This window comes from Anopheles stephensi, chromosome 3, assembly GCF_013141755.1.
Source record: "Anopheles stephensi strain Indian chromosome 3, UCI_ANSTEP_V1.0, whole genome shotgun sequence".
Lineage (NCBI taxonomy): Eukaryota > Metazoa > Arthropoda > Insecta > Diptera > Culicidae > Anopheles > Anopheles stephensi.
In genome coordinates, this window is record NC_050203.1 from 80532239 (window position 1) to 80604327 (window position 72089).

Consider the following 72089-nt stretch of genomic DNA (forward strand, 5'->3'; position numbering starts at 1 on the left):
TGTGTGTCGGCCGCGCTAAAAGCTCAACCACACGGATGCACTTTCTATCGCGCATCATCCATCACGGGATCGGGATCCATCGGTATCGGGCGCTCGCCGGGTGTACATTACTAGCGATTTCTCACCCACTCCGATCGTCGACTGGCTCGAGTCGTCCCCTGTTCGTCTAGCTCTTGGAGGAGTTCTTGGTGTTGGGGGGAGGGGGGTAGCTAAACTTAGCTCCCGGTCTAGACGCAAGGCTAGTGATTAATAATAGTACATTTGCAAACAAAAATATCAAATCAATTGGCCGGCTGTAATCGGTACTGCAAACAGCTCTTATTAGTTATTCCTCCAACATTGGACGATGCGAACCTCTGGATGGTCAGGACGAGATGAGATAGGAGCAAAGAGGGAGCCAGTACAGAACCGGCTAATGGCGACCACCTCCCTTCGGGGGTTAGCGTAATCGAAACATATCATACATTACTATCGTTTGATTGTTTATATCCAAGAAACTAGGTGATTAACTCCGGAGATTGCTCTCGCTATTTAAGGATCTTTCCAAAGTCATCTAACTCGAACTGACGACAGGGGTCTGATGCCTCTTTTTCTTCTGCTGCGTACACCTCACACATTCAACAGGAAATCTTATGCGCCGTTCAAGCAACACAACAGCTCCACAAATCCAATCCGATACCCTGGGGCAACTTCACGTTTGCTCGTGTTATCTTGCGCGTTCGATCAGCGACTGGAGGAAAAATTACACCTTATTAATTTACATTCAAATTAATTACGACCGCTGCCTCGAGTGGCACGAAAGACGAAACGTTTGACACCTGTTTCTGAACACCCCCGGGGGCGGCTTCATTCGCAGGTTGTTTACTGCAATTGTGTAATCTGCGTTGAAGATTTCCTTTTCATGTAGGCTGTTTCGTTCCTTAGAATCGTACGCAGCAACCGAACTTACTAAATAAGAGTTTATTCACATTTAAATTCATTCCCAACTGCTGAACAATTGTGCGGACCTCCCCCCCCCCCCCCCCCATAACTGCTCGTGGTCTTTTGGTGGGAAAGAATACGATCCCATTGTTGTGCCGGAAGAGTGGTGCTCTGTTGAATGAATAAATTGTGCTCTGTGATCGCGTTGCGTTATTTGTGCTGTTGTTGTTGGGACCAGATGAGCAACAGATCTGTCCTTTCTGATAGCTGGCAGTCGCGCTTAGGCTCGCCCAGCATCCTCCAGTCCCTCGGTGATGAATATTTTTGTAATAATATTTGATAACCTGCCGGCTCGAGCTTCGTCTCGCAGGGCACCTTCTCTTTGCGCTGTCTGGATGGTTCACGAATTTCTTTGATTAGGATCGACCAAACGCGTCGGACGTGTTGGACGATATCTTCCTTAAGATGCATGAGATGTGAAGGTTGTGGGATGAGATGCGAGAGGCCGAGCGGTGGCGAGTGCGTGTGTACCGTTTTTGTATGATACGGATCTCTTGCTTGACGGATGCGGATCGTACCCGGTCGATTTTGGTGCTTGGAGGTACCTGTTGCTGTACCCTCGTCCGAAGATACCTGTAGCGCTTGCGAAGACTCTATCATTTGGTAATTTATTGTAGTTCGCTTCTGGGATGTGGGCAGGTGTGCGGGGAAGAGGACAAAGAGGAGGACGCAGCAACAAGGGGATTTTAATGTACCTGTCCGATCGTTCGTGCTCGAATGCTGGTCAGCGTTGTACAACCTCGGAAAGGTTGCGCGAGGCACCTGAGCATTTCATCCCGAGGTCACTCCACCCCGGGCAGCCAGCCCTTTTGCTCGAGCGCGTGTAGATGCGGGCGATTCGAGCGCACGCGGAAGATCACGTACGGTGAGGATCGCGCGTTTTGGGATCAAATTTTGGTTGGACCTGGGCGCGCAATGATTTGAATGTTCTCGTTTTGTTTCCTCCGCCTAGTCAGCGACGCTTCGGACTTCTCCCGCGATTTGAGGACGTGCCATGAGTTGGAAGTTCTTTTGTAGCAATTGAAGCGATTTATCTCTGGCGTTGGAACGAATTTTCTGGCCCGATGCCCCACGGTGATGGCATAACGAGATACGTTCGGGTACGGGATGGGCGAAAGGGTTATCGCACTGGACGCAACACCGGCAGGCAAGGCGAGGCAAGTTATTGCGAGAGTTACGCGGGGATGATAATGCTCGGACCGTTTGGAAGAATTTCTTGGTCGAAACCGTTCTTGAGCTGAGAATGTGAATCAATTATTTGATTTTGTTCCTATTGTGGACGGAATTTCTAATGCTCTGGAGCATCAGACGATGATGACAGGTTCAATGCCATAAAGATTCTAGCTGCTTTGCTATGGCGTAAGAAATGTTCTTTCTAATATTGTTAATACTTTGTTGTCTACTCTCACTAAGATATTCACTTTTCAGAGCCCATAGCCGATATCTCCTGTGGAATGTGCACCAGTTCCTCAGCTAACCATCATCATCTATCCATTAACATATCAAATTAGCTCCGGAAGCAATTTTATAGCACCGACACTATCCTTGGCTAAGCACAACACCGGACATCCGAGGTACGAAAATACTTTTACACCCTATTTTAACTCGTGCATAAGGCGCAAACCACCATCATCACCAGCAGCAGCAACAGCGCATTGCTTTGCATCAGTGCTCTACGCCATGAACAGACAAAAAAAAACAAAAACCGACGCCACGCGCCCTCATCAGCCGGTGCAGCTAACCGTGCAACAGAGGAACGCACTGATAAGCATCGCCGTGGGTGAAAAAGGGCTACCACAGGCTACCTTCACCTTCACGTTTAAGGACTCTCCCGGTAAGTCGTCCGGAACGGCGTGCCTTGTTTGCTGTTCGCGTGCGTATGTGTACGGCTGCGTGTGTGCAGGTCCTGTGACGAAGCGAGGGGTCGTCAGTCAGGCGGCACCATGGCCGGGTAATGCACATGTGCCCGGTCGCCTGTCCATATGACACCCCGGTCCTCGTGTTCCGGTATGCGCTCGCCTATGTGTACCAGCAGTAGTGGCGAGGTCCTTGCCATCATGTCGAAATCCGTCACCTGTTTCCTTTTTCTGCTTTGGCATTTGTGTTCGTGCTGGTGGCGGCGAGTGATATGAAGCGTATCTGTTCGGCTGAGCAGCGTCTTCGTGGCGTTGCTTTCCAGGAGATGAATATGTTTTCTTTATTTCTTTTGAGTTGTTTGTGTCTTTCTAAGCTGTAGGTAGTGAGTTTTTGCTCCGAATATCTTCTTGAAGACAAGAAGAGACTTGCATCACCCAAAACGCAATGTGTTCCCTAAGCCTCACAAAGCGACAAATGTTTTTCTAGGTACGAGGTTCAGTGACATCGTCGGGTCTCTGCTCCATATGCCACTCCATCAGAAGCGCGCAGGAAGTACAACTGCCTCCTGCACACAAACCGACCACCGAAAAGCAACGGAAACTTTTGTCAGGCGCGTGGAAGATAACACTGCTTGGCAGCAAGAAGGCACCCGGCAACGCAAACATTTAACTACCCCCGAGGGTGTCGTGCACGTGTTACACCTTGCGTTCGTGTGTGACGACGCGACAAGAGTTCGTTGTGCGTAACTGTAATATTATTGAGGTTTTTCTCTCGGCTAAAGCTTCGAACTAGATTTATTATCCGATCCTTCGACACGGCCCATTTGTACGGGGCGAGAGGTTTACTGCTGTGTATGATATGATTTGAGCGTACGAGAATGACTTTGTTCGAATGGTTGTGGGCCTTAAACCAGACGAAAACAGATGCAGTTCCGAGTTGAACTGTGGTGTGAACTTTCACGCCCTGGGCGAGTGAAATGGTTCGAAGATTAAAATTGTTCGGCACTCTAGAGCAGTGAGAGAGGTTTTGGAGTTGATAGAATTTCTTGGATGGAATCTCGGCTATTCTGGAATTTGAGCTGAGTTCTTCCGTGAGGTAGTACCAAGTTCTTTAAGTTTATTTATTTATATTTATAGTTAGACGGCTTGGCGCCGTATTGACCAAGTTCTTTAAGTATTTTAAGTATTTTTTAGTAGTACATAATCTTATGACTCCTTCCCATATCATTGTCATGATCTTGCAGTGAGATCTGAGTTGAACAGCTGCTATATTTTTGAGCTTCTGATGCATGTAGGTATGTCCCTAGAAACCTTGTTGATAACATACATCCAATATATTTCTGCGAGATCCCTAAAGCAGGTCAAGATTGAAAGTGAGTCCTCGATTGATCCTCGATTTTCCTGAACATTTAAAAACATCAGCTCTTGGATATAGCTTCGTAGGATGTTAAGAGTCAATTAAGACTCCTACTCGCAACAAACGTGTCAATTGCAGCTTCAAAAAACAGAGTGAATGTGAAATGATTTGCTCATTAAGATATTTGAAATCATATAATCCGCTGGCCAATTTATTGGTAAAGCGAGACATCACGCCAATACTTAACCCTTTCCACTAGATCATTAGCTTGGTGTTTGGCCCAAGTTTAGCACCGATCTGATAAGATGCTTTTATTTCTACTATCGTTTTGCGGCAAGATTGTTGCAGTGACGTGACTGATTGTCATAAAAACCCCGAAGGGAACCAACCGACACCAAACCTACAGGTTGACAAATAAAACCAATCTCCATTTGCGTTTCGGCCTGCTTCTTGATAGATCGAACTGTGCGAACAACCCAACCCCGGAGGGCAGTCGTTTTTCCTTTTTAGCGCCTCTCAGCTGTGTTGCGATCAAGATTGAGAGTCTGTGTGTATGCCTCCCCACTCCCCCCCAAAGGAACCGAGTGAAATGGGGGCCCACAAAACACCACAAACGACCACCGGCAACGACAGGTTGTGTGTGAGTTTTCCCGTGCTTCTGGTGGTTTTGTTTGGAAAGTGTCCGTTGATTATCGCAACGCCCCCAGACAGGTCCGCAAGGTCTCGCGCGCGCGCGCGCACACTCACACATTAATCTCGCATCAGTTTGAATGCGACCTCCAGGCGAACGATTTAATTTTCACCCAAACGGCCTGGTGTGCATGTGGGTGAACCTCACCTACGAGTTGCAAAAAGGGAACAAAGATTTGTGGCTCAAGCAATAGATTGTCTGCTTTGATTAGGCATGATTTATGATGAACTATTTAGACTTCATTTATTGATTTTCGCGCGCGGCTCTCTAGAAAGCTGGAAGGCAAGGTGAAAACTCTCGCACGCACGCACCAACATCCCTCCCACGGAACTTATTGCGTTGATTACGACGCACCAAACAAATGGCTCAATCTGGGCCGCCTGATTGCGTATCATAAACCTGTTCTCCCGCGGGATTCCTAGACAAGGTTGTCCGATAATGTACGCAAGATGGCAGGGTGGGTCGCGGGCGAACGAAAACCTGGATGGAGGAAAAAAACAACAGCAACCGCTCGCAAAACGTGTGCCCCGGCGTGTTGTGCGTACGATTTCGGTGTTTGATTTATGCGCCCATTATCTGAGGTGGTCGCTCGTTCTTGAGGTGGTGTGGGTTTTGATTTCGTTCCAGAAAAAGAGAGCTTGTAGAGCTAATGTTAATTGTATTTTCACCTCGAACAGCGGACGTGTTCGGGCAGCTGGAGGATGGCAAAACACCATCACAAGTTTGCCGAAGATTGATCTCGAATATCGCACACGCGGCTGAGCTTTCTGACGCACTGATTCTGGCCGCGATCTCGTGTGCGTTCGCAACAATGTTTGGCCGGCGTTTGCGTGTGGTCCGGTTAGCAGCTGAGATCGATTGGATCGATCGCTGTGGCTGTGGATGGTTCATTTGCAACAATGAGGCAAATCACGTGGGTGGCTGGAGGGTCATTAGTTTAAATCAAGTGCGAAGTGGTGGCTGGCAGAGATGAAACACCTTGTTCAGCGCTGAAGTGGCCGCGGAGGGTACGATTCACAACCCGTCAAGGATGAGAAGAAACTCATCCTCACCGTTCGTCGAATTAGATAGAGTGGTGAGGTTTGATTTGATTGGATTGTTTAGCAACAGGAGAGTTTGTTATTGCAGTGCGCTTCGTGGATATCGGAACTCAATGGAGTTTTGAAGCATAATAAGATGGTGGGAGTTGTTCAAGGTTGGGTGGTCTATGAATGGTGCTGGTAGAATTCTATCAGACATTAGATTCTTTCTTAACAACTTCATGGGTTCAAGATATAGCTAATGATGTTTAAAGCATGGAAGCTCATAACCAAAACTAGAGGCTAGTGGCTAGAGGCTCTTCACCAGTGTTCGGAGGACTTCGCCAATAAGGACCAAGAATTGAAAACCTAAATAATGAAGGACTGAATTGAAGAATGCGGGACATGTTGAAGTATTTGTCATGGATGCTCTTTGAAGCCTTTCTTTAATTGTTAGCTTTACATGAAACTCATATTAGACATTAAGTACTTCCCTTCATCCAGCGTCCTAGAAACTGTTTAAATATTGTTCCATTTTTCCAGAGCTTGCTTTCTAAATAGAGCACACCACATCGCCTCATTACCAATATCTCAAGTTTGAAACAAAGTCACTGAAACGCACAATCTCCCAGAACTCGCTTCCCCATTATCCGTACCTATTCCGCCGGAACAAACGCTGCTGGTTGCAATGGTTGATGCTATTTGTCCGTTACAGCCTAACCTTTCGGGACACTGGACACCATGTCCGGGCTCACTTGTTATCTCCTCAAGTGGTTGGTGTTGTGCACTGGCCGGGTGTACCGTACCGCTCGCATACGGTCACGAGCGTCCATTAACGGTCACGTGCCAGAAGTCAACGTTCAACGCCAACGTTTAGCCCTAATGACGCTGCAACTATTTCATCCCGCACGGTCACGCCCCCGTGCACTATGCGCTCGACCTGGCAACCCATCCTTCGCTGTCGCACTGCCCATCCTGGCATGGTACTTCCGCATCCTCGGGACGTGCCACATGTTGCCACAGTTCCGGTTCGTCGGTTCGTGCAGGCGACGCGTTCCATATGGTACGGTGCGGTACGTGCGTGTACCATCCCTGTACGGCACCAAAAGTCGGCGATAGTGCCGCGCATCCATCCGTCCCAGACCCGCATTACATTATCCTTGGAGGGGTCCACGGTGCATAATAATGCCCGTGCCTTAAATTGAACGCAACTCCCCTGGAGGTAATAAAAAAATTGGTAAGCGAGGACATAGCTAGGGAAGATCCCCTTTCTGTTAAGGATCGAGCGCATCAGGGGTTGTCTGGTAAGGGTTTGTTGGGGTCCGGCGTGCTTTCCTAAATTATCTTCGTTAGACAACTCAGCTCAGGACACCAGTTGCGTCCCGGGGATTGTTGGGGAGCAGCCATAAGGAGAGGGTGTACAGTTTGTATTTGTCGGGTATGATAATGTGGTACGGCTATTAATTGCATAATTTTCAAGCAGTCTTCCTTTCGCCGGGCAACTCCCGCTCCTTAGACAAAAAAGGAAAGCGCACGCCCATCCAACCGGCACCACCGTGCGGGAGCGTGCCCCGGTAGAGAAATTCGAAACGGACGACTTCAGCCGAAGTCACAAACCTGACGCACCGGGACGCTCAGGTTTGATCAGGTCGATGGCAGAAGGAGCAGTCGTACGGACACACGCCACCACGCCACATGCACACCAATGAATGCGCATAAATTTGCATTGAATTCTATGCACGGTCCAGGTGAGGGCGAAAGAAAAACCGATTCGGAAAACAAGCGACCGACCGCACGTGTCAGCCGGCGCTGGACTGGACAGTGTGCTGATTGATGGGCCAATAAGTGAGCAGGAATTTGGGATTCGTTAATAAAACTTCCCGACCCATGTTCCTGAAATCCTGATCGGCCCTGGAGTCTGCCGATCCCGAAACGTCAATTAGTGGAAATTCTGTGATCGGTGATCGCTTGCGTAGGAGGCTGATCCTGCACGATCGGTGAGCAGGTAAGGATCAGCTGGACCCGGATCCGCCGGTCCTATGCTCGAGCGTCAGATGGTACGTGTGCGGGCGTTGGATTGCTCCCGATTCGTCACGAAACCATTGCGTTCCAATTAGCTTCGCTTTGCGGCAATATCCCTTACGTCCGGAGGGACTCACAAGTCCACAATATGGCATCAGGCTCGTCGGTAGGGGTAAGGCACCGGGGAAGAAGTGGTGCGGGTGTCTAAAAATATACTCCACACAGCCATTAAAGTAAGGACACGCGAAGCACGTGGCATTTTAAAAGCAAACCATAAGGTTCGAGCAGCTCCTGCCATTCGAACGATCTTCATCTATCACAATCGCTCAGCGCAACACTTCCCGGCAGCTAGTGCGTTTCGTAATTAATCTTCACCTTACCCACTCACTGAGCGCGGATCCTTGTAGATCCTTTTTGTTAGGAGCAACCGTTCCTTGGTACTTTTAACGATCTCTGCCACGGGCAACGCACGGGCGCTCATTCGAGAACCCCTGACGCCATATGTTTGTCTTCGCCTCGCTGCACATGCACGGTCCTTTTGCGTCCCGACAAAGTGCATCTTCATCGCCGACATATGGACGGACGGTGCCTCCGGGTATCCTAGCCGGGGAACCCTTGGGCAAACTTTAAACCCCGGGCACAAGTGGTTGTAGCTATTTTCGTACGCGGTGTACCGCTCGGCCCATATTTATGTCTCCCGCAGGAGAAGGATCAAGACCGGGTTCCGGGTTCCGGGGCCTTTTCACGTATCGGAAGAGATTTCAGCGCACCTCCTTTACGGTTTTGTAAAAGGCGTCGCACAAGTGATTGGATGCAACTGTTGTTGTTCGCCCATCGGCGGCGGGCGATCGGGCTTCCCGGCAGCGACCGGCACTGCAGGGTGCGCAACGAGTGTACCTGTCGTTAATTAAGAAATCCTGCACTCGAACAAGACTCGGTCTGCTACGAACGGGAGAGAGCGAGCGTTCGATCTTAAGCGCGGCGTTCCGTTTGCGGCAAGTTGACAGAAATATAACTAAATTTCCAATGCGCACTCACCCTGCCCTGCTCCAGTGGCAGTGCAATCAAACCGGTAGACGACGACGACGACGACGATCATCATCACCCGAAAGCCGACATAATCGCATTTTCCGATCGTAAAGGAACGGTTCGAAGCGCGGCGAGAATCGCGGCGCCACAGATGCACAGGCGTGTATGCAAGTGGGATCGGCGCAGAGTGCCAGTGGGAAAACGTGGACCTTAATTGAAAGTAATCCTGTTTGTGAGGTGTGACCGAGCAATGGCCAGGTCAGGTTTTGGGTTCTCCGAGTTGGCCCGAGGGCTCCTGTTGGCCCGGCTGTTTGGCTAGAGGTGAGAATGTTTACTGCAGCACGGTGTGCAGCGACTGCTGGGAATCTCTGCGGAGTTGGGGAGAATCGAATAGCTATTTCTTTCCGGTTGCAAAAAAAAACGGACACATTTATTCATCATTGACTAATAGAATAATACCTGTCAGCTGGAAGGGGGTAATTTAAACGCCACTAATTTCTACTTTGCTCGATCGAGCGCGGACGTTTTCTGGAGTCGTTCTGAGCAATTTGCTCGGCACTGATATTGATTTATTGTTTAGTTGCTTAGCTACGGTGTGGGGTTGTGGTTATTTGTGAATGAGAATTCCTCGAAGGGAAGCGATATTAATTGGGGTTCAATAGAAACTTTGTATTTCAGGAAAATTATGCTCTATTTCTCAAAATATCGAAGGGATTATCTAGCTTAAGCTTCCCAGGGTTACTTCTTGATCCTTCCATCAAGAATTCTCAAGTCTTAGTCTTGGTAAAGTCCGGCTCTTCAGACCATTAGTCCTCAAGCGATCACATATCTCTCCAAAATTGATCCTCCAAATCTGAAGCGATCGATCCCAACAAAGTAACGCTGAAACCAGGAAGACTTGACACCGCATCTGCTACCGATAAGAACGACTTGTTTACTTTAACACACTCCCTCGATCAGATGGCAACCATTTTCCCAACGATTAGAAACGCCACCACGTTGCGTCTTTGTCTGGTCCCTCGAGAACGCGCCCTCGCCCGCGGCAAAAAGGCAAATCAATGTACCGAAACTGAAACCGAACCTCCGTAGCACTATCCCCCAGACACAGATCTGTCGGAAATGATTTACTCCGTCCGAAGAAATATAATTGAAGAAATGTGAATTTATTACCGCCACATTGCACCGGCCGTCTGAAACCAATTGCTGTGTATGTGCGAGTGAACGAGGACTTTACCAATGTTTGAGAAAGTCAGTCCGGATGGCGTGCAGACGCGTAAGACGCGCTAGAAATGCTCTACCCGCCCATGCCCTCAAGTCTCTTGGACCTCGCGATCGTTACCTTTCGCACGACGATCAGGCGCCTCGTCGACTTTGACAGTGAAGCCTCGAAGGCATTGCGGGATTGCGGGATCGGAAGATCGGGTCTGCCGGGGGGAAGGGACAACCTAGACAGTGTTGTTGTGGGAGTGCAGGAGTACAAGCATGCAGCCCGGCGCGCTATGCAGACCCAGTTAGGGGGGTCTCGCCCGTTTGCCTGAAGAGAGATATCTGTCTCCTAGCTGTCTCCTTCACTTCAACTTCAACGAGGCTTCATCGACAAACGGCATCAGCGCGCGCGTTCCCGTTTTGCAAGCAGATCAAATTAAATTTGCTGAAAATAGCTTCATTATAGTCCGTTTAATTTCTAAATTGGTCCTCTGGAGACTTGATTAGCGGGAGGACCCGTAGAACCGTCGGTTCGATTTCTCTTCGATCGGTTGTTTTTTTCTCTCTCTGCTATTGCTCCTTCCTACGTCATGTTGCAATTTTACGAGACGCAGCAAGAAACTTATTGTTCGATCAATCGTGCACTGGAAACACTGGAAAGCGTAACACGTCACCACCATTCTTGCCGCCTTGCCCTGGTGGTAGAAGAGTTAGACAAGTTGTGATCCTCCCAGTTCGTAGGGCCAATGTCCAACTGGGGCGTAAGGTATCAAATTTCTCTCTCTGTGCCGCAAAACGGAAATCAATCGCGTACTACTTTTACATGTGTTCACAATGGTGTATGCACATGCAATGGAGTGATTTGATCCCTCCCTTACTGCTCTCCATGCCCCCATGCTTGTCTCACTCTCCAAAACCGGTGGATTTGAAATTGACTTTGAAATTTATGCTCACAATTCGATCGGATGTAAAACATACCGAGAGCCGGGTGGTCGCATATGGCGCCCTCCCACTAGCTCTGGTGGCAAAGGAGGAGGGGGCGGAGAGGGTTGGTGGAAATCTCTTTCCATTCCAACGCACACCCGGCACACGTCACCGGCGTGGCCAACTGTGCTTGCTTAGTGGAAGGTGGCAAACGCTCTCGACAAGTTGCGCCCTGCGTTCGGCGGCTGTGTTCGATCAAAGCTCGCCAGGACGCATGACTGAGTTTGGCTGGCCAGACATTGATTCTTAGACTGGAACTCGAAAACACACACACACACGCAGCGGTGAGTTATGATTCAACTCCATAAAACGCAATCATTTTCCAATACGCGCATTCGATACGTATTTCAAGTTTTGGGTGCTCTGCGACGCTGCGTTGGGTCCTTGCGCCATTGGCAGCTGGTTGGCAGCGCCGATCGTCAGCAGCAGCAGCATATTGAACCGAGGGTGGCCCCAGACTGCTCCAGTGAAAATCGGCCACACGCAAACAGAATCTGCCTGCTCTGGCCGTCGCCGGTTGAGGTCAAGACTTGAGGGTAAAGTGACGTTAATTTTATTTCATTCGACAAAGTAGGACACATTTGGCCGATTCGGAGATTAGTTCCAGCATTGAGCTGGAAGAACTCGTATCTGGCGGCTTAGCTGGAATGGCAGCTTTGAAGGCTCTACGATGTAGTTACCTTTAAATGTGATGGATAATTGTTCTAATTTACTGTTCATGAGCAACAAGGTCCTTAAAATTGAAGATAAGACTTATAGCTTACCCGTTGAGTTTGCGGAGATCAGCATAACATTCTGCGTACTTTCAGGTATTAACTGCTCATGTTCAAGTTTTTTAGAACTAAAAGCAAAACAAGAGCTTGTAATGTAATTTTTCAATGCTCAATCTCATCCGTGTCCGTGAGTCCGTGTATTGCCATGACTTGATATCTTTCGCGGCCAATCGACTCGGCCCCAGTGTAATCTGATACCCGATCGTACTGATATCGATCGTAATCAGTCCTTTCGTTGCATAACTTAATCTCGATCGCTTGTGAAGAATATTTCGTTTCAATAGTTACTCTACTCGGCTGGTACTAGCCACCGTGTGATCATCAATCATGTCCTGGCCCGATATCATCGCCCCGTCGAGAGCAAATTAATTAGGGCTTGCACCCAACACGAACGCAGACGATATCTCCAGCACTGGAGCTAGCCTAGCAGAATCTGTAGAGCGTACATCAGATGTGTTCACAATTTATCACGCACGCAGGTATGCCGAAGTGATATCGCTTCAGAACGGTGGCGGTGGCGGCGTTGGCGACTGATCAGAACGTTTGTGAAGGTGCTTTTCAACGTTCCTAGTCTCGAGAGCATCAAGATAGTTACAGATATTACCGGCAAAAGAGATCATATTCCAACCCGTTATTACGGGGGTTTTGCTTGTTATTGTGCTTCAGAAGTGTCACCGAGCTACTTCCGTGCTTCCTTGGAGTACTCTCAAGAGGGAAGCAAAAACCTTAGCTTTAATTACACGACCATTTGAAGAAAGCACATCGGGAAGGGCACCCAACGTGCAGCTTCCACGACGCTCGAGGGGCAACTCGGCGGCCATCGGACTCGCGCAAGTGACCAGCGTTTGTGATAGTAAAATTGTCACCATAAATCATGCATTAATTTTAATGCACTATAAATTAACTCCCAAACCCTTGCCGGTCCGGAAGACGTGAAAGCGATTAGGTTAGCGTAGCGGTACGGACGCGTCCTTAAAGGTTCCCTTCTTGATGCAGGCCCTGCACTGGTGTGTGTATGAGTGGCGTGCGATCTCTACAACCGGTGCGCTTGTAAGCATGCTAGCATAACATCGGCTTAGCCGAAAGATATCATAAATACTACTCGCCCGTTCTTCGTACGGCGCTACCACTTAAAACGTCCAGCCTTTGCTCTTCGCCCGCTCCTGTCGGCTGTCCACCGTTTTCCTAAACGCATGCGCACGCGCTCGCACATGCAATTGCGTGTCGGCCTTTTTCAGGTAGGCAGGCGCTCGGAACCAATCATCAGCTTCAAATAATTAATTTTACCGCCCATCGGGCCCCCGAGCGCCGATTTATTGCCCGGCGCAGGTTGCACTATCAGCGGTTCAGGATTTTGCAGGCTGAAGGTGAAGGATGATAGGTTTGCATTATTTATTCGCTACCCTTCACGTACGTGACACTAATAGGGACGGTAGATGGTGGTGAACGGAAGAAGAAGAGGAAAAATAAACCAGAAGAACAATTCCGCGCAGGCTTTAGTGCTAATGTGCCAAATTGTGGTGAGAAGAGGACAGCGGGAAATGCAGGGGTTTTCCTTTTTCTGAGGCAGTAAAAGTGTCATTGTTTAGAAGAGTTTTTTTATTCTAAATTAAGTAAAAGTTAAATTAATTACTTACAGATGATTCAAAAATAGAAGAACTGAAGGATTCGTAAAAAATTACTGTTTATAGGTTAAAGTTCGAATCTTTAGCATGTTTTAGTCTGTCTTTTTATTTTTAAATTTTCTCAAAATTTTATTCTCTTTTTATTAATTGCTTATAAATTGATAGTCAACAGCTTTAATTATTTGATAGTTTTTTCAAATTGATATTTTATTTGAACCTTTTTCATATCAATTTTTTATTCAAACATTCATATTGTCTTAACTTTTTTTCTTCTTGGCATAATGACCTTCTAGGCCATATCGATCGTTTAGTGGCTTACTAAACTTATTTATAGCACATAGTTGGATAGTCAGCCCTCACTACGTGGGTGAACGGCCCGGATAGGATTTGAACCCCGGTCCTGCTGTGTGACGAGCGGTCACCGCTGTTGCCTTGCAACTGTCGAGTCCACTCACTTGCGTTTATGGCTAATTTCGCATTGTTTATACAAATTAACCACGTTTTTTAATTGCAGAAGTTCCTGGACCTGGAGGAAAAACTGTTATTTTCCTCAGATAATAACAGTTTAGCATTATAGTATATTATCTTGTTATATTTCTTAGGTTTATCTAAGTTTATTCATTATTGTTTAGTATCAAAAGGATGAATATTGGTACATATTTAATTTCGTTTTATTTTTTATAAGAACTAAACAAGATTTCAAAATAGTAGAACTGTCTGCTAATTACACTCGAGAGCCCCTGCAATAAATTCAAACTGCCTTATCGCATTAGCTGCCATAAACTGGGATGATGCTGCGGAAACGGAAACTGATGTTTTTCGCCAACGCATCGGCGGATCTCGATCGTCGTAGGAGCAAGAAGAAGACGAGCCTGCGTTTTGTCTTACTTTTCCTTCGCTTGTGTGTCGTTTTAAATCTTCGCTTGTCCGAAACCGCGCTCCCATTCATCATTTCTACCAAACTGGCGGACGCCACAACGGACGGACGGGGGGCGATTTCTTTTGCGCATGCGCACAGGTTCTACAGGTTCGTCCGGCTGAACCCGGTCAGCCTGCACCTTTTGGGTGGGTGGTCGTGCCGCCTCATACACACACTACACATAGTCAAGGAGCGCGCATGGTTTGATATTCATAATTTGTAATTTACGACCACGAACACACACACCAACGAAACAAAAAAAAAATCATTTTTCTGGATATGAGACATAAAGAAAAAAACCCTTGCGAGTCTTTCGGAACCGAGTTCTTGTCGGTACCGGGTGTGTGTCGGCTTAAAAGCAAAGGCAATCGCGACACCCTGCCCCGTTCTTCCCACCGTGCGCCGGTGCCACAGTGAGTGAATAAATGAAATAATTAATATCAAATTAAACAATTTATGCGGACCCCACATGCTGTTTAGAAGCGTTGCGTGCAGAAATGAGGCACCAGCTCACCCCTCTCTCGAGGGAAAGGAACCTCGGGGGAAGGCGACCGGGTAGAGCGGGGGCAAGTCTGCAAAAGGATTTACGAGATGACGAGAGCTCTGAGTGTGTTTGGTTTTTTTTCTGTATGAAAGGATCTCAAAAACCAACAACCCCAACATGGGAAACTCACCCGAAAGGAGAAAATTAATAACGTTGGAGGTGTAATTGGGGCGATTGGGGGCAGCCGAGGAGTGGAGGAGTGGTCGGCACCGAAAGCTGTTTGTTTTATGCCTCTATCGTGCCGACCGGTCGACCGACGCAACGTCGTTTGTCGGACAACATCGACAGGGCTTTCAACTATGCCGACCTATACGCGGCGCGGCCGTTCCGCTTTTTCCCGCAGGTGGGGTGATCATGTTTTCGACCTGGAAAAGTGTCACGTAAGCCAATGTAGGGGACATAGCCCTATAAACACTCTGAAGGGTGGGTGGGGTGCTAGAAGGAGGAGCATAATCGTAGCATTTTGGATGTTGAAATCGATCAACCCCATAATGGGTTGAGTATTGGATATGAATCGCTTTGTAGAGTAATAATGTAATAATTGTGTGAGCTTGTTTCTTGTCTTTTCATGTTATCTCATTTTACATTTTTTGTTGAAATATTATTCGTTTCTTTACTTGGTTTTTTATTTAATTTTAATTTAAATATTTTCACAGATTTTTGTATTTTTTTTTTTGTATTTTTTACCATTTGCAATCATACGATTCACTTTATTTGCTCGAAAGCAAAACAAAATCAATAATCCCACTTTTCTTATTCTTTCTACCCAAGTTTCCTTTCATACCCCAAGCGTGATAAATCAACCGGTAAAAGCAGTTAAAACGAGCTTCCTGCTACGTAACGGGCGTCCTTAAACTTTTCCTCGTTTTTTAATTGCCCGCCCCGGTCGATAGCATTGAATGGATGATTATGTTTCGCAGACTAAAGGGAGAAATATTAAATTCTGCCGTCATCGCGAAATGGTCTTTTTCCAAAAATGGATTTGTTTTACCACCCACCGCCCCAAGCCCCTTCACTTCTTAATCCACCCAATCGGTTGGGCTTGTTGGCCGCGGGTCGCGGGTTGTTGTTGTGCAAAAATTGGATCACCTTAACCACCACTCCGATCCAATGCATCCAACGCTGCTTGGTATGGTGGTATTGTGTATGTATCTTTGTCGCCATTGATCGCCATTTGCACCGGACACTGGTGCGGCAGGTGCACCCACTACCATTCATAGCGACGACGACGACGACGGTGACGGTTGTTTATGGCTTTGGAGGCTTGTCGGAGAGCGTCCACAGTGTCTACAGTGGCGCTATTGGTGGTGGTACCGAGTGGCATAGGTGCAGTTGCACAGTTGCACTTTCTCATTCTTCTCAGTCAGGAACGGAACCGACGACAGTCACACACACACCGTCCCAGGTTTGTCCTCATCGACGCCATTTGCAGACGGTATGCTGTTGGTGGTTGGTGGTGAAGAATATGATAGATTTGTTTATTGTTTACAAATGTTCGTACCGCGTGTGCACTTTTGCATCCCGGACCGGGTGGACCCAGGGCACGTTGGGAGTCGGAGGCGACGGTGTACGATTGCTGTAATTGAAGTAAGACGAGATCTTTGCATACGGGTGAACCGGTGGCGATAGGAGAACGCCACCAGACACACAAACACACATGTTTTGCATTTGAATAAACATTAGGAAGCCCGGTAGTTTAATGTCTAGGGCCGAGAATTAGTCACCCGGGAGTTCCAACATTTGCATCAATTCACCTTCCATTGTGTTGCTAGTGGTGTGTGCGGTACACAGAGGAAGATGGTTGAATGGTGGTAGGCTTATGTGATGCCTCCACACCGGATCTAGTTAACTTGGTACACATCCTACACTTGACAGACAGAGAGTTTGACAGGTTCTCTTAAGTCAACAAGTTAAGCAGCTCGTCGTTTAATTATTATTTATTTAATTTAATGTTAATTAGGCGAGAATATTATTGGTCCTCAAGCTGAAGGACAAATTGTCTGAAGCAATAAGGAAAAATATGTATTATGATCTAGAAAGCCTCAGTATTCGTGATGTAGACTAGTTGTTAAGCAAATATCTGGGAGCTCCTCAAAGGATTTAAATGTCTGGACTGCAAACAAGGCTTTTAAGGATATGTTTCTGAAAGCGGTTCTTGATACAAGACTTCAGGAGATTTCTAGTGAATGGTTTTTGAAAATCCTGGGAGAGTCCTTGAAAATCCTTGGCCTGACATTTGCAATCAGCTTTTAGAGTACCGAAAATCTGATGACGGGCTTCGCAAAGGCTTGAAGCAATTCTGAAAAAATATTGATCTTGGCCTGAAAGAAGTATCAGTAATGACACACAGTTAAGGATAAGGACACACAACTCTGATAAGGTTCTCCTAGGTTTTCATTTTCTGGACATAAACCTAGGCTTTGTGGATAGACTATGGCAATGTTTTGATATAAGAGTAATGAGTGATCCACATAACCTTGGAAGACGTGTGGTGGAATATCTGTGGAAGGTGGAATATCTGTGGAAAATTTCTCCTGAAACCTAAAGTCTTTGTTGGAGTGATCTTCGTCTATGGAACTATTTTTACGAGTTGCTTTTTCTCGGAGTTCATTCAAAAGTGCGTTATTTCCCTCGAATGTTATTTTAAAGGACTGCCATTTGCTTCTAGATTATTGGAAATCTGGCAACAATCTCTGTGAAGACTGTGAAGAAAATTTTCATGACAAAAACTCTGAAAATACAGGGTGTGCGGGCTAAATTTCACACCTGGCCTTTGGGTTTATATCTCAGGGTTGAGTTGACGTATCGAAATGATTGATATGTCATTGATGTTCCGGAAGCGGGTGCAGGCGGCCATCGACGCGGAGGGGGGGTACTTCGAATAAAAAAATGCGGCAAACATGGTAAGCTAAACATTGTAGAATTTTTTTTATATTTAACATAAATTTGATAAAAATTGCTTTCCTATTCCCTCAGAAACTGTCAAAATTATCTCGAACACCCTGTATTTACTTCAATGCATGTTCAAACGAACTACATGTATTAGTAAAAAAAGTCCTAAAATAATCAATCACAAAATAAGATGTCCATGAAGCGTGACGTTGAGTTTCTAAACGACACTTTTACTTTAACACTCCTCCCTCTGTCTCACTCTCTTCATCTAGTTTCCCACCCTATGTTGCACAATCATTACCTGACGTTTGTCGTTCCCCATTGCGCCGCTTATCTATTCATCATCGTGGTAATAAGCCGTAATGCATGTTTATCGCACCATCCCACCACTATCTAATGAGGAATAAAAAAAGGGCGCAGAAAACGCATCCTCCGCGCCATCATTACACCTTGTTATTTTGCAAACGAAGAAAGCCCGAGCCGCCCACCCGGATTCGATTATCTTCATTTATCACTCACCATTTTCGCCCGCTCATCATGATGAGGCCCGGAACAGATGGATGTATTTACGCCTATAATTGCATCCAACTGCAGATCCAAGGTGTGGTCGCTTTAGAAAATGGAGCATTGCTTGATTGTGTGCAACAGTTTATAAGGGTGTTTTTTTTTTTCAAAAGCACTAATCAAAAGCTGTTTTATTCGTTTAATTAAGATCTTAAGCAGGCAGATAATAACCAATCGTTGGGCAATAATCTACAACAGTCAGCAGGTAATTTCCGATTTGATTAATTAGTCCCGTAGGATGTGCACATCACGGCCGTGTCAGATGAGGCTTTCACTTTGACACACTCTTCCTGATTTCGCGACTGGCCGGACTGGATCGACTGATGTTAATTTAGGTCAATATGTGAAATGACAATATGGAGTGGGATTGACTTCCCTGTTTGTTTCCTCCAAGAACTCCGGAAGAACAGCTTGAAATAATTAAACGCCAAGTTCCTTTTTGATCTCTTCAATTCACCAAAGAGCGCTATAAGGTTGGATGAACCCCCCTAACCGCAATATCTCCGATCTGTGCAAGCCCACGCATAATGTCCCATCTTCACCTTTCGCATCAATCCCATTGTTAGGCGTCTACCTCAACTACCTCAAATCGCTTGCGGGATGCTCATCACGGGACTGCAGGTACGCTCATGATCATTATGCTTCATGCGAACCTGTACGTACGTACACCCGGGATTGGCTTTCCTTAATAGCGCGATCCTAGCGGGTTTGCGGTTGAGTAGGTGTTAAATCAGTTTTATCTCCTCTCGTGATGAGGTTGGCTGGAGGAATGCTTGGAGAGGGGAGGCGAGGGACCTGGAAATTGATTAAAGTACGCCTCGTTTGCATCTGGGTGCGCGGACGAGAAATACAGGTATGTTTACCTCCGTACCCAGCAGCTTTCCCGTACGGTGTTTGTGGTGCAGACGACATCAGCTGCCGTGTGTTGTTTGCCCAACCGACTTCCTTCCACACAGGTGGACAGGTGGAACTAATGCGCCCGCAAGAGGAAACCCACAGAATGAATATCTGAGGTATCTCTGGCACACAGTGTTCCCTGGATAGCTTAACGGTGTTAAATGTTGAGTTGATTTTTACTGTAGATATAGAGCAAACTCAAACTCGATGCTCCAACATCGCCAACCTATCCAGAATAGCGAGAATAGTGTGCCGGAACATGGACGACTTTCATCTCCAATTTTTCTCCACCTCAATTGTAAACTGTCGCCACCGGGGACACATCGCGACTGATGAGTAAGGCAATTCTATCACCTCCATTCCGCTACAGGAAAGCGCAGGTGGGTCGACAATTCCCCACACGTCCCCCGTCAAACGCAGACATCGGACAGAGGGCTCCGATTTTCCACTCCCTGGAAGCCGCTGGAAGCTTGTTAATTAACTTACCAAGCCGGCGCACGCGAACTTGCCAGACAGAATTGTGCATGCACTCCAAGCGCATGCACCGGGGAACCTGTACTCCGAAATGGAAGTTAAGCGAGGCAGACCGCAGCCGATCACCTACACAAACCTTTTCTATCAAACAGACAAAGATTCGTGGGGAAGCAGTAGATTGCGGGAAGGAAACGCAAGTAACCCGCAAGCATGATTTATGATATTTTGATTAACACGCTCCACAGTACCGCTTCCCGAGTCCACAAGTACTGGAGAAAATCGGCATCCTCACTCCGTTTCCCCCTTCCGTCCCATTTCCAGGCGAGCAATTCCAACATGATCACATTTTCCCTTCTAGCTTCCAGCTTTTACTTCCCGCGATAGGGAAAGGTTAATTCCCTCTGGGCCGTTTGAATATCTCGGTGTCTGGCCACAGGTGCGTGGGTGCCCAACGCCCAGGTGACACAAACACCGCGCGGTAGAAAGTTGTGCTTTATGTTTTGGTGCTGAAAACAGGGCGCCTGGAATCGTTTCGATGGTTAGGTTTATGGGTCGATCGGGTTACCAACGGCAGCTCTGGGTAGAAATTAGACGTGGAGCGAGAGAATTTGTCCCTGCAAGCATTTACTCAGCGGAGCAGCGAGTATTGCGTGCGTATTTTATTGAACTTAATGTGGAGTTGGCAAGCAGTTTTTTTTTCGGGCTCTTAATTTATTGATCCAACGAATTGCGTTTTATTGTCCAGTGGACATGGGTTAATTGTTGATGCGAGGATCAAGTTACTCGTGCGGCCAAGAATCAGTGGTCGATCGCAATTGCCTACAATGTAGTATTTTAGACGTGTTTATTTAGCCGTCAACAGTTTCTGCAAACAAATTCTCCGACAGGTAAGGTTGCTCTGTCAGTAAAATTTAACTCCATAAAAGCAATCAAGGCTTCAGGGATCAATTTTCGGTTCGCCGGTTTTTTCGTCAAGTCTCGGTCCAGGGCGTGCTTACATAATCGTATCAACTCGCTCGCGTTCTCTCAGGTGTCAGCTAATGGATGTAACCTGCATCAAACCGATCCACCGAATGGCAACACCGGTGGTGAACCGTTTTAAATGCCTCTGCCCTCTCTCTCCCTCTCTCTCCCTCTCTCTTACTCTCTCTCTCTCTGCCCAGGCGAGTAATTATGATCGAACGAATTCCTACCAGTTCAGGCAAGCAATCTCCAGCGACCTTTTTTTTGGCTGGTGTTTGCTCGTCTCGGAGGGTGTAATTTACGAAAGTGCAAAAACCTGCTCCAGGTCTGCTTCCGGAAGCGCAAACTTTGGCCTGCAATGGGGTTGCAACCACATCGACGCAGGGCCGTTAAGCATTTTGGAGGTATTGAATTTTCCCAGGCTATGGTGGTGGAGGCAAGAAATTGCACGGCGAATCGAATGCAGCAGTGCCCGAGCTCGACCGAGTGAGATGTGCGATTTAGCGCTTTTAGCGCGAAACATGGTGAAATTGACGTGCGTTGTTAATTCTCCACTCGCCGGTTATAGTCGGCTTTGGTGGTGCAGGGTAGGAATTGAACCGTTGTGAATCGAATCGCATGCATAGAAACCCCGTCAGACAGAGGCGCCTTGAAGCTCTGCGTAAATAAAATTAAATCGAAACTCCCGAAAATGAACGGGTTTAATAATTCAATTTTAAGCGTTCCACAACAACAACAACCGTCTGGTGGGGAGATGAGACGACCGTGGGTCAAGAGCTCGGGTCGACGGAACAACCCGACAATTATGAGCGCGCGCAGTTACGCGGTTACGGGACGATGCGAAAGTTCACGCAAAATAAAACCGTCCGAACGGCCTTGGCCAATGTGAACACGCACTGTGTGCACACTTCCTGTTGCGCGTCCTGGGCTTAAATGCGCGACGCAACGATGATGGCAGATGATGAAATCGAAAGTTCGAACCTGTCCGAGCCGGTGAACGGTTGACGTCGTACGAAACGGTTACAACCGCTTGCACGGTGTGGTGTTGGGTTCAATGAAGGAACGGTAGAGACCGTTTACCAAAATTAATCGAATTAATTCATTCAGTATTGGGGGAGTGTTATTTAGCAGAGGGCTAGATACATAAGCGAAGATGAGAGATTCATCACCTGTGGGTGATTTTAGTAAAACTTAATAAGAAAAACTCTAAACTGTTATAACAAGACGATAAAATATTTATAATGAGAAAAAATAATTAACAAAGTAAATGTGAAAAATAAAATCAAATAACAGCAAAACAAAACAACAAAATATCCAAACATACATTAAACAACAAACATAATTAACAAACTGCAAGTAGAACAAAACTTGAAGTAACTTGATTCGAATGACACAGCCAGTATGGCTTGAAGCATCGGACAAAATGAAAGCAGGAAACTGTGACAATCTGCAAAAAAGAAATAAGCAGGCAAATAAAAAAAAAAATAATAATTTTAAAGACTATCTATCATTAGAGAAAAAGTTTAAACAATTAAAAAAAAAAACAAAAGAAAAAACAGAAGTAGAAGAGAGAGAAAACCAGATACAATCACATTCAGGTTAATGGATAGTAACTAGCAGCAGCAAGCACGTGAAAAAAAAATAAAAAAAATAGAGAAAGCATTCAAAATATTTAATAAAAAGGGAAATAACAGTGGAAACCGATTGATTAGTAAGAAAAAATAAAGAGAGAAAAGCAGTAATAAATAAAACTTAGTCGAAAAAAAAGATTTTTTTTCAAGAAACGACTGAAAACAACTAAAATATAGGTTGAAACAGAAAACAAAACGCGGAAAGTAGTTACCAGCTTGAAAAAAACAAAGAGATTACTAAAATTATATTTATAGGGTGATAATTCATAGGAGAAATTAAATTAAATGTAAATGAGAGAGTCAATCACAGAAATAAAAACAAATGAAAAACTCTTGCAACAATTTAAATTTAATCGTTACAAGCAGTAAGCTGCTCGGACAAGAAAAACATGTACAAAACACTTGCAAAATTATGAATGAAAAGGATAATAACGTAAAAATTAAAAGAGAAAACGGAAAAGTTCATTAAAAAAGCAACGCGCAATAAAAATTCTTCCCAAAAGAAGTAAATGGAACCCAACTTAATTGAAACGTTACAACCAGAGCAGGCGGAAATTAATTCGCTCGGCGAACTATTTAAAATTAAAAACATGCCCCGTTTAGTAATGAAAACCATCGATAACCGAACTGGTGCAGTACAAAGCAACTAAATAAGACATACGCTGCTTCAAAAGGATCATTTCGCGAAGGAAGCAATGACAACAAAAAAACCCATCCCAGCAAACTGCTAAACGATTCCAGGATGACGAATTGCGGTGAGCTTTCGCGATGGTGGAAAACGCTAAATTGGGGGCTCCCATTCGGGTGGTTAATCGTTGCAAATTTATCTCAATTTACGACACGATAACGGGAACGACTTGACTGTACGCACGGCGGGAAGAGCGGGCCGAGACTCGCCCAGATTGGCATCTAGCTGAACCTGTCACCATGATGGCGGTGGTGGTGGTGGTGGTGTCCGTGCCGTGGTGGGACATTTTTTGTTTGTTGCCTTGGGTTTGGTTATTTTCTTCAACTTCTTCTGGTGAATAATCAGTTTCACTTAAATCTTTCCACCGAACCTCACCACGGTTCGGCTTTCCAACGCTTGACCCTACCGGTCGTATCTCATTTGCCTGGTTTGTTCCTTCGCCAAGGAGGCCGGTTGTCGGGGATCGCGATCACTATCGCGCTTGCTGCCAGTCCACCGTTGGGCAAGGACCTTCCCGTGTATGGAGCGAACATAAATAACGGTGGAAGCGTTGGGGATGGGTGTGGTGCTGGGTGATGCAAGGACGACCGAAACCACGACGGCGCATGGATCCTTCCTGCCTGCCGGCCGGTTCGCGACACATCGCTCGGATCTGATATGTGCGAGGAAGAAGGAGCAAAAAAGGGTGCCAAGGTGCACGATCGGTGGTGCACCGGTGCCATAATAAAGCGATCAGCGCGATCTGGGCAGGCAGAGGGCGACAAAAATCTGCAATTTTATGGCGTCGAAAGGCCACGGTACAAAATGTCATGATGAATCTTCAATTTCGCACCTCGGCCGTGGCTCGTTGTTTGGCTGCCGTTCGATGGTGGCTTCGGGGTGGGACGGGAGATAGGGGAGGAGCGGAGCGAACGGGAAGGCCTAATTTATGCACCCGCACATTCTTACGGGGGTCGAACACACACACAACAACATCCCCCAGTCGAACTGTTTGTGAGAAGAATTGTGACAAAGCCGCACCGGAGTTCGAGAACGCACCGTCGATGTTGATTGCGCACGAAACGCACTCTTGAATCACCGGTCCGGTTGCCGTGCGACGCGCTGTAAATAAATGATTGTACGTTATTTTCCTATATTTTATTAAGTTTTATCTTATATTTATGTGAGTGTGATAATTATATTATTGTGGAATAAATTTTATGCACTGCTGTCGCCGGTTTCTTTACCCCGACCAGTGCTTCGTTCCAAGTCACCGCGTTCCTGGTGACGGTTGCTGTGGTGCGGTTGCTTGCTTATTTGTGGAAGTCGCGTTGTACATTTGCACTGATTTTGCACTCGCGACTTCTATTCCCTCTAGAATTCCTCTTCCACCGGGGAACGGGCCGCCGAGGGGGAGAGGGGGAAGTTTTGTTACGGCCATGTTTTATGGCTCGTTAAAGTCAAATGTGTTCTGTTATTGGTTCTTAACGGAGTGTCAGTGTTTGTGTGTGTGCCTCGTTACATGACGCTTATTGACGAAGCTAGTACAATTCGGGGTGGATAAGCGAACAATTTTATTAGGTGCATTGACTGGGCCCGTTGATATGGTGCTAAGGGAGGTCTATTTAATATGAAGCGTTTTTAAAGCTGCTTTATTCGTTTGATTTGGGTGATTTATTACTTTTCTATATGTTTATAGCTCTTATTTACAATTTTCTTAATCGTTTTTACTATTTGCCTTATCTGTTGATATTATTTTAACAGTAGTTGTTTAATGATGATGTTACTTTGATGTTTTTTTGCTTTTGGTTTGACTGGGTTTCTTTTGATTTCTTTTGATTTTTCTTAACATTTGTTGTACTTTTGTAATGTTTCATTAACTACATTTTTTTACAAAAATATGCTTCATTTTATTTTATTGAAAATTATTGAAGTTCAGAAATTATCTTCTTTTTGTGTTCGAGTTTTCTTTCCTGTGCTCAACATAATTAAATTAGTTAAATATTTTGTTGTTTGTTATTTTTTAGTAAAATTTTCATAAGTTAGTGATTACTTATTTCATTAGTTTTTTGTTATTTTGATGATTTTTTCTGTTTAATTATCGTTTTTCAGCATAACTGATTATATATTATATTTTATAAGATTGCTTCTAAGTTTTTTGTAAAACTGTTTCCATTCATCCAAGCTCTTATCTTTTCATGATGTGAAAAAAGTATTTTTACTTTCAATTATTTATTAAATTTTACTATTTTATTGTTTATTTTCACTCATTATCAATTTGGCTAAATAATTTTATGAAAACATTTTTTAATTTTATATTTTTTACGATTATTTTGATTCATTCTAGGTTTTGCTTCATAATTAGTGTTTCTTATTATATTTAGTGGTCTCTTTAAAAGATATATGTTTTAATTGTATTTTCAAATTATTTGCTTGCATTTATAACCTTATTTGTAATTTAAAAAAGTTAAACAAATTTTACTTGTTCTGTAATAATTTTTTTTTATTTTAAATCTTTTTCTCACTTACCAAAAGTTTAAACTTCAAAATAGTCCTTAACCTAACCGGCGTAATTTTTCAAACCCCGCTAAAGAAAGAAAGCGCAATACCGGCAAAGTGCACAACAGCATACGCAACCCGCTCCTTTTTTTAAATAAAACCTGTTACCAAATATTTACCTTAATACTTTCAATTTCGAAAGCAATCAGTTTCAACGTACGTCCAGTGGAGGAGCAAAAATGTGACCAAAAAAGAAGAAGAAGAAGAAGCAAAAACCCACCACCAGCCGTCGGCGGATCGAATTTCTCTTCCACCTACAATCGAGGACACAAACATGTGGTGGTGGTGGTGGTCGTCCTGCTGCCCATCCCATCGTCCCACCGGAACTAAACGAAACCCCGGTGGTGGTAATCCCGTGTCCAACATTAATCATAATTTAAATCACTTTTTGAAGCGCAACTGCGCAACTGCATCAAACCCCGTAAAAGGTGATAAAAATATCGAAATCGGTCTGGGCCAGCGACCGCTGCTGCAGCTGAGATATGGAAGGCCAGATATTTGCGAAATACAAAACCGGCTACAAGATTGGGGGAAGCGGTGGCAGTGGAGCAGAGGTTGAAAGGGGAAATGAATTGTAAACGCGTTTTAATGAAACCAATTTTGAAGTTTGCCGAATGTTGTCCGCTAGTTTTTTGTCCCTACCGAATACACTGGCGCGCGTTTGGTAAAATCCGTATGCCTTCCGGGCAGGCGCTTCCAGCCGTACGGGGCGTCATCCGTTTCTGGCGATGAATCGCCCAGATGTGGGAAGTGTGAAAAGTGCCGTTTTGCACTGATCGCTCGACGCTGTCGACTTAAGAGGTGGCAGGGCTTTTTGGGGAGTTTTTTTTTGTGAGGCCATTCACAATCCAGGAATTACAACTACCTCCAGAGTTCCAGAGTGGCTTATTAGCAATGGTGGTGTGGTACGGCTTTGGGCAATTTATATTAATAATGCCGTCAGGAACAATGTCTTGCCAGTGGTACGGTTGGACGGTCGAGGTGAAGTAGGGATGCATGACGAGGTCAAGATCAATCAGTTACCGGAGACACTCAGATGTGGTAACGAGCTATTTATCTTACCCGCGCAAGATCCGCGTTCAGTTTCGTACGGGGAACGACACGTCCAAAAAAAAATGCTCACGTACCACATTTCGGAGTAGCAACATCACAATAACATCACGTCTCTAGAATGACAGGTCAAATTTTTTGACGTCCAGGTAACGCAAACTGCATGTAACTGCGCAACTTAATGTCGTTCGTTGACCATTCTGGCTGCTTTCTTTCAGCCACAAAACTCTGCCTGCCCTTTCGCTGTCATCTCGCGGGCAATTCTTTGGACGGAGAATAATTCCCCAAGTTAACCCCGGCGTGAACTATGGCACGCTGGTACAGGGTTGGGCAAAGTTTCACCGCGAAACATCGGGGCGGTTGGCGTTGAATTGCTTGGATCGCTCGGACGTCTATCAGAGACTCTGTCCGCGGCCCGGTCCTTGGGGCGACAGCCTGAACCACAACGAAAAAGGCCAGCCAGGACAGATCGACGGGCAGGCAGCAGTTAATTTGCACAGCCGGGTCAATCCATCGGTGAAGGTCTTCGGGAGAGGCAGAAGACAGCCGCAGTCAAGTTGTTTTGGCCTCGAGGCGTCAGTTTGCTTGCTGCAAGAACAGCTCTGAAGAATAGACGCGTCGCATTCAAAAGGACTATCCACCAAAGTTGATCATCTGCCCGGGTAGCAGGTACCTGGATCTCTTGAAACCGCACAAGCAAAAGACGATCTTCACCGTCTTCCTGCTGGCAATTTATATTATGAACGCACAAGATCGAGCAGCGATTTCGCACCACCGTCTACGGAGATGCGTGACACGGCTTCCTCGATAGGTCTGTGCACCTGAGCCGGGCTGTCGGCTAGCCGTTGTTGGTTACACCTGTTTCCCTGCCTGTACACGGCTAGATATGAGTCTCGGGGTCCGGTTTTGCGAACCACAACTTCCACCCACACCGGCAAAGTGCGACGCGAGCAAAACCACCGACCCACGCATAACCTTGGACTTTGCAAGGCAAAATCTGATCGGGTGTTGAATTCGCGTTCGCACAAGTCGCTGGGCAGGAACACAACCACCCAGCAAAAAACCTCTCGGATCTCTCTCGTCCGGGTACGATCATCCATCGCGGCTTGCGAGCTTTGGACTTGCGAGACTCGTTATACGGGCGTTCCAAGATACTCTTCAGCGGCATCATGATGGCGATTGGTAAGAGCGTGACCCAAATGGGGCATGGTGCTGCAGTTTCATCCAAATCGCACCCGTTGACAGTTGACACTTGTAATCGATCGAGCGGGCGGGCGTACCGAAAATGTCACCTTGCGGCGGTCAGTAATCAAATTACCGGGGAAGAATGCATCAGTAAGTTCAAATGTCAAGTTGACAGCGATGTTTGGTGCACACACAACAACAAAAACGAAATCTAAACAAATCACGATCGTTAGGCAAATCGCGTCTTGTTTCGAATTCGGAGATCTTGGAACGATGGCTGAACGGAACGGATCTCGTTTTGCCGGCGAGCTGTCAATCTGCATCTGCTCCATCTCAGTAGTCCCTTGCGGGTACGTTTCGGGTGGTGCGCTTTGATTAGATTTAAAGTGCACCATGTTCCATCAGCGGACAAGAAGGTCGACATTTTGGGCACACCGGAACACTCGAGGGGTTCTCGCGCATGACATTTAGCATAGCAAACGCTCGCGCCAGTTTTTCCTAGACCAGTTGGGTTAGCCGTATTGGTTTACGGCTTCTTCTCCACGGCATCCCGGTAAACATCCTGTTCAGGTCTATTTACTTTGCGTTGGCGATATTGGAGGAAGCTCAGGATGAGATGAAGAACACGAACCAAAAATTCGAAAGCAGCTTCATCGGCTCGGACACCCAAACCTGCTTGTCCCGATCGACACGAGGATCCGACTTTGAACGCGACACAGCATCATCAGCAAAGGCCTCCACAAACACGCACGTACACAGACATTCGGCTTTCCGCAGCAACCTGTTTCGCCGTACGATCACACATTTTCTCACGAAAGACATTAAGACACCCATCGAGTTGATTGCTTCATAATTTCTGCCTCACCTGCTACTTGAACCTCTTTTCGATCTCCTCAACTCGCTTGGCGGATCATGGTGACGATTTTTTGGGCTTATTTTCAACACGTCCAGGCATCAGGCAGCATTAAAGCGACACAGGACTTTGGGAAGAGTTTTTTTGCTGTTGTGGCTCTTTCCTTCGTCTGGCGCCATAGGGGAAGGATATTTGCTTACGGCCCAAGCCCGGCACTGCACGCACGCTCGCGTACAAACCGCTCTATAAATTGTCTGTGAAAAATAAACACGCCATTCCACGGGTTCCTGGGTCCCCCTTTCGGCAGGAGCACCAACTTCAACTGAAGTTGGGGAGGATTATTTTTTGTTTGCCATTTTTTTGTGTTGTAGCCCAAGTGGTCCAACCGATATTCGATACCTGCCGAGTGGCAAAAGTAAGGCACACCGTCGTGGCTCCAACATGTGGCATGTCATCAATTTCGGGCGGGTAAAAATGTGGTCCGGGTCACCAAACATGGCGCGATATCGTTTTATGACAAAAATATAACCCGAAAATACTATAATTTGGGGTTCATAAATTTGATGGACCGATTGGGTCCTGGTACAGCAGCTCGGTGAAAGGTCTCCAGAGTTCGAATGAAAGTGAAGACACACATACACACACCGGTTCGGACGCTCGTTGGACGTAATACACCAAATGGTCAGTAATTATAGTGCTGAACAACGAGATGTCTCTCTCGCTCTCTATCTCTCTCTTTCTCTCTCTCTCTCTCTCTCTGTCTGGTTGTACTTCAGCGCCCAGTGATGGTGGGATATCGTGAGGTCAAGTGACGTTTGGTCACTTGTCTCCAGTGCGTGCTCCCCGGAAACGGATTTGGAGTTTGGTTCACTGTGATGAGATATTCATACACTTCAGGCAAACGTCGGAGGTTCCCTGTGCAGCCCGGAATAGAAACTCCCGTACCCGCTAATGGTGCACATTTCTCTCTCAGATTTGGTCATCACGAAATCAATTAACGAAGTAATTTATCTTCCAAACGCGATGCGCGGTGGCATACCATCCTCCCGGTTTCAGGGTCCCATGATCCCGTGGACCCGTAGACATTATGAGACTATTCTTCCCAAAAATTTGCCCACTTTGGTGACTTCCTGGTGAATCCGGACGAAGTTTTTTCTCCCGAAGCCCGCAATAGATCATACCGAGCGCTGTACAGTCACCATCGCAAGCATCCCACGGGGAGGAAGGAATGTTAATTTGGACCTCTCGCACGTTGCCGCGACTGTATATGGGCAAGCCGTATAGCCGGGGCGCTTCTTCCAAGTTCAGGGCCAAACAGCGGGTCCGCCACCTTTGCACCGGCCAGCCGAACCCGTTTCCCCGTCCGCTCGATTAATCGATTGTTCGTCATCGTTGATCATTTCCCAGCGGACCGGAGCCAAACCGTACGGGGAAGGAAAACACTCTCCGGCCGAGCATTTCGATTCGGACCATTAAGCGAATAACTCATTACGCGAGTGGTTCTGGCGCACCACGAGCGCGCGTTCAATGCACTTGATGCTATTTATGGTATTTTTCTCCACTTAATTTTGTGCGGCACGCCGTCGCAAGTACCGTCCGACGATCGTCGTGCCTGATCGCGCCGCCGTGTACGATCATTGATCCATAAAGATCGATCACCAGTTGGTACCAAAAAGATTGTTGTTGCGGAGATCGTCCCGCCGGATAGAGGATGTGTGTGTGTGTGTGTGTGTATGCTTGTTGCAGCAGCCGGTGCATTCTTGAAGGAACCACTGGAGGCCGCGCGGAGACGGATCCCGTCCGCTCGACATAATCATAGGGATCGGTTGTAGAAGAGCGCGCGTCTGGACGTGAGGTTAGCGCATCGGGTCCCGCCAAGGGACCATCGATTATTTGCATAGCCAATGCTAATTGGCAAATCAGAGGTGGGGAACCGTGGTCGCGAGGATCGCTCGTTTGTTCCGTGCCATCAATACCTGGGTGCTGGCACATAGACCATTGTTTGGTTTATTATTTACATGAGCAAGACGCGTGTTCACGGGATGGATAGGTGCCGTTGTGGCGTTGGGTAATGCATGTCGGGCACCGCTGTCGGAACAACTTCAGCTCCAGTTTTTAGTCCGGTGTTGCGGTTTGGTGCGGTGGAGTTGGAGAAGTACCCTGTCGTCCGCGCGGGACACCGGGAACGCTGGCTCTCTCAAGGTGATGCGAATTGTGAGCGATGCTGGAATCGGTGTCCTTGAACACGATCAATACATATTGTGCACGATCTACAGACAGGTTGGTGATGGATTCGCTTCAGAACGTAGTTTCCTGAAAGTTGAATATAGGGAGGCTCACTCATTATCCAGTTTGTAGCATTGTAGGTTATATCAACGGCCTGAAGAAGGTTTCAGTTACTTGTTGAGGGAATTCAATTTTACCTGAACAGTTTAATATTTCTGTCTTGTTACAGCTCTTCATAAGTAATTGTCCAGATAGTGTCCCGGAGTAAGAACCTCGATATCTCTTAATGATAATTGTCTACATCCTGAACATCCTTCACAAAAAAGATAATGTAAGGACATCTTCTTTTATTTTTTGACTAAACGACCTCGTATGCTAGGTCATGCCTTACGCCTGATGACTTACTAGACTTATTGGAACAACATACCTGGATAGTCAGTCTTAGTAGTCCTACAGGGGAAAGGCACGGATGAGATTTAAACCCTGATCCTTCAATATGAATACCAGGAACCCTGGACAACACTGTCGTCTCTACCACCGAGCCTGCATGAGAATGGGCTGAAGTTGTGAACATGAGGACTTGGAACAGACCAATATATTTTTAGAATCGCTCCCTCATCAGAATTATAAAACCATGAGCATTGCCTGTTCAATAATTCACATCCTGTCCCATTCGCTTAAATGACACCGTTCACCCAACGGTTAACTTTAATCATTAATTACACATATCACTTAATTTCCTTCAGTAATTCTAGCTCACCATACGCTCCGTGCTTCACAAGGATCACTAGAACACAGGCAAAACGGAAACAAGTCGCAACCCCCCTGGATATGTATGTGGTACCTTGTTCCGATTCACTTGTCCTTGTCCCGGGCCGGAAGTGTAAGGCACGACATTAAGGCTCAACAAAACTTCCAACCCATAGTGTCGTAGAGAGTCCCGACCGAAAAAAAAACTTCTCATTTTCCCACACATTTTCCAAGGCCTCGTATCAATGAGGGGGATGCGGACATCGGATGTGAGCTCCTAACTGGTAAGGCACCCAGTATAGGTGGGAAGGATGGTTCCCAGTGTTCAATGTTTATGCTTGGTACGACAAATTATGAATATGTGTTCGGAGTGTGTGTGTGTGTGTGCGCTGAGTTTTCCCACCGTTTTTCGATGTTTACTTGTTGCTTTGCGGTTGTTGCTTGACATTCAGCTGTCACCTCGTACTGGGGATGTGACAGATGCGGCTCAAATCACGTTCGGAGGGGCGTTCGGATTTTTCCCTGATCGAGTTGTCGGAACCAAGTTTGAGTTTCATGAGCTTCGCTTCAAAATCGAACGCTTGGGATAAACAAATTCGATCGAGGTTAAACTTCGATGGAATGTTATGAATACTTTGAACATAAAATAAACATTCTTTCGCTGAAGAGTTGGCTGTGAGTTTTTCGGGCTTTGGGTTGTACATATGCAACAAATAAATGTCTCCCGTACGTCTTGTGGGAGAAAGTATCGGCTAAAGGCCAGCAAACATGCGAGGGTTACATGTTCGATCTGATAACAGCACACGAACGACGTTCCATTTTCCACTCCTTTCGCTAGCGTCATTAGACGACAAGGTGTACCTGATATCGGCCAGCTGATAAACGCGTACTCCCACTGCTCAGTGCCCGCCCGACAGGTGACTTCTCGTGGGAACTCGTGTCGACGGAGGTCAGTTGGAAGGAGAAATTAGCGACCCCATTTAATGCCTAAACCACTTGCTTCGAGTGTGGAGTTGTTAGGGTACAAATTAACCTACGCACGCAAAGATCAAGGTGATCCCTGGCGGGAGCGATCCATACACCAATAGAGGTTCAAGTAGCATCCGACGCGTTGGTGCGAGGGGTTTTCACATTTGCAGAAATTAAGATCGCGATGCGAAATTTCCTTTCCAACCTCGACCTGGCCGTGACTCTCCGTCCTGGGCTCACGGTCCACCAGCCAGACCGCCAGCGTAAATTGGTAGCTGCAATGGTAAATTATATTAAATCAATTACACCCGTCCGGAGGCCCCAAATTTGCCTCCTGCAAGTCCAGCAGCATGGCGGTTGACGGTAGGTATTTTTCGCCCGTTGCCCTTTTGCGAGAGAGTGTTTCTTTTTTTGTTTCTGCGGTGAAGGAGTTGAAGAATGGTTACCTGAAGAAGAAGAAACAAAAAACGACAGTGGTATTGTATGTTTGTGGTTTCGATTGGGGTGAGTCTTTTTTTCTGTTTTATTTTTTGTTATTGTCTTTTGCGCAAAAATTGGTGCCCGGGTTGGTTTTTTTTTGTGTTCTGCGGGAGAAAGCGATGAATATGGTGCGGTTTTTCGTAATTGAATTAAAATGCAGGTAAAGGCGAGTCGAAATTGAAAAGTAGACTAAAAGGACTTTTGAATGTTTTTTCTTATTTGTTTTTCGTTTTTTTTTTTACATTTTTGAGCTTTATTCCTTTATTTTACTTAAATTTTTGTTTAGTAATTTTATATTCTCTTATGATTTTTAAATTTGAGATGCAGTTTTGTTTTTTTTTCAATTTAATTCTTATGTTTTCCTTTTTCGTTTTGCTTGTGTTGCTTCTCCAGATTTCTCTTAAATATTTTTTACTTGCATTGTTTTTTTCATTAATTTACTCTTGTTTTTTCTCTCCTATTTTTCCTTTATAATAACATTCAATTGTTTTTTTATTTATATCTTAATTCCTTCCACCTAGCTTTGTTAATTTTGTTTTATTTTTTATTTTTATCTTTATTTAAGCCTTTTTCAATATTCTATAGCATTTTCATTTTAGTCTCGACGTCTTGTACGTTTTCTCTTTCCAGTTTTGTAATCACAGCTTAATCTTTCTTTTCCTGGAAATGTTTTGCCTCCCCTTTTGCCAGAAAAGGGCCAAATTTGTCATCGCAACTAAAAATAACACAAAATTTCTCTACAAATATTTCCTGCAAGCAAACCGGGTGGGGAATGAAAGGCATGCCTGCCATTGCAAATTCAATGGAAACCGGCTAATCGATTCCGACGAAAGCCGCCCATCACGTGCCGAAGGAAGTTCTGTTAACACGGAATTACCAGCTATCAGTTTCGCGATCTCGGGCACGGTCCCGTGAAGGTCCGCCGTCGTTCTTCTTCACAATGTTTTTGGCACCCCCGGTCAGCTTTCCCACCCCAAATCCTCCCAACCGTGCCACGGAAAATCCAATTAATCATTCGCGTTAAAAAGGCGAAAATATTTGCATGACATGTTTACATTACATTTTTCAACGCAGCTCGCGATGTGTAAGTGCTGCGCAGGTTTAAGGGCTGCTGTCCGCGGCGAACCCAACTACCGTCGGGTGCGTCGTGGTGCTTGACCTCCGGCAAGTTCCGGGAGGCGGTTCGTTCGGTTATTTTGGGCATCGTTCGCTGTTTGCGGGTTGATCGCTTGTGACAGGCGTACAAGCGGGATCGGATCGACCGGCAAGAAAAAAAGGGTCTATTTCCGTAGCCTCTCGCGGGTCATGAACTTGCCGGCGACGATACGGGGCGAATGAATGGTTTTAAAGAATGAACTTAAAAACCGATTAAACAACGCCGGTAAAGACGAAATTCATTCTGTCAAAATAAAAGGACCAAGGGAATGGAGAGATGAGGAGGAAAGGTTAGGGAAAAGGGTCAGAGTAAAAGCGTACAACGGTGTAATGAAATTTCGCCTACAAGCACCGTGGGCACCGCTGAATTACCGTCAGTCAAATCCGTCCCCATGTCCCGGATGGGCAGCAGCGAATCCTTTTTTTTCTTGTTGCGCTGCCAGGAACCTTTTTCTTCATCCCCAATTTCCAACATCAAAAAATGGAGAGAAAAAAAACCCAGCATATTCCAATCTACACCACCTTCCAGCGAGCCATGTTTGCCCGCCACGCGGTGCACTTGTTGGCTGAGGGGAATTTAAATTTAAATTTGAGGTTATACGCATATTAACATGCTTGCTCTCGGTCGCTTGGAAGCTTTCACGCGGCGAACGAAGAAACGGACGAAAATGGGGAGTGAAATCTGCATGTGCATTGGTGAGCTGCAACGAACACAGAGAGAGAGTGAGACAGCGAAAGGGTAAAATTTAAATGCTATGTATGCGCGCGCAACAACCGACCGATTTTTGTTTTGTTTTTCGGATAACTTCCTTGGCTGCAGAAGGAATGAAGGGCCAGCGAGAGAGATCATCCGTGTCATGGATTTTTCGGCACGATCGTGATCCACGGACCGAAAGGACGATGTTCTGAATCGGTGAACGCGCTGGAATGTAGCGGGAAGCGAAAGAGATTCAATCAGAAGAGTGTGTGTGTGTGTGTGTGTGTGTGTGTGTGTTTTTTTTTGTGTCGGTCGTTTTGCTCATTGAAATATCCAGAAGGATTTGTGTGCAACTTGTTCTAACGAAGAAGGGTTTGAATGGTGCTTCTTTGGGAGCCACTGACCCACTGGACCAGTTCAGCAAGACCGACGTCACATTGCCGACAGCATCCCTAAGCTGTTAGGAACACAGTGGGAAAAATGTTGAACATAAATTACTTTTACCTTCTAAAATAAATTTAAAAATTTGCGCCGATGATTATTGTAAAAAGCCTTGAAGCTCATTTTTAATTTACGGTAAAAGCAATATTATCCCGAACTTTCAAATAATTATTGGGATTTTATCGAAATTTCATTAAAAAAAGATTCGTTGTATAGTCTTTTTTAAATTATTTTTAGGAGCTGTTCAAACCCGGTTCAAGACCGTCCCTCGTACCCAGGACTGACTTTTCATCTACGTGGTATCATTAGGAAAATAACTGTTAAAAAAACTTAAAACATGAAAAATTCAAGACAAATTCAGATCATTAAATTAAAAAAAAATAATCAAAAAAAAAAAAAACAGATCAAAGAATCAACTTTCTAAGGACAGTCACAGGATTCTGGTGGGGCGCACATCCATCAGACGTCCTACGACTGTATAAGACAACGGTACTATCCGTGTTGGAATATGGTAGCATATGTTTCCATTGGGCATCTAACACGCATATCCTCAAACTAGAGAGGCTACAGTATCGTTGTCTTAGACTCGCACTAGGGAGCATGAAATCCACACATAACATGTCCCTAGAAGTGATGACCGGAGTGATGCCGCTAAAACTACGTTTTGAAATGCTGTCGCTTCGCCTTCTAGTCCGTTCTTCAGTATCAAATCCCTTGATCGAAGAAAATTTTAAAGCGCTTCTAGAGACCGGTTCTAAGAGCAAGATCTTGAAAATCTACGAAGATTTTGTTGCCCTACAAGTGCATCCTAGCGCTCCACAGGCATTAAACCGTGCTGCCCTTCCTGAGACCTACAGTTCCCTTTTAACAACAGATTCCTCGTTGCACGAGGAAATTAAGACCATACCGAATGATCTTCGCCCGATGGTAGTTCCGGGCATTTTCAGGGATAAGTATGGCCATTTAGACCAAAGAAGCCAGTATTACACTGACGGATCATCCTCTAAGGAAGGCACCGGCTTCGGCGTTTTTAGTGAGTCCGCCGAAGCATTTTTCAAATTGCGGGAGCCGTGTAGTGTCTACACCGCAGAACTAGCCGCAATCTTGTACGCACTATTGATTATAGCAGCGAGACCTTCGGATCAGTACTTCATTTTTACAGATAGCCTTAGCGCTATCGAAGCACTAAGGTCCCCGAAGGCTGTTAAGAGTCAGGATTTCCTTGTCATTAAAATCATAGAATTGCTTGGCTCCATGTTCGACAAGGCGTTCAGGATTTCGCTAATTTGGGTACCTGCTCATTGTGGAATTCCCGGCAACGAGAAGGCAGACTCACTGGCCAAAACAGGCGTCCAACAAGGCGCATTTTACGACCGTCCGATCTCGGCCCGAGAGTTTCTTCGCCTACCACAGCAACTTTTCCTGTCTCGCTGGCAGAGCATGTGGGAGGCGGACGATCTCGGGCGATTCCTTTTCTCGATCTCTCCGCAAGTGTCCCTGCGGCCTTGGTTCGGTGGGCTCTCTGTAGACCGGGCGTTCATACGCATGATGTCTCGACTTATGTCGAATCATTTCGCGTTGAACGCTCATCTGCAGCGTATAACTCTGGCTCAGACGAAGGTGTGTGGCTGCGGTGACGGATTTCACGATGTGGATCACCTTCTGTGGTCCTGCGTGGAGTTTGAAACTGCAAGACCCTCCTTGTTGGGCGTAGTCGAGAGCATCGGCAGACGACCGGGTATAGAAATAAGGGAAATGTTGGCGACTAGAGACCTCGCATACATGAGGCTCATCTTTCGATTCGCCAGAGACAACGGTCTCATCCTTTGATTCCGCATCCCTATTATCCTTCCAATCCACGTTGTAGTGCCACGGGTGATTCGCTGACGAAGCAACAGCATCCGGGGTCAAAGACGTCACTGTCGTAAGAAGAGAGGCAGAATTTTTCTGTAACAGTGTCCTTCATCTCTGTCTAGCCTTGATGGAGCGAGTGCGGCCTTGCTGGCGTTGGGTTCGGAGGTGGTCGGCGGGTTCAACCTCGTAATTAGCAGAGACCCTGCTGTTACGGGATGGAACTCGCCGATAGCTTCTGAATTCGGTGCTGGCTTGATCGAGCTCGGGCTATCACTGCTGGGCAGATTGAGGTCCACTGTTCACAGGCAAATGTTTGTGCTGTCACAATTGTTGTTTTCCTTCTGTTTTGTTTCAGTCCAGATCCGTTACACGGAAGGATGGAGTCCCGTGTGTACACATCTCAACCACCAACACACTCTACACAGCAATAGACCCGGACCAACAATAGAACTGGACAAACTCACCACAACCTCCACACATCTACAACCGAGCACGCCCGGGATAAGGCGAAATATCAGGGAGGAAATGCCTTGGTAATTTTTTGTGTCATTGAATTTTGTACTTCGTCAGCACATGCGGTACTGACCATACGGCGTCAAGCCGTCATAATCGAAAATAAATAAATAAAATAAATAAATAAAAAAACAGATCAAATCAAGATGATAATGAATTATCACGATAAAATCAATGAATAAAATTGTAGAGACTAGGTAATCGTGCTGAAAGTATCACCTAACAGAAATGTTTTTTTCTTTCATCAAAGTTAATGTCAATCCAATATACGTATTTGTATATTTTAATTTTGTTATTTATTGAACAGGACATAGTATCAGACATTAAGCGCTTTCTTGTTTAAATTGTCGTATCTTACTCGCCGGTCATGTTTGACTGATTTTTAGGTCTATGATTATTATTAACCCGATTTTTATTAGAGATATTCATTTAAAGGATATAAGGAACAAATAAAGGATGGGAGAGTTGAAATTACGAACCGTTTAATATATTCTAATTATACTAAATTTTGGGAATATTTTTACATTTTTTATTTATATTTTTTGATTCATATAAAATAAATCTTTCCGGTCTTTTGATTCGCACAGTCCAAGGGTTCGTCGTCTGATTAAAGTCTCTCGGTCTTCTCTCCTTAACTTTTTATCATCCTGCCACCTTCAATGCAATGTGACCGCCCAATATTACTTTTGCATTATTAATATTAAGCTTCTCTGTTGCACTTCCCTCTCCCTCTCTCTCGCTCTTTCCTCTCTTCCCTAACCCTTTGTAAAAGCTGGAATCTTGGGGAGTTAAAAAAGAGTACAAAACAAAAGACACACAGGTTTCAGACATTAATAACTTTTACACTTCAACACAGCATTGTTCGGGCAACTTCCTCGAGGTTGACTGATGGAACGCACCGATGGAAACTCCACATAATCTTCCTTCAGCGACCAGTCAACCAGTCATATCAGGCCGATGGTACCCGAAACCGCTGGGTGGTGATTTTAATGAGTTTTTCAAGTCCTTCACCTGAAGCTTCACCCGCCATGCGATCCCAGCGTCAGCAAAGCGATTGCTTTTAATTGGTTATGATATTTTGGGAGGTAGCCTCCAGTAATGCTGCGGTTGATTGAAACCGAGCCAGAAGTTTTAATTTTTAATCTGTCGTGATTTTAATCAAAACCACACACACACACACCATCATGCCGTGATGTGCGACTGATAACTGAAGGTAAGGTTTAAAATGTAGGTTATCAATGGGATGATGGGTTTTTATGTTTTGCCTTGTGCCGAATAACTTTCTCTTTTGCCAAAAAAAAAACCCCCTTTAGAGCCACTTATATCGATCAAAGCCTTTTGTTTGCGCGATTGTTATGTAAATAGCTGTTAACAAATGAGCTTAAATAGCTCCTAATTGAGATTTCTTTGATATTAAACAAGCTAGGGGTGTGCGTCAGGAAAACCAATGAAAAATTGCTCACCCACCCAGGGGAGGATGATGGCGTTCGCGTGTGTGTATGTGTGTTTGCCATCATTAGCATATTTTCACACGCCACAAACAGAGCGTCCGCCTAATGAGCCGACGTGTGACAAATCGTTTAGCCGGTGTAGATTAAAGGCGCACGATCCACAATTTGTCCAGTTGGCTCATTAGCTGGCCAGCGATCTGCCTGCCCAAAACACAACACACAAATAGAACAAAAGGGGGTGATGTATTTAAAATAGTTTTATTCGGTGGAAAATCTTTGTTCAAATCGGCCGTTTACACAAACGGATGATCGAGTATGTTCGATTTGTTTATTAATTTTCTCGCTAGACGAGACCTGAGAGAAGGATCGTGGAGAAAGAGATTAATCTCACCCGATGGAACCTTCACCAGAAAAATCGATAAATAAAACAAAAGCACAATCAAACTGGACAAATTCATCAATTAGCAGCGAGCAGCGCTAGTTGCTGGTCCCGGGGTCTTTCTAATCTAATCGAGGTCCTGTTTTGGAGCAGCAAAACACCTCTTGTGTATGGCCGCACGAATGCAAATGTATGGAGGTTGAATAGCTGGAACTCCACCACCTGGAACTCGAGTGTCTAGAGCCTAGCGCGCTAATGATTAACGGCAGGCGCTTGGTGTAGGCAACCCCACATTTTGCGATTGTTCCATTGTTTTCGACACACGAAAAGTCGCCCTCCCCGAAAAGGTTACACTATTTATTTAACAAAACCCATTCCCAGTGATTTCCCAGTGCTGTTCGATTTCATTCGAGTTGCCATCGATCTCGGTTACCAGCAGGGACCGAAAGATAAATTTATGACGCCACGCCGAAAACCTGGTTCAACCCGGGTTGTCTGATTGAGCCATCAATTTTAACAAAGTTCCATGGTACGAAACCGAGGAGACTTTTGGCTTCGGGTTTTTGTCTTCTTCCTTCTCTCCTTTGGCTGGTTATTCATCTATGGCGAAAAACACTCCAGCATCATCGGGAATCGACTGGCCTGTGAATGGGTAGTTTATTGGAGAAATATTAAAATGAACCTGTTTTGTTGTGTAACGCTCTGGCTAGCCGTCTGTTCGGTGTAGTATTTCCGGCCTGCCACACACACTTGGGTGGCGTGAGACTTGTCAGTGGTTCTTCCGGGGCGTACAGTACACCCAACCACTCGAAGCTGGACAGACACTCCAAAGCACCTGCCTGCGCCTGCGTGGCGGTCCGTGGTGCTTAATTCATTCAACTTCCCGCTGCTCCCACTTGAACCTGATGATGGGGTGGGTTAGCGCTTCAAGGGTTTCGGTGAATCAAGTTGAAGATGAGTCAAGTCGTTTTGGTCCTAACCCGGTGTGTGTGTGTGACTCTCTACCTGTCTCTGTCTCTCTCGCTTTATTCGGAAGGTGCGAAGGAGTTTGGAGGATTTTCGCAGTTTGGGGTGGTCCATTGTATGAATGTACCTTAGACAAGACTGGGAGGGGTTCCTTTTCATTCATCCCGCACGACGTTCTCCCGCGAAGCTTTTCTATTTCACATTTAAATTCGCCTATTTTACCTTCTCGGACGAGGGACAAAGAGCTTTATAAGGCTTTGGTGGGAACAATTAGTGGCTTTGAAAGTAAAGGGGGATGTAGGATACTGTAAGTGATCGCTTAAGGAACAATGGCGGATAACAAGATGTTGAAGTTCGTGGTGGGAGCGCAATTTGAGAATCATACCCAATATCCACTTTTGTTTCAACGCATCATTGCCATGACTGAATCTCAATTTGAGCCTACTACGATGCTCCTGTCCATGAAGTATGGTCTAACAGAACTTGCTCATGACATGACCAACCCACCGGAGCCTGCCGAGTCTAATTCGCTGCCGGATGGTGAGATCGCCGTACAATTCGAATAGCTGGAGTTGTAGAGGTTCCTCCATAAGCAAGTTGTCATACCCACAAATGGATAAAATGTTAAAATATGTCCCATAGAAGCTATATCGCGTTTATACTTGGAGGTTATAAGGAAAGTTGGAAGAGTGTTGGAGGACCCCCAGACTAGGCCTTACGGATTTCGGGGTCCTCTAAATGATCGAGGCTTCCAGGACCTCACAGCCAGCTTACAAGAAGATTTCACTTGGGGCCCCTTGAGAAACCCCGCGGTCTCAAACATCTGCTTAGTATGCTTATACTTTGATCTGCTCTTGCACCGAATAAGAATTTCTGGCTTATTGGACTTAATTATAGCCACGTAGTTGCATAGTCAGTCTTCACTAGGGGGGAACGATCCTGATGGGATTTGAACCACAGTCCTGCCGTATGAATACCTGCGCAGTTGTCCGGCCTACACCACTGGACCGCCCTTGGCGAGATGGAACTCCTTTATCATATTTGATGATGCTTAACATTTAAAGCCATAAAGAGTTTGCTCAATAATTTATTACAAAATATTAAGTTTTATTTTCTTCTATAAATTCCAAACTTACTCTCATAAATATCCGAAAGAAAAAGATAACATACTCACTCCAGCATTGTGCCACAAACTAACGCATCTTATGCTTTATAGCGCAACAAAACCGAACCGAAAAAACGTTACATCAAAAAATGGCATAAGAAAACACCAGAACAAAAAGCTCATAAAACAAACCCGCACACCGAAACAGCAAACGAAGCAGCACAGCACACAAGATCACGTCAAACGTTTGTGTTTTTTGGTAAATGCCGCCCGCCAACGTACACACACACGCAGGTTCCAAACGAACCTTCCCCGTTTTGAATCCCGGCACAGCCTCTAACCTGACGCACCGGCACGAAACCTGCTCCAAACTTCCGCGATGGAGTACCGGTAACGTTCAACTCTGGCCGGTCGGTGGCCCGCCGAAACGTAACCGTGTTCTGCAATATTCTCCCGATCTCATTTGTTATGCTGTTGGTTTTTTGCCCTTTTTCGGGGTGGTGGTTTTTTTTTCTTTTGTTGCTGGTTGGCGGACAACAACCTGACCCTTCAAATTGTGTTTCGCGACCGTGAGCTTTCTTTTCTGCAAACGGTGTTCTTTGTGCCAAAAAAAAAGTGGAGTTAATCTCGCTTGAACTATACGCGAGTTATGAAACTGGGGAATCGCGTTTTTGCGTCTTCCACCGTTTGTTTCATATTTTCCTTGACATTCTGTACCATTCTTCCGACGAGCGGAGGCTTCAAGTTTAAGATCATCCCCCGAGCCGGGAAGAGGAGGATCGCTTCTGGCGTGGACTTGCGAAAGGGTCGTTTTTTGGGTTGCTCACGTCAATTCCAGGAGAAATCTATCATTTTCGTACAAAAAAAAAACTCGCTTGTTTACCCTTAGAGAAGATGATCTTTTTTGGCTACTTTCTTGGTTGCCTTAAAGACGGGAGAAATTTCCCTTGATGATAGTGCTATAAGAAATCGGCACATACCTGCTTCCACCTAGGGCCCTTGTTATTTGAAGATCAAACTGTTATAAATAAAACAAACCCCCCCGAAAAAAAACCCATCTCTACACGGTCTTAGCGATGACGGTCAAGTTCGGCACCGGGAGGTTACTTGTTTTTCACTACCACACGTGATGAAGTTCCCGTAGCGGCTTCCTTTTAGAGTTCGCGTTTGCCTTGCGCACGACCATCAAGCCCGGAGGAAGATTTTTGCAATTTGCTTATGCTAATATTTCATTTCCTCGAAAAGCAGCGCCACAAAACTCGTCCACATAGATGCCAATTTACCGTTGAGCAGGTTGGGTCCGTTCGGCGAATGATTGACACACACGCTTTAAGGGTCTACTGCGTTAGGCCTCCGTTCGGGACTTGTCGCCAGGGTAGAACGAACCCCAAAAACTTTCAAAATCTACCTGCTTCAATGCGAATATTAAGCATGCCGAGAGCACCTTCCGAAGTCATCCTTCGCCCGGGAGGTCCTCGAGAAATTCGAAGTTCGTGGCGGTTGGTCTGGGATTTTGATGTGGGATGAAGAGATTAGAAATTTGCACATGCCGTTTTTAAACCCTTTGCTTACCAACACAAAACCCTGAGAAGTGATTTATGCCGTTATGATCTCCACACACACAAACACATAACGCGGCCATTGACCTCTGCTCAGATTTCCTTACGCGATGTCGGAGAAGCTTCGGGAAGGGGGAAAATTAAATTTACCTTTTTAGCTAGCTTTATGACTTCACGTGGAGCAACCAACTACCTGTGCCCCCGTTGCTCTACAGACGCCTATTTGCTACCGAGCGTTCCGTGGTTCGGGTGCGCAGAAACACTTTATTAAAGCACCTCCTGTATGCCATGTACGCTCGGAGGCACATATCCCTAGGCAGTTTCGGTCCTGGTTTACGGATGCGCTTTCGCGCCGCGCGTTTGGCGAAAAAAAAAACCAGGCAAGAAAAATGGTATCGTTAAAGAACAATTCTCGCTCGTAAATCATGCGCGATACGATGCGAAAGCGCGGCAGTTGCAGTTCCGGGACTGGTCCTGTTTGGTTGGCCCTGCAGTTTGCTTAGCTCGAGCCTGCGCCGTGTTGCTTCGTTTAATAAAAATAATAAAATTTATCATAATGAAGCGTTCACGGTGAGCTACCGGGCTTCGCCTGATGGTGGGCTGGCCGTTTGTGCTCTCATGCACTGTAGGCCGCATGCCTCATCATCATCGGTGCCGGCGTCGTGGTCGTTGTTGTAGTCATCGGGGTTGTTGTCGTGTCAGCTGCAGGCTTCCCGCCGTTTTGCGCAACATGTCTGTTTGGTCGCTTTTGACAGGTTCCGCTGGTATGCGAGGATATTAGGGTGGGGAGACGGAGAGAGATTGGGCGGCCTGATGGGTTGATGGGCTGGGAGCTGGTTGATGCTCTTGATGCAGTTTGCTCCATCGGTTGAGGTGCGCATCTGCATAGAATTATATCTCATACAATCGTTCGAGTGGAGTGCTGAGCTTGGGGGAGATATTGGCTGGTGTAAATTACTGCTTGGCTTTGGCCTAGCAATAAACCTAGATCTTGGAGGAATTGGAAACAGTTCTTGTAAAGAGAGGAATGGAACTCCAAATTGGAGTAATCATGTACTCTTAGAGCGAATATTCGAATTCGTAGACAAGTTACTTCTAGAAATCTCAGGAATGTCCCTTCAATCACACGAACCTCAACCTCCAATCAAATTCCTACCGAATTTTAACCTTGCGCGTTCAATGACCGATCAACGATCCCGGCAAGCCTTGGCGTGAGAAAATCACAAACCACCACCGACCCCGAATGCACTGCATCGCTTCACCACTTTTGTAATGTAAATCCACCCAAAACGCATCGCCGACCAAAACGGGTGTAACCGTGGCTGTAACTTATGCTTAGTCTCGATCCACCCGCCATAGAACAAAAAACAACACACAACCGAAAGAACAGCATCCGGACCAACTGATGAGAAAACGTCCGCCCGATCATCAATGGGAAAGGATTTTTGTGAATGAATTTTGGAGTCCCAATCCCTTTGTCCCGGGGCCACCGAGTAACGAGTGCATCATCGGGAGCATGCATGCGTTTGAATGTTCTTTGATAAATACAAAGTTTATGTGTTTGCTTTTGTGTGTGTGTCTCGGTCTACGCCACTCCACCGAACCACCGCACCACCGTGTGTTGGCGGGCGTGAGAAGACGGACGTTTCCTTGGCCGCTCACATCAAAAAAAGGAGAATCGGTTCGTATTTCGTTAAGTTGAGCTGTGTGGATGGCACCCAGGTTCTTTCGGTTCCCGGCTGTCGAGCAAGGAATCTTGTACAGCGTCCTTCGTCAGATGAGTGTTGATTCGTGCACCGATCGACCTTCATCTAAATATGAATAAAGTGTCGCATCTAATACGTGTTCGGTGCATCGCGTCAATCGCCCGACATTATGTAAATGTTTATCGAATGCAGCTCGAACTTCCTGTCTTGGTGTGGTGTGGTGGTCCCCGAGGCGATGCCGATGAGGAAGGAACGGTCTTTTGGAGCTGAATTTGAAGGAGAAGAAGGTAAAGGTGCATTATTGGAGCTGCATTTAATCCTCGGGAATCGTTTATGAACATCTATCCCACGATGGTCTGTGGCTCAAAGTGTGTTCCATGGTCTGTACAACAAAAACGTTCGTCAGTTCAAATATATTGTCTTCGACATTTTAATTCTGGTGACGCCATCGGTTGCAATCCTGGTCACGGCACTACTACTTCTTCTTCTTCTTCCGTAGCTCTACAACATTGAAAAGTCTCAGCCTGTCATTTCTGATTTTCTGTGACTTGATTTTACCCGTAGCAAGATAGTCAAGCCCTGCGTACGGGGAGGCGGTCTGGATGGGAATTGAACCCCGGTCCTGCCGTCGTAAGACTGGTGCCGTTTGCGCCTCGACCACCGGACCACTCCTACGGCACTTTTACTAGTAAAATATGATGCGTCTCAAGATGTGATAAGGTTTTTATAATTCGAACAGTATATTACATCAGATTCCCACAGAGATAGCCTGGTCGCAGCACCAACGAGTATATGACTTCATTCGTATTCAACAAAAAATATGCAATATGAAATATCCAAACAAACTTATTATGGTCTCAAAAATCCTGGTCACAGCATCAACGATTTAATGATTTTATTTATTCATTTTATGAAGTACTGTAAGCACCTTCGGGTGCTGGCTGCCAACCGGTCATACTACAGCCTGAGGAAACTTCTCCACTCTAAATACCTGTCGCGACGGACGGAGCTGGGACTGTACAGAACATTTATAGTCCCAGTACTCACATACGCCTCTGAGACATGGACTCTGAGTGAGGAAGATGCTCAGAAGGATTTTTGGCCCCGTATGTGTGGAAGGACAATGGAGAGGAGCCGCTACAATGACGAGCTCTACGAGCTGTACGATGATCTCACCATCGTGCAGCGAATTAGACTCGCCAGGCTCCGGTGGGCTGGTCACGTCATGAGAATGACACCGGACGACCCAGCCCGTAAAGTCCTTTTAGGCCGTCCACACGGACAGAGGAGGCGTGGTAGGCCCAAACTGAGACCGGAGTGATGGCATTGATGCGTCCGCCAGAATGGCCGGGATAACGGATTGGCAGACGACGGCGCTGAACCGTGAGCAGTATCGAGGATTGTTGCAGCAGGCCAAGACCGCACAGCGGTTGTAGCCCCTGATAAGTAAGTAAAGTAAGTAAGTTAGTACCTTCAACGAATTGCTTGTGTTATTGGATAATGAATTTGCTTAAAGTGTCTTCCAAGCTTCGAAAGACCTATTGTTGGCCTCGAATATCCTGGTCACGGCACCAGCATTTTAATATGAACATTAATACTTTTCAATGACGTTTTCAAGTAATTTAAACAGTTTATTTAGATCATGAATGGTGCGACATGGTTCCTCCTAAAACACATTTGAGGACTTCGAATGTGACAAGCCTAACCCCTGGACAATACTTCAATCCTGGTTATGGCACCATAAAATATCCTGCTTGAACAACTATGTAACTTGCTTTTTTCTGAAACTTCCTTCTTCCCACCTGTTCCACTTCATTACACCCCTTAATACGGTCATCCTCACCAACCAAAACCGTACCATAAATCGCGACGCTTTCCTTTGAAAAGCCATTCCTTTCACCATCCGATCAGCGCTGCACTATCGCTCGATCTCGCTCTCGCATTTCCCCCCCTGCGCAACAATGACAACTTGCAACCATAAATTTCCCATTTATCGATCTGCTGAAAATGTGATTTACATAATTTTTAAGCATCATAACTGCTGCACGTGGGGCGCTCGGGGAACAAACAAGGCAATCCATTTCCGCCCCACGCGTCACACGCGAAGAAACCTGCTAGGATGCTTTCCTACCATATCTCGACCTGGAACGACCTGTGGCCCAACCGGACGAAGGAACCTGCCTTGTAGAGGACGGAGGAAAATGAAAACACCAAACACCGAAATAGTGTGGAGAAAAACCGTTCGATTATTTCGATCGAAAATTTACGATAAAGACTATGGGGTTACTATACGTTTTATATCCCGGTTTAGCCACAGTTATGCCCAGCCAGCTTCTTCCCCGTGCCTTATCGCACCTGACCGCTGGCCGGCGGCAAAAGCTAGACAAACTACACCAGCCAACTCGTATCAGCATACGTCAGCGGTGTGCGGACACATTTGACTAAAATGGGCATAACCGATGCCCATAAAACACGGTACGGCCTTCTGGTTCCTGGGCTCGTGGTGTTCGATTTTTGGTCGCATTTTTTTTTTCCACACAGCCAAAGATCGATCGCGCACCATTCCGGCAACAGTTCGTTGCGCATTTCAACAATAAATATAATTTTCTAAATAACATAATTTGCATCTAAATATCCTCATCCCGCGCCAGCTCAGCGCAGCTTGCTTTCTCGAACGTTTTTTAAGGGGTGCGTTTTTGTTTTGCTTTTTCAGCTTTCGGGAACATTCTTTATCGTACGACCGAGGAGCGCCACAGTGTATCTTTGGAAGCGTGGAATTCTAATGGCGGATGTCGAATGACTGCTGTAAGCAATAAAATAAAACATTTAAATCAAGTGTTGCACGCCGACTCGCAGGCGGGCGGGGCTCATGCCAGCCGACCAGACCGACCGAAGAATCGAACACATTTCTTTTATTTTAACTTTTTTTTTCTAGCTCGGGGCCACTTTCAAACACTTGACACGGCTCACCCACCGTGCCAGCGCTATCGATCGGTCGTCAGAAAGGAGCAAAGCACCCCGGAATGACTCAAACCGTCTTCAAGAATCGTTCGTTTGTCGATAACGATGACAACAAAAAATACATCCCCGATACACAACGCACAGGCTCCGGCATCGGCGGTGCGCTCAGCATCGTTTTGGACCAGCCCCGGCCGACCGATACCGACTACTAAATTAAAACATAAAAAATATGTTAAACATCACTTTCTAATTAATTTGATTAGAATAAATTAATGCGCTCCCTCGGCGAGCAGTCTTCGAGGCCGGGCCGTGAGCGTACAGAATAAGGTGGGATTAAGGTGGATTTTCGTTTTCTTTTTTCTGTGTATGCGTGTGTTACGTTTGTATGGACAAGCAAAACTGCGATCGAATTTATGAGTACTTTGTGCGACTGGAACAATCGGCTCGGTTCTTTCGAATATTAACGCGGGCACCGAGCCAAAGGCAGATAAATAAAGTTGCTCCCATTTTTTTGCTTTTCTTCCGCGGCTTCATCCACCACCAACACTGTCGAACGCGACATTATGCTAATGGGTAATCGATTAAGAGGAAAATTATTGGATTAGTTATTTTGTCTACCACCGCCTCTCTCCCAGCCTCCCGAGCCAAACCCACGGTCGCGGCGGTCCTGTGTGGTGATGTGTTTTTATTTCTTGTCTCGTTATCTGGCGCGATGCCCCTGGCAGGTTGTGTGCAGGTTCTGGGCCAGGGCTGTTATGATGCGCGTATCACCGATACCGAGCGATCGATCCAACCAAAACCAAACAAACGATCGGAAAACTATGAATATAGAGTGTTGTCATTATCGCTGGTACCGTCTGGTGGCGATAAAGCCGCCACGTTTCAACCACCAATTACAACAGCGTTTTTTTGGGGGTGTGAATTTAGCATAACAGTGGAATGTTGTAGCAACAGGGATGGGTTTCCGTTCGCGCGCACCCGCTCACACACGTTTGATATGCGTAATGCTGCGAACATTAAGATTATTTATATGAAGCAGTTAGATTTTATTGGGAAACCCTTTTTAGATGCTGGAGCGATGGTCATTAAAAACATCTAAGCAATGGCTTTATTAAGATCAGTCGCTTTTCTTGTGATGTCAAGGTTGTTTAAAGGTGAAGATGAAATAATTATTGTGTTGCTATTAAATTGCAGTTTAGTATTGTGTTGGTTAATACGAATTTATGGAGGATTCAGTAAAACCGATCAAGGCGCTGTTTGATGCAAAAAACTATTAATAATAATGCTTAGCTCAGGACCTTGAAGTGAATAATTTTCTGGGTAAATTAAGAGGGGATTGGTTAAGACAAGCCTCAAAGGGGGTCTTTTGGACAAATAGCATCCAGCATTTTTCAAGGCAAAAGATTTTGAACAGGATAAGGATTTCTAGGATGATCATAAAGACTTAAATTACAGACAGAAATTGAAGGTTATATTGGGATATTTGAAGTAGTTGAAGAGTCATTTCATAAACTAGGCGAGGATCCTCAACTACTGACAAGTTATTTTACAGATTCCAGCATTAGAGTTCATGTGTCTAGTAGTGTGAAGTAAAGGATATGAGTTTATCTTACGTGTCTTATTCGCAAATGAAAGACTTGTAGCCTGCAAGGTGTGTCGATTGCTATTGAGTGTTTGTCGCTTCAAAGTCGTCAAATCTAATAAAAAATTAGAATATCGGAAGTATCAGACATGTTGTGAACCTTGTATTGGTCCTAGCTGCCTAGGATTATTCAAGACATCTATAGTTCCTGTACTCAGAAAAGCTTCCAATACATGGATTATAGCCAAAACTGACGAAGCTGCATATGAGATAAAGCCGAGGGTTATGAGCTGTAGGCTGATCATGAGAACAGTTCACTTGCACCTTCAAAATTTTCAATCAGTATCATTCATTAGTACATGTAAGAAATCAGAACCCTGACAAGCAATTTAATGTAGCGACATTAGAAAGACCGCTGACTGGACTATGAAGAGCATTATCAATTACAGATCGAAGATTGTGCATCCAAAGTCCTCAAATATCGCCAGTTATCTGTAGTCAAACATCACTGATAATATCATAGCTGTTGAGAACCGTGTAAGAGCGATGACTGACTAGGACTATGAAGGCCAGATATAGACCAAGTACTCAGACAGACCTATGATAGATGGGTTCTATCCAAAACAAACGAAGCTGAGCTGAGAGGAAGATGAGGTCTTAGAGCTGTGCGATGATCTCCTCATTGTATAGCGACTTTGGCTTAGAATTCTTTAAGATCGATCTTGTCATGAGAAAGTCACCGGAAGACCCAGTCGTGAAGTCTTTATAGGCCTTTCACATTGCCACAGGAGGCGTGACAGACCCAAGTAAAGCCGTTCATAACGCCTAATTAGTTTTACTTACGTTTGAAGTACAAATTTTTCTTCATTGCTCTTCCACACAGCGTCATCTGTTGGCAAATTCCGTCTCGTTTAATAACTCAATTTTTGACTTTCTTTTTTTTGGGAATGTTCGAATATTTTAAACCGACAAAAAACCCTTTAATAAACTCAACATTCCTATGCACGCACGGTCGTGCGCTTGTCGTTAAGGTAAATGCTCTTGAAGGTTATTACACCGCAACAACAGAAACCATCGTATCGTCGCAACAGCCGAATCGGGACACGATCAAAGGCCGCCACATGTTTAAACCGTCCTGGACTTTTATAATTGCACGCAATCGCGATTCCTCTGGCTGTCGTTGTGTTTTGTTTTCTTTGCCTTAGTCTTCCTTTACCTCTAAGGTACCTCTGTGAACACTTTTCATCGTAAATTCCCATCGGGATCTGGATGCCTTCACATCCCCATAATGTACCATGTACCATGCTCTGTTGCTGCCCCCAAGGCGTTTGCCATGCGTCCGACCGAACCACCCGATCGGCGGCATATTTTCGGGTGTGGTTTTATAAAAACCGGGAACAGCACGGCAAGAACCTTTCCCGGTGCCCAACCCTTACGGAGCATTTCATCATCATCTGCGAGCACGCGCAACCATCTCGCGCGCATCATCGCACCCCGTCATCGTCATAATCGCGATCGGCCAAAGGAAAAGAAAAAAAGATCGCCAAAACGCATCGCACGGTCAACAGGCGGGCGACGACGATCGCAGATCTTCCCTCGGTCTCTCTGTCTGTCTCAGGTGGTGGTGGTACTGTCTTGCGTGATCACTTGTGCGCAGCGAACAAGTGAATTGTTTATGCGCACCGAACCGTGACCGCAATCGAGCGCGCACCTTATTCCGGCCCTCCGAGATTGCTCTCAATTACAGCGCCCCCGATCTTCATCCCCTCCTTTTGTCTCGTGACCCTCTCCCCTTTTCCCACCTCCCGCCTTTCATCACGCCAATCGAAGGGCAATCGATCGATCCCTGCGGAACGCACGTCCTTATAAATTACGAGTTAACTCTCAATCCACAATCCGAACCCGGGATGGCTCGTGTGTTGGTTCGGCGATGCATTTCGTTCTAGCGCATACACGCTGGAATTTCTGCTGCATTTCATGCGTTCTTTATCACCGGCGCTCCTTCTCGTCCTCCGTTCTCCTCTGCCATGCTGTAACTAATAATTACTGGCAGAAAGAACGGAGAACACGGATGGTGGAACGGCGCTGGAAGATCATCGATCCCTGCGTGGACACATTATTCTCTCTCGCGCGAGGAACGCAAAGCCAGGGCGGAAATTTGTGGTCACGCACGCAGCATCTCGCCGGGCAAAAACCGGCCCGGAACAAGTGTAGGTGTACGGACTGCTTTTCCACCCTCTTAGCCACCGATGGCAGGGAAGAAGATCCCTGTTGGGATGGGAGTCGGAGTTTGGTGTTGGGTGGGGCTGAGACCTGAGAAAAGGGACGAACTATCATGCCGGGGTTGTGGTGCAGAAATAAAATACCTGCAAAATAAAGAGCACCACACCACGAACGCAGGGGTTGAGCGACGATGAATTAAATCCGACCGTTCTGCAAACACACTCACACACAGACACGGACACACCTAAAAGAGGGAGGGAATCGAGAATTTATAACGTGTATTAAATTGTTTATATTGTTGCTTATTTTCAAATCGTATTTTGATTATCCACTATTTATTTTCCAGCCCAGGGTACTCTTTCTCTCTCTCTCTCTCTTTCTCGGTCTCTCTTGCCGGTAGAAAGGCTGCTTGCCAAGGATTCATGGCCATTCATTCGTTTTGCCCGATTAGGAATCGTTGCACCAGCTGTGATTGCTTGGCTCATTAATTGCGAACCCGAGTTTAGAATCGCTCGCATCTAAATGAGGCGGAAGTTTAATGAAGCGTGGTGCATTTATTTGCTTTAATTGAAAACGGGCTGGGTGATTTAAATGCGTGGAGCATGGACCGCAAGCATTAGAATGGCAATAAGTTGATCGTAAAATAATTAAAAATGACAAACAAAGTTTAATTTTCTCATAAAGATATGCAAAAAGCTGGTTATTAAAGCAACAGTTCTTTCTTGAGTGTTAGAGTAATGATGTCAAGTTGTTAGGTATAAAAAGACTTGATCATTTAGCTCTCAGTTAATCCTATATTCTTTACTGTCTTTGATGTGTTTCGATTTCAGCTCTTTACTTATTATTATATTTTTTTATTTTCTTGTTTTTTTCTGTAATTTTTTAATTATTTTTAATAGTTGAAAACCAATGTTATCTAGTTTGTAGCTGAATTATTTATTTTTTGTAATTATTGGTGATTTTTAAACATTTTACTACGTTGTACTCCTTCATTTCTGGTCTCTGAATTTTTTTGCGTGAAATATTTTTCCTAGAGACACTTGAAAAAACATTTTAGAGTACAATTCTTATTAAACCTTTGTTTTGTTTTTCCTTTGCTCTCATTTTTTTAAATAATTCACTTTTTTAGACTTTTTTTCTGAAAAATTATGCAACATTAACAATCTGTCTCCGCCAAACCTGTTTCATACTCCAAACCACTGCTGCCCGCTGGACACATTTTCTGTCCATAAAAGGATGCGCGCCGCCTGCAGGCAAAAGAGCTCACCGTTCTGATGCAACACAGCACACTGCTGCTACGAAAAAACAAAACACGCTGCTTCATAAATTCATGCTCATTCATTAATTTACCACCAACACTCGCGTCGGGATCACATCGTGCGCATGAATGCAAAAACAAAAAATCACCGGCGGTGTTGTGTGTTCCGTTTCCGCCCATTCGCGCTCGTTGAAGTCTTTCGTTTGTGCTTCATAATTCTGCACAAAAATAAAAATAAAACACGATGCTCAGGCTCATCGTTTGCACTTGACCTCAGCCCCCACACACAAGAATAGAAGGGTAAGGTTTTGGTCGCGACATTTAACCATTCATTCCCATTGTAGTATGGGATTGTTCTTGCAGACAGTGGGTGAAAGAATTAAAAGCGACGAACCCCGAACAGTGCGTGCGTGAAAGGAGAAAGGCTTTTTTTCTGTCGTTCGAACCCGAACCCGAACGACTCTCCCCTTTTTTAAGGTGAGGGTTAGAAAATTGCACCACCCTAACGCTAGATTAAAAGCTTTCTTCTAGGGCCGACCTTAATTCAATCTTATCGATCATCAACCAATCGGGATGGGAATGAATTGTCTTTGTCTGCTCGATTGAGCCACCCAGTGCTCATTCAGAAAAGAAATCCTCCCTATCTCTCTACAGATATCGCATCGCACTCATTCAAAACATCTTTGTTAAGGTCTTTAAGGCCTTTGGTCACCTGACACAGCCCAAGTTCATTCACATCTTCTCATCTCCCTCAAAAAAAAAAAACAACCGGGACTTTTCAATCGAGAGTCGCTACCTACCTACGATTAACCTACAATCTTTCAACCTCAACACACCCTTCCAAAAAGGCCTCCCGACCCTCCATTCTTCCCCGCAGCTTCTGTAATCAAAACCGAACATTTAGAATCAATCACAAGCAACAGACCAAAATGACGTGTCCGCTAAATATTCCCCGGCGAAGCAACGGTAGCTCAACACGGCAAACGGCGGAAAGGCACCCGTTAATTACAGGCCTCGTAATCCTCCGCCAATCGAGAACCCTTTTAATGTAAGTTCAACAAAAGCCAACGCCAAAATGCCACAACGGTAGAATCGAAGCGATCTTTTCCTGTCCGACGTCCAAAACATCAAGTGCCGCTCGTTGCGTTACGGGTCACGTCTAGCGTGCGTCTAACCGGCTTCGATTCTAGTGGACGGGGCTTGGTGGGCATAAGGAAATCGATGAAAACGGTAACCCAGTCTTACCCGGTCTGCCGTTCGGTGCACTTGTCTGTGCGGTGATCGCTGCTGCCCGTCGAGTTGCGCCTTGTTGCTTTTTTGCGCGATCACGAACGGGGAAGAATTTTCTCTCGAAGCTGGTGGTTCCAGCATCCACCGTCCAATTTTTCTAACTGTAGTTTCGGTTGAGATTCTCCGTAAGGTTCTTGGTATCCTAATGCCCTTGCCGAATGCGATCGTCCTTTTGCTGCTGCCAGCATTACCGGCCGATAATCTTCGATCGATTCGGCGGACCATGTATTTATCGAGCGGACCCGCGCCTCGACCCGGTGCGCGTACCGCATTAGACCTTCACGATTTTTTGTTGTTGTTTCGTACCGAACTTCCTTCAGGTGATTGCCCATTTTCGTGGCTCGCGGCCGTACGATTTTTTGATCCATTAAACAAATGAAGACATCGTCGTCATTCATTCAGCTTTCGCGGGTGGGGGTGGTGCTTTTGTTTCTTTTTTTTTGTATTCTCTCCCGGATCCCATTCCACTAGCGACCTACTATTTACGAATCGTTCGTTCGTTTGCATAAATTTTTCGGGAGTTCTGAACCGACACTTGGACGGAGTGCTTTTGCTGAGGGTGGTAGGTTACTTGGGGCGGTGAAATTTCCTGCATACACATACGAGCGGTGGTTGCTCTACTGCTTTGCTCGCGTAGCGCGTACCATCTCGGGGGGGTAAGTGATGGTTTGTGTTTTATAACTGCCTTATTTCATAATTTTGGGCATGACTAAACGAAAAAATCCCGAGCACCGGACGCTACTGGCTGGTTGGTTTGGGTGGCTGGCTGGGAGCGGTTCAGCAATGATTCGAAGGGAGTTGTTGGGACCCGTCTCAACTTTCAGCCAGCACGTGGATGGGATAGTGAACTTGCAATGGTCTTAGAAGAGAGAAAGAGTTCTTCAAAAAAAGTTTAGAAGAAAATTTCAATTATTTCTTGGCAAATTTTTAACATGCCCATAAGTGCTGATATCTAAAGGAAATATCTCTAGCTACACTTATCTTAAGTCAAACATCATTCTTATTCCCGATTCAGATTTCAAACAGGCCTCCAGAAATAAACATAAGTTTCGGATTTAAGGCTCCTAAACGCAAGATGTTCAGGATGTAGGATTATTAGTTCAATGTTTGACTGATTCATGGACTCTGATCACGATAAAGTAGCCAACGATAAGATGATCTCTGTCGACACTGCTTAACATTTGAACAATTTTCATGATTGAGCTCTGATCTGGAAAATAGACCATCAGTCAGAGTTTCCAATCCTTTTTCCTGATTTTAATTCTAGAAGCTACCGTATACGGCTTTAATCTTCTACTGCTTAGCTTTGGCGAAAGTTTTTTTTTTTTGTTTCTTTGGCTCTACAACCTCAAGAGGTCTTGGACTGTCATTTCTGGACTGCTTGTCTTGACTTGATCACCGAATATGGATAGTCAGTCCTACCTACGTAAACCGTTCAAATTCTGCCCTGTGAACCCCCATTCTGTCAACGTCTCAGTACTCGGACCGCTAGATGCCAGGCACCAAAGTCTAATTACTAAAATTTTTAGTTGTTCTTATAATCCTTCCATATATTTTCAACGTTAATCGAAAGTAGATTTTATTAATTTAGTTAAGTTTAACATTCCTTTACCATCAAATTCTTTATGTCCTAAAACCTACAATATTCCCACTGTTCACCCGCACCGAAAAGAAAAGCAACCCCAGACGATACGTGCAGAGACAATAAGCAGTAGAGTTCATTACCTTTTACCCTCCGCGTGTTTGTGTGTGCGTGCGTGTGTACATGCGAGGAACTACTGTTTTGAGCCCACTGCCCAAAAACCTTCCGTAGCAGCTAAACAACAGTTTTGCCTACTGCCTCAATCGAACATGCAATCATCGATGTACGTGCGCCCTCCTCAGCCGCACTAACGCAAGCCCCCAACTGGGCTCCCCGAAGAATAGAGAAATTATATTGACTCATTGATTTTAATTATGCATCATTTATGGCTCCCCACTAAAGAAAATGATACGTTTTCTGGGGAGGTATCGGAGGCCCAACTTTTCAGAAGCACGATGGGGGAGAGATGTTACGCAGCCTCCCGAGCAGATCTTGGGACTTGGCAAGTGGGTAGTTTGGACCCCGTTGTCTTTACGCTGTCTGGCACAACGTCAGTAGCGAGATGGAGCAGGTGGGTGGGTTTGGCAGGAACCCAAATCAAATCTCCATCGTATCCACAACAGTTGAGATACCTGCCAACCTTACACACGATGACGCAAGACGCTTGGGGATAGATTAGCAAAGGAAACATTGGTCAGAAAAGAACCCGTTAGCTGTGCTGAGCTAAGAATGAACAGGTGTGTTGGCTAAGTTTGGAAGGTGATGCCTCCGGGTCCTCGGATATCTCGGAGGCGTTTGGTGAGCGGACAATCCGTTCTATGCTATCATAAATCTTCGCTTCTTTCTGCGCTGTGACAGCGTACAAAATGTGCGAGACGCCTTATCGGGGTTCACCGTTCGGTGTTCTCTCGCTCGCTGCTACATCAGCAGCATAAGAATGACCGTGCAGTATTGCCTTGGTCCAAAGGCATCGGGAGAATTGCCTTTTCTTGTAGAACAATAAACAATATTGTACCACCTTCACCGTGTGGACCGTGTTACGTCAATGGCACACGTTTTACACACATGCCCCCCCCCCCCCCCTCCGAAAGGCCTGTGTTTTGCTGTTATGGAGCTTCTGGTGTTGGGTTTCTTCTACTGCCGGGTCGCGCCTCTAGCATTCATTAGCTTCCGGGGTCACGGTTGGTACAAATTTTGCACCCGAAAGGCAGCACCGACCAACCCCGCGAGAGGACATTTCATATCTTGATGGAATATTGAGCAATATTGAACTATTCACACACATACACACTCACTTGGTCTAGTGTAGGGCGTTTTGGAGCTCACCTGGCCAACCACGAATCGGGTGACAACAATGTCCTGCGCGATCGGCGGGCACCCACATGAAATACTGGCCCCGAGCGTCGATTCCCGACGGGCGTGAGGATGCCATTCATAGCCAGCGCATATAGGGCGAGAGCGACAACATAAATTTGCCCAAAAAGCTGCTGCAAAAGCTCGAAACGTGCCCGGCTGCCCTCTCGGCTGCTACCGGCCTCGGGTGGCGAGAAAATCGAACGCTTTCCCTCCGCTTCGCCCCACACTCGCAGGACGCGGCATATATGCCAATAAAAACAATAACAAATAAGACAACATGAATTCATAAATTATAATTATTGTTCGATAACGAACCGCTGTTTTCTACCGGTTCTACCATGGCACGGCACAGGCTGAGGGCACTGTTAAGGTGCATTTCCCATTGCACACCGAATGCACCCATCCCCGTGTGTGTGTGTGTGTGGCGAAGTGAAGTAAAAAGAATTGGAAAGGCACGAGCGACTTATGGACGACGACGACGTCCACCAACCAACCTTAACTGCACCAGATAAGCATCCCGGGTCCCGATACCCGGTTTGGAAGAGGAGATCCCTTTAGAACCGGGGAGGTATTGGGGCTTTTTTTTGTTGCGAACAGTACCCGTGCACTGGGTGGAATTCGGTGCACGGAAAAGTAATCGATGAAAAGCATTAATCGGGCCTTGGGGGTAGATGGGGAACGGAAAGCGGTGGCACTGACTGCTCGACTCGGTGCCACGATCGGCTTCTGTTTGTTTATGATACGGGCCGGGAAATATGGACACATTTTTTCTTCCTGTGAGGAGTTGCTGAAGCTGGTAGGACGGTGAAGTGTTTTTCTTTTGCAGGAAAGTAAGGGACTTTGCTGTGTGATCAAATATGATACCAAAGGCAGCTGATCTTTGTTTTTCCTATTTTAAAAAATTATCTTACCTTCAAACATCAGTATTCCAAAATAATTTTTAACTATTACCTTCAGAGAAAATCGGTTTAAATATTTTATAGAGCTATTTTTACTAAACATTTCAACAGTGTAGAAATATTTTATAATTAATTGTATTTATAAAATGTTTAATGTCGATTTTTTTAATTCACCACAGCATAAAAGATAGAGATAAAAATCCAATTTACAGTGTGTGCCATAAGTATATGCGTACACGATATTTTAACCAAGGTCAAATTAACCTGCTTAGTCTTGAAGATAAAGAAAAAAAATAAAGAAATCAAGTCGTTGAAAACATTTACAGTGTTATTCTCTAAGCTGTTTTCGAAAAAAATCTTGGGCAACAATGTTTTGAAAATTTAAAATAAAAATTCTTACTGACGCCTTTCGTCAAAATTCGTCCATTTTTGAATTTTCATATATTTTCTAATAAACACAGTGCGATGAGCTTGAGCTCAGCTCATGAAATCATGAAATATTTTGAATAAAACTCCTTTGAACAATGGAAATAGCCTGTGTTTAAGGTAAGCCTTTAATATATATTTAAACTCCTCTTGACACGTGAGACGAAGAAAATAATTAGTGAAGAAATTGAAATTACACAAATGAATTATTTATAGGAGTAAAAGTGAGATTATTCTTCTTTTTCTATGGCACTACGAACGGTCTCGGCGCTTTTTGGCTTTTTGTGAATTGATTTAACCCGTAGCTTGAAAGCCCTACGGCGGGACAGTTTGGATAAAATTTGATCATCGGTCCTGCGTGCGAACAACGGCGTCGATTTCGCCTCGACAACCGGACTACCCCTTCAATAGTCAATAGTGAATCTAATAGGCTGATTTTAAACAACTCGGCTCAGTTTTTCATTCTCTTAAACTATTTTGAAGATCTTGGGCAAATAAGGATATCATTGGATCAATCAGGAAATTGATTCGGATTCATTTATCTCGTGTAACTCTTCTTTAAAACTTGGTGCGACATGAGAAGGTACTGATGCCTTTTTTTTCATTTTGGACCGATATAAGCTTTTATACTTATCGAATGTATTAGATTCAAAAACAAATTGTCGATTGTTGTTATTGTTTTGTCCATCACTGTTAAAACCTGCTGTATAAAATTCTCTACTATCCTTTTTTATTTCTCTTTTCTCGTATTCCTATAAGATGAAGTGGTTTTCAAACTGTTTTAGGCACATAATTTTTTTGTTAAAAATTATCTTTATTTTTAAAATTTTTACCTAATTTAAATCATAAAAGGAAAGCCAAGGAAAACCTGATCACGCGTTACTCCCCCCCCCCCCCCCCCCCCCAGTTACTTTTCGTAAAGCAGAATCTTCTCTTGGCGTGTTTTCTCACGCTGTTTAAAAATACAAACGTTTGCATTTATTTATTCCCTCCAACCATACTGCCAACTTAACTGCTGCTTAAGTTAATCTCAGAACCACACACACACACACAAAACCGATCGAGCTAACAATTGCATCCTTAACGGCCCTTCATGTACCTAAATATAGATCCATTTTTCATCAAACGATCGACACTCGATGAACGTGCCGAAGGCATTGCTCGTCCTTCACCACTATCCACCGAACCAAGGGGTGAGGAGCGAATCGGGCCCGATAACTAGAATCGATATACACTTTCCACCACACGACGGCGATCACGAAGAGCCCAGTCCAAACCCACCCCAATCGCCGACCCCGACCCTCATTTTCCTTTACGCGCGCGTTAGTCTCGCATTAAAATCGCTCCTTCGCTGCACGGTGCACGGTGGCACCCGGCTATTTGTTTCTTGTGCCCCGACCGCACCACATCGCTCGCCAATCTGGAGCTGCCGTACTTGATGGGATCACCGAGGGATGTCGATGTACGAGCCTGCGCCGGGGTTTCGCTTCCTTCACGCCCGGGAGTTGGTCGCGAGCCGATCGATAAAACACGAAAAATCAATAAACGCAGCACCGTGTACATTATATTATCTCCCGCTGCAAAGCGAACGTCCCGGTGCAGAGTGCAGCCCGCTCGAGGAAGATGCTGAAAGATCGGCAGAATTTCACTGACGATCTTTTTTTCCACAGACCCGCCGGGCCCGGGATCGGCACCAACAGGTCGAAACGGCGATAAGACACTCGCTGCGAACTCCCGACTCCCGATCTCCGGGTGCGCTAATCTGGGCAAACAATATTGGCCCTGGCATTGAGCCCTGGCTCCTGCTGGGTTTGGGAGTACGCGGACCCGAGACCCGAGGGTGATCGCTATAGCAACGTGAACCATCGAAACATCGATAAGTAGTTAAAACTGCGCTGCCTCCCCACCACGGCAGATGGAGATACAGGTCGACACGGTTGTACGAACATTGTGCGTCCCACCGGTCTGACCTCCACCTACGTCCAAAGCTCCGTAACGAGCGTGCGGGATCGCTGAGACGGAAGCTTGTGCAGCGGCAAACACGCCACGCCGTGTGCATCGCATATCGTCACTGGCAGATCGCCACGATGTGCCCGGGTAGCGAGAGGTTGGAGAGAATAATAAAAGTACTACAGCGAAACTACCGTACAGTACCGGTCGGTCGCTACTCCTGCGCATGAGGACGCTCCGAACCGAACTTCGTATGCAATCCATAAATACCTACATGCATTACAGATTACACCGTCTGGCACTTACCGCGTGTGGTGCGCGGGATGCTTTCAGTGGCGATCCGACTCCGCTCCGTCGCCGTATCTTCCGATCGACTATTTCGGCCCGCCGGTAGAATGTACCTGTTTACGCGTCCCGATTCGACACAGGTGTGGAGAATGTGAGTATGGGCACGTTACAAAACGAACTAAACACTTTACATTCTCCGCAACCGTGGACTTCCGAAAGCACCAAACAAAACTAAAACGGGGGTTTTAGAGATGGGATGCGTTTCTTCGTTCGCCGCATAGCGACACTAATAGAAGTAGGTTCAGGTGTTCAGGAGGAGGGCAGAAAATACGGTCAACCATTTTGCTGGACGCGAGACACGACGACTGGAGTGGGGACTATTTATTGGCTGGTCGATGTACAACAACACCTACAAATAGCTTCGATACGAGACAATCCGTGATATGCGAACAACGATGTAAATTGGTAAGTGGCCACTTCAGAGACATTGTAAAAGGGGGCGGGTGCTTGACCGTAAATAAGGGATGCCCTCGATAAGCACCTTAATGAGGGAAATTCTAGGAAAATTCTACTTGTTGCATAAAATGTATTTCACTCAATCGGTTGTGCTGGGTGAAGTGTGTGTGTGTGTGTACTGATTTATGTTAAAGATAACGTTAGGCTTTACACATAAAATGGGCTGTTTTAGACAGTTTTGCGTTCGATGACCGTGATTGTTTCTGCCTCGTCTAATGTATCAAGCATGTTTGGTTGAAGATTTTTAAATAAACTTCTATTGGGTGGAACTTTCGATTGGAGCTTGGTTATGACTATCAAAGGCAAGCGATGTAATTGGATATCGTTAAAGACATTGTATTTGTTCTCGATAGTCAGTCTTCGTAGTTGGTTCTCCTCAATGATGCAGAGTGGCATTAGCTGTTGAGAAAACCTAGGGTTTAAGGATCAGATCTTTCACAAAGACATTGTTGCTCGAAAATTCCTATCAGAGACCGTTCATGGCCATGTCTGCAAAACCAGTGTTCTAGGTGTAGAGTGTTCCATCAAACTAATCGAGATTTTTTTTTATCTCAATCATCTTATGACAATGAAGAGATTTATTCCAAATTAAACGGTAAGGACTTGGACGAACTTGGTCGAACTTGCACTCTGAAGAGTATTGCTGTCTAATCTTCTGTTTCTTGGCCTGCTCAGGGCAGATCACATCACATAAGATATGGTCAGGTCTCCAATCCGCTTCCAGGAAACTTGGTTGTGGGCATATTCCTTCAACCACGACATCCTCCGATGTCCGAACCTTCCTGGTGGGTGATGAGTCCAGTATCCTCATCATGTGCCCCAGTCATCGATTCGTTCTAGTGTTGGACATCGCCACAGAATATCAGTGTCGCCTAGCTCGTGGGTCGTTCTCCACACACCCTGCTCGCACAGAGACCTCTTATCTGTTGCTTAAATCAAGGACCCAAATCGCGAACTTCTATGCTCTTATTTCTTCGAAGAGTTGCGGAACGAAACAAACAAAGAAGATGATAAATGCTCCGACGGACATTAGCAAACTTCAACTAGAAATCTCTTTTGAAGGGATATTTAGTCCCTTCTTAAAAACTGGACTCTAAGAAGAACTTCTCAAGAGATCGCTTGGTTTGAAGCAGCGACGAATAGATTTTTTTTTTATTGAACTTCAACCGAGAACTTCAACTAGCAAGGTGAGAGTGAGCTATAACAGGTCCGTGATGCCCTTAGATGTTCTGGGCTGCACGCGTGCTACAATGTGGGCAGCAGCGTGTTCTCGCCAATAGGCGCCCCCATTCCGAGAGGAACGGGAAATCACCCAAATGCTCCTTTAGTTGGGATTGGGGACTGCAACGGTCCCCATGAACCTGGAATTTCTAGTAAGTGCTAGTCATTAGCTAGCGCTGATTACGTCCCTGCCCTTTGTACACACCACCCGTCGCTACTACCGATGGTGCATGATCAATTATTCTCAAAATCTGGTCCATGATCCAAATGCCACTTTCAATAAATTTTGCTATAATTCTGGCATACAAATGATAAAGACCATAGGTTATTGAGATATCTCGTGAAGCTCATAAGTTCCTATTCTTTCCGCTAAATCGCTGCTTCAAACCCAAATTCATCTTCTTCTGCCTGCTTTCCTTCCTCCACTCCCAAGTGTTTATTTGCTTAATTCAATGTCGTTGGTGCTTTCTATTTCATAATATATTCCAGCTCGTGCCGTGCAGACCACCATCGAAGCCTTAACCCCCAGGGTCGCCACAAGCTCGGAATTGCAAATTGACCGATTGCCCCGAGCTGAATTATGGTTCCAAATTAGAGTATTCAAACAAAACACAAAAATCTTCCTTCCCCAACGAAGCTGAGCGGAGCTGTGCAAATGTGCAAAAAAGTGACCATTAGAAGCAACATAAATCAAGCACACCATCCAGCCGGGTGCGCTTGCGCTTTTCCGCCAATAAATTAACTGCCCAAACAACTGCGTGCCTCCGCACCCGCTCCAGAGTCGCTCGGTCTCATTTTCTTCCGAGGTGATCTTCATTTGCGGGGTGTCGCGGTACTCTCGCGCCGAAGCTCGCAGATGCAGATGGAATGATGAATGGGTTTCGCGCGAACATGCTGCATTTGTTGTTCGGTGGGTAATGATATCAATTAAACGGTAGGACTCCGCCGCGACATCGGTCAGCGCGAGAACATGGGCAAGGTGTCGCAAAACAGTGCAACTGAGTAACGCATTTGTGGCTACCACGGTTTTTTCTTCTTTTCCGCTGGTGCGTGGGGAGCCGCACGCAGGAATGCTTAATGTTTGTCCCCGAGTCAGTTGGCAAATTCTTTTCCAGTGGCCAAAGCAACCGGGCTTGATTTATTATCATTATTAATGGACTACCGAGGCTTGTTGGGACAATCGAGCATCGCGGCCTACGATATCTCTCGGTTCGGGTTTGGATCTAATGGTTGATCTTATGCTTTGTTATCTGCCCGTACTGGAACGGTAACAAACGGCTTGGCACCTTCCGCACGGTTCCCACCAACGTCTGGACATGCCTCAGAATTGCCCACTAATCTGGTTCTACGATTGACCACATTATGGCCAATAAAAAAGGCATCAAAATATTTGATCTGACCCAGGGTCGGAGTGGGTGATTCCTGGAACGTTTTGCGGATGGACTTTTCCCCCCGAGGAAAAAAGGTGAAAGGTGATCCTCATCATCGAACAGTTCATTCATAAAAGCGCTTGGGTATTGGTGTGGATTAGTGCTGAAGGACGCTGCGCTATTCTTTTCACGGAAGCTACGCCCGCGCTCATATCGCAACAGCAAATAAACGATCGATGATTTAAGATGTAGAAGCAACAAAAAACACCTGAACCTCCTTCTGCTAACTTAATCCTTGAAAGCAGTGTCGATCCTTGTCGATTCTGATGAATGGAATCTTGCGAAGAGGCAAAAAAAAAACTCGTTGAGAGCTTTAATTTCATTGAGAAAATTGAAGGACAATGGAAGGGCAGAAGGACCTCCGCTCGGATCCAAGCGCAATCGCTGACCGCGTGTCGGTTTCTTCGAAGCGAAAGGACGAAAAAGGGATCACGAATTTCACCTGAACTCTCTCAGGCTCTCGGGGTAACCTGATCCTGAAGCGTCCCAACAGAAAAGAAGAACGATACAAAAGTAAAACACCCAAACGAAATTCTTCAATTCACAGGTTGTTTTTTCGGTGGTGCTCTCGCCATCTTTACGGTGATCCTCCGCGGTACATACCGGGAAGTCGAGCGGACAAGAAGCGAAAAAAAAAGAAGGATTCTCTCCCTTAAGTGTATTGTGAGAAAATAGTTCATAAATCTTGACGTTCGCTGGAGAAAGAGAAATCGAAGTCGCTTGTTGTTGTTAAGTCGTGGCCTGCTGCTGCTGGTTTTCAAGAGTGTTTCTCACGCATGAATGGTGGCAAATGAACGCAATGGAGTTCCCGAAGGAAGAGGACGCAGGAACGTGTGGTCCTTACGCGCCCCACACATCAAAGTAGCCAGTACGATCTGTGTTTATTTTCATCACGTCCCATTAAGGCTGAATGGAGGTGCATGTTTTTCGAGTGCGATCGTTTTGTTGATTGTTTTGTGTGCTCTGGTCTCTGGTCTGATCGGATTATATGGCGAAATTATAGATCACCGTTCCGAATAAAACTTTTCTGTAAATAAGATTATTTAACCTTGATTTAAAAAAAAAGAAGCAAAACAATAATGTCGCTTATTTTCATTTCTTTCCCAAGCAACACTCATCAATCATAACACATTGTTGTCTGTTGCATCTCAGCCTAGGCAGCGTTGCAGTTGGCAAAACAAAGGATGATCATTATTGTCATCTGCATCGGGGTGCATTATTCATTGCTGCGGGTGTGTGTGTTTAAATGCACCTTATGATTTAATGCCCAGAAATGAGTACATTAGACACCGACTAGGGAAATCTATTGGAATTTATTATCAAATCTCTTCCACCAAGGCTTTTCTCCCTGGCATTCCAATCGGCTGCTTGCTACCGGCAGAAGGGAGAAGCCTGCCAGGCCCCGGTCTGAAGATCGGTGCGATTATGTAAAAGGCACGGCAAAAACCCGGGATGGCCACCGGATTGGCATTGTTCTGGTTTAAGGTGTTGTTATTTTATTAAACCCCTCCTAGACCCGAGCTCCTCCGAAAGCTGGGTCGTCGTGCACTGATAGCGCTTCTGCTGCTGCTTCTGTTCGACCCATTTGGTGGGCACGATCTTCGATCGCATGTCGTTTATCATACACATGCACCACAATTTCTCTCTCTCTCTCTGCGAGGCTCAACCTCAACCCCCATGTCCCGCAACTTTGGTATTGTAATATCGATAGGGTAAAATTTATAACCTCATTTGGAAGTTACTACTGTTTTTTATTGTTTTATTGAAGTCGTAAATATCTGCACCGGTCGATGGGGTTCGCTTTTTTACAATACCATTTGCTTGCTTGTGCTACTGTTGATCGGTCGGGTGGAATGTTGAACTGTTGAAGCTTCGTGGCGGAAGGAGCTTTCTTTTCTATTCCGTCCTTTGATTGAAGACACGTACACCGATGATTCGTGCTTGACAAAATAAAATGCAGATTAATCGCTCGAGGTGGAACCGTGTACCGTTTTTTTATCCGCGGGTGCGCTTGTGCAGTATAATTTCCATCGTCAATTTCTTCTCATTTAAAATACCATCAAAATCCCGAATAGGGAATGACTTAATGGTGCGCAAGCATCAGAACATCGGTCCCGCTGGAAGCTTGCGCTGGCATGCACGGGCAACAAATTGCAGCTCGGGGAACGCCCGCTCCACTAACACTTGCCGGTAAGAGTAAGCACAGTTTAACAATATCATTAAAATAGACTACGAAAGGGTCCCTCTCACTCTCTCTCTCTCTCTCTCTCTCTCTCTTTCTCGGTCTCTCTAAACATGGCACGATATTAGCGTTTTTAATGCACTAATTATGTTTGCTTGCGTTGATGGGAGCAACCGGGAGGGCTGGTACCGGAGCAGCATCAATCGGCGTTTAAACTGAAGCCGACTTTTACGAGAGATTGCAACCGATGTTAGGATGTTGGTTTTGGTTAAGCTTTAATCAGATCCGATCTGTTGTTGCTTTCCGTCGGCGATTAATCGCTGTACACATTGCTGCACTTACGGCACAGTGGTATAGCTGCAGGAAAATGTTGGGATAAAAAGTATTCGAACTCTTACTTAATAGGTTCTTTAGGACTATAAAAGTCAAGCTCAAACTCTTACTTAATAGGTTCTTTAGGACTCGATTGCTGTTCATGGGGATTGCCTGAAAAGACTTTACAGGCTTCGTTGTTCGGTGCTGCTCTTATGACATGTAAAGCCCATCAGAGCATCGGGAGTCTTATTCATTGTTTAATGCTTATCACTGAGGAGTTCATATTACTTGCGACTACGGCTACGGTTACTTTACCAATTTTGGATAGAATGATTATTTCAGAAGCACCTCAGTGGTTGAAAAATATTACAGCTTAGCTTCATCTCAAGAAGATCACTCTGGCTATAGCTGTATCTTATTATTTCGATATTTTCAACGAATTCTACATTAAACCTTTTTAAAAATTGAGCGTTCAGCTATGCGATGTAAGCATTTGAATGTAAAATGGGCTAAAAATTGAATGAATTTTAAAATCATCTTGAGTCTCTTATAGTTTCTTAACAAACTTTTAGTATGGAGTAAAAATGGTACAAATTTAAGCTTTATCTTTAGATTTTGTTCTGAAATTTTTGTCTCATCAAACGCCCGATGTGCACCGCAGAGATGAATGTTTCCTTCCTCGCAATGCGCAGAGCACACCCGGTGCAGTTTCAGGTGAAAGGTAGGACAGCTACAAGTTTCCTTTTATGATTCGCTGTTTGTGCCTGGTTGGGTATGATGGTGGTGGTCCGACAGGTTGGTAGCTTATGAAAAATGGTCAATTAAAATTATAAAACTCAACCAAAGTGAGCTCAATATACAGATAATTACGATCAAATAGCGATAAGTAAAGCATGCTTGGAAATTTAGCTGTACAGATTGATAAATTTGCAAAAACCGACCCGATTACTGCAATCGCCCGGTATCGCCCACTACAGGAAACAAAAATCCCCAAACGACACCCACTCACCAGCGATGTTAAATCCTCCCTCTAATGTATTCCAGGGGTTCGCTTCTGCCGACCGTCACTTTCGCAACGGGCCAGACCATCCTCCCAGCCGGTTGACTCAATATCTCATTAACTCTAAGCGTTTCCGTTTCGGGACACACGCGGCACCATCGCGACCAGGCGACACAACTCGACCACCCATCGGTGGCCCCCGGGGGGGGAGATGCTTAGGAGGAAGCCACCGCAGCAAAGAAAACTTCGCCACACATAAAACCTAGACCCACCGTCCGAAAACAAACCCAGCAGGATGCCCGGTGAGAGCCTGCCGAGCGATCGACGTGCGATCGCCCTGATCGTGACCGAAGTCACATAAATATTGCAACACTTTTGACAAATTAATTTTCACATTCAACACACGCGTGTGCACACACACACACACGCGAGGACATGTTTTTATGTGTGTTTTATTTACTTAGCGTTGGACCAGAAGCTGCTCCGCCGTTGCGCCACATACACTAGCTCAAAGTTCGCGTCCGTCCGACCGTATCCATCCACGGGGAACGGCTGGATGTCGCATCAAACTCGTTCCTGGATATCTCTTTTTCTTCGCAAAGCCTGAAGATGACGATTGCCGAGGGAGCAGATTCCCGGGGCGAGAGAGACCCAGACCACAAAACTATGTTGCAAAACGGCATCTCGTACAGTCTGGGCTCAGGACTGCAACCAGCCTGCCTGCAACGCCGAACAATTTACGATTACAAAATTATTACGAAAGTGCCGGAGCGTTAGGCGAAACGATGATAAATCCTAGATTGTCCGAAAAAGGGAACCCACTCCGCCCGACAACCCGTCCGGCAGCACCGTCCAGGGCTGGTCGAGCTTTTCAACTCTCCCAGCTGGATGGCCGTGAAGTGTTTGGCCGAGCGCGAAGGGACATAAATTGTGGCCACCTCACCCACCACAGGATCGCAGCAGGTTCGTAGTACCCGGGAGAACCGGACCGGGCGGAGAACCATCTGGCGTAAGCAGACCGCGAATGTCTCTGTTTGCGATGCCGGGCCCGGGGACGAGTGTGAACTATCGTCGACCTCCTAGGTCGATGATTGTCCAATAAAGAAGGATAAAGAGCCTGTTAAAGCAAGTGGATATTAATCACCCCACGGCGGGGAAGATTACCCGGGATCCCTGTGCGTGTGCTGTAGGTGTGAGGAACTCGGGGAAAATGGGAGTTGAAGTCCACGGGCTACAGGACGAAGAGCGAAGTGTGCCTGTTTTGAAACGACGGGTTGGAAAGAATGCCAGTCTGTGACCTTCCGTGATGCATGTGAGCGATCCTCGAATTTCTGATTCAGCATCTGGTGCATCGAATTCTTCACGATCGTCTGCGCCTGCTGCAACACATTTTGTAGCCCAATTTCTTCGGTGCCTTCGACTCGACGTATGGTTATAGTGCGTTAGCCCAAAATCGGTGGTTTAGACCAAGTGGATCTTGCTCGCCTAACTTTCCCCTTAACAACGGAAAGTCAAAACAAAGGTGTGAGCTCCAAAAAACGAAAACCAACCAGTCGGGAACACACAGAGAAATGAAACCGTACACACCGTTCGTGCACCCTGCTACAACCTGCTAACCTGCTGTGATATATGACGTGAAGGTCAAAATAGAACAAGCGCAACGATAAATAGCGCCTGATGTCAATATTCGACCCGCGCTATGGCAGGGCCAAACGGGCTTTTCTTTCCCAATTCCCTCGTTCGTTCCTCCGATAGCGCTTACAAGCCACGTACGATCGCGCCTGATAGATCCCGGCGATATGATTTCGATATTTTGATAATTAAATTTGAAATACGTTAGGTTGGGCAAGGTGGCCACCCTTTTTTCTTTACCATCTAGTAGGTCTCGCCGTGTGTTTCTTGGACTGAGCTGCGGGCAGTCCTCGCACCATGCACGCTAGTCCTGGGCGGGCTTCCAGCCAGACGGCTGGTGTTAACGCCTACAGCGCTTTTGACTGATTGGGTCTCCGAGGAAGAATTACGTAAGACTAGGCACGTAAAAACGCGCGGTGGTGGTCGCGTAATCAACTCCCGAGACTTGAAGATTACCGATCGTTGTCAGAATCGGTCTGTCGAATGATTCCTCAATCAAACCTCAAAACTCGCGATCACGCACCATATGGGCTTCCTCTAGAGTGATGTTATCTCGAGTACAACTTTCGCTCTTGGACAGACAGCAGTCAGCTTTCTAGGCAACTAACGCGTAATGCTCTGCTCACGACCCTGCTTTCGGGTGGCAAGTGTATGTGGCGTGTCATAACGCACACGCAGGAAGAAATTTCCGTTTTTGTGGTCTCCGAAAGAAAACAGGGCACCTTCTTCAGAAGATATCCAACCGAAAGTCGGGGATATTAATGAGAACGATCCGGATAGTCACCAAAAGCGTGACTTGTGCGTTGGATATGGCTCGTACCACCAGTTAAGCAGATTAACGAGCGGAAGTCATCTCACATTTTCGGGAGAAAGTTACTACAAATGGTGAAGTTCACTTAAGTACGTCACTGCAAAACATCAAAGCTTAGTGCACTTGGGCCAATATTTGATTGATCCACGCCTTACCGATTTGTTGTCTCAACTCACCTTCGAATGTCACCGCTTTTTTCCAGTGTCAGACCACCTGAAGCGTGGCGTAGGAATAAAAACAGTGCATCTTATTAAGCATTAACTCCTCAATTCTCTTCTCTTCCGCTAAAGGCGATCGTCACTTAACGTGGACGGCTGCTGGACCTTCATCACTCATCTGCCGACCGTTGTACCCGCATGTATCACTCACAGTGTGGTAACAGAAATGTCCTTGTGGCAAGGCTTTCGCCAACGACAACGGCACGGCACGTGCTTCGGATGGGGAGTCTAGGATGGAATGTTGAACGACCCCGTGACAAGGTTCGCACCCACCCTGTCTGTACCTTCACCCCGTGCTGATTGGGTCTTAATCAACACGAGGGTCCTCTTCTGATGACTTCCTCCACCGGGTCCTAATCGCTCAATGATAAAAAAGCTACTTATAGGCCCCCAAAATAGCTATTTCGCAACAATCCCTGCACAAGGGCGCAACCTTACCACGCGACACGCAAATTGATTGCTATTTTTCTCTCTCTCTCTCTCTCTCTCTCCACCAGGACAGTTGTCATCAATTTAAATGCTCAAAAAGGAAATATTATCTTATATGAGTAGCAGCAGCCACCTTGTGCGATTGCTTCCTTCCAACTTGCCCGGTACTTCGATTCTTCAATTAAATTATTCACCTTGCCCACACGACCACCGATGACTACAGGAAGGGTTGAGGCTCTTTTTTTGTGGCGAGGGAAGTGGCGAGGAGGCCTATCAAACTAAGCGCACGCCACATGGATAATTGTGACAGTGAGGAATGAGTTGACTGCAAACCAAAACAACAAAAAAACCCTCAACAATCGTTACCCAGTCCGTCAGTATCATTGTGCAACGTAAGGATGTGGGATTGTGTTTCACCTTGCACGGGGATTTTGCCAGCGCAACGTGGTGCTTTATTGGGTAGGATAAAGTGTACCGTTCAACCGTTCAGGCTCACGCAACAACCCGCGCAATAAAAAGGAAAGGCACACTTCTTCACTGTGACCCTTAAAACAATGTCTCGGTGTGGTGGGACACACACACACAGACATCTCCTTGATCTTCTCAGGTGCGCTTGTGCACGGCGAAAGGAAAATTTGCCTACTCTACGCCAAGATCAATGCGAGATTTATGATCGCCAGAATCCGGAATCGCTTTTTATGGACGGTGAATTGATAAACTTCGCCTCCCCGCCGATAGCCGAACGATCATCGCGACGCGGTTTCGTTGTCAATTATGCAACGTTCCACCCGGTGGTTCAATGTCATTGTTCATGTGGATCACTTTAATTGCCATCCGGTTGCTCGCTGTGCGTACATGTGGCTTATCCCAAAACCCGCGCGCGCGGGCACGGTGACAGAAGAATAAGGAAATCCCGCCCGTACGGTCCTTTTTCGGTTCGGGGACCTTTTGCTTGTTCCTTCTTGTGGACTTTTTTTTTATTTGCCCTGTCCCCAAAATGGACAGTGAATGGCAAGGTTTTTGGTCAAGTTCACGATACGCAACGTTTGCAAAGACTTCCTCTCTTTTATTCGGCAAGCAAAATATGAATGCTTATGCTGTTCACGAAATTTATGATTCAACTGCCACTGGACTGGACCCCGAACGAAAACGAGCCGTTGAAAGCTGACTCTTGATCTAGAGAAGTCCACCGTTCTCAACCGGAATCGTTTGCTGCCGTTATCGTAAGGTCAATATTTAACACCTTTAGTTTGTAGTTTTGCATATGCACGAACCGCGGGTCTCGCGGGATTATCTGATAACGCATCCGGACAACTTGTCGCTGCGTGTCACCTGGCCAACGGAGCAGCTACGCTGAGCACACCACACCATGGTGAGGGTATTTAAATTTTGCATTAAAAATCGCAACACAAAAAACACTTCTTTTACGCAATCGTGCACCGGTGGGTGCGTTATCGCTTACGAAACCATGTTTGCATTAGTTTTGGAGCTAAGGTGAGGTGAGCGCGATACACGCTTTCGGTCAGAA